Source organism: Psittacula echo, assembly GCF_963264785.1.
Source record: "Psittacula echo genome assembly, chromosome: 1".
Lineage (NCBI taxonomy): Eukaryota > Metazoa > Chordata > Aves > Psittaciformes > Psittacidae > Psittacula > Psittacula echo.
Genome location: NC_137735.1, coordinates 159,764,954 through 159,837,042, shown reverse-complemented (window position 1 = coordinate 159,837,042; position 72,089 = coordinate 159,764,954). Strand labels below are relative to the sequence as shown.

Below are 72,089 nucleotides of genomic sequence, written 5' to 3'. Positions count from 1 at the left end.
ACATGCAGATGATCTTCTCACGTGTTTATACAATATTTTGTACATGCAGCATTTGGGCCAATAAATTATATTCTCCAATGCTGACACAAGTATTTAGTGATCTTGCTGGCTTACTGCCTTTGGAAAGTCAGGTACTTCCCAATGGCAATTCAGTTTTGTTGCATGAAAACTCCTGTTATTCTGAAGTCAGTAAGGAGCAGGAGGGCCTCCTTTTCTCTCTTTACAGTGAACAGCTGCTCTAAAAGAAGCTTTTTCTGTCCCTTTCTTCCATGCCACAGTTTTGTCGCTTGTCTGCCTCTCTGATCCTGCCTATTTCTTCTATATAGACATGTTTTTTGAACATACGTGGCTCTGGCAGTGAATGCCAATGCTTGCTCTGTGGAAGCCTATAATCAAGTTTCTTCTCTCAGTAGTTGTTTGCACTTGTGGAGAGCTTGTTTTCATACTTATAGGTGATTCTCAGAGTAAAAAGCAGAAATAAGCTCTGCATATAATCAATGTAATTCAATAGTAAAAAAAATATTGTTGGAAAAGTAAAGCAGCTCTTCTTTCCATACCACTATGATCTATAGATGGGCATATATGCTTGAAAATTATATTAGAATCATAGATACATTGAATAGTTAGGGTTGGAAAGGACCTTAAGATCATCAAGTTCCAACCCCCCTGCCATGAACAGAGACACCTCACACTAAACCATGTCACCCAAGGCTCTGTCCAACCTGGCCTTGAACACCACCAGGGATGGAGCATTCACAACCTCCCTGGGCAACCCATTCCAGTGCCTCACCACCCTCTCAGTAAAGAATTTCTTCCTTATATTTAATCTAAACTTCCCCTGTTTAAGTTTGAACCTGTTACCCATTGTTCTATCACTACAGCCCCTAATGAAGAGTCCCTCCCCAGCATCCTTGTAGGCCCCCTTCAGATACTGGAAGGCTGCTATGAGGTCTCCACGCAGCCTTCTCTTCTCCAGGCTGAATAGCCCCAACTTTCTCAGCCTGTCTTCATCTGGGAGGTGCTCCAGTCCCCTGATCATCCTCATGGCCCATCCAACCCAGGTGTAGGACCTTGCACTTGGCATGGTTAAACTTCATAAGGTTGGCATCAGCCCACCTCACAAGTGTGTCGAGGTCCCTCTGGATGGCATCCCTTCCCTCCGGTGTATCAACCGAACCACACAGCTTGGTGTCATCGGCAAACTTGCTGAGGGCGCACTCAATCCCACTGTCCATGTCACCCACAAAGATGTTGAACAAGACCGGTCCCAACACCCATCCCTGAGGGACACCACTCGTTACTGGTCTCCAACTGGACATTGAGCCATTGACCACAACTCTTTGTGTGTGGCCATCCAGGCAGTTCTTTATCCACCGAGTGGTCCACCCATCAAATTGATGTCTCTCCAATTTAGAGACAAGGATGTCGTGTGGGACAGTGTCGAACGCTTTGCACAAGTCCAGGTAGATGACGTCAACTGCTCTGCCCCTGTCCATCAGTTCCGTAGCCCCATCGTAGAAGGCCACCAAATTGGTCAGGCAGGATTTCCCCTTAGTAAAGCCATGCTGGCTGTCACCAACCACCTCCTTGTTTTTCATGTGCCTTAGCATGCCTTCCAGGAGAATTTGCTCCAAGATTGTGCCAGGCACAGAGGTGAGACTGACTGGTCTGTAATTCCCTGGGTAATTAGGGATCAAATCTGCAGAAAATCAATGTCAAGTAGAAAAAATCACTTGGCAGTCGTCAGCCAAATAATAAATAGCAATGACAACTGTAATATATAACATCTTTTTCTATTAGTAATTGACATTGTCATCATATTATTAAAAATTGCCATTAATTAGCTTTACTTTTTCTACTTCTCTTGTTTATTACTCAAGACAAATTGGTAGTACTTCATATCTATTGCCGCTACTCCTTCTGTTTGCTTTATGATTTCCTTTTTCTTTCTGTCCCACTGCTTTCTCCTTGTGCGAGGCCCTAATCTGAACCTTATTAATCATTCTTTTTTCTTGTCATAGTATTGGACTTGTAAATTTCAGTATATAAACCTCTGCTGCTTTTTTTTTTTAGGTGTGGTCAGTTCTCTCCTCTGCTTTTTCAGCATTTAGTCTTCAGTAGGGTCTTTTCAAATGAACTCCTGAGATGGGTTTCCTGTTTTCCCTTTTTCTCACATGTAGACTTTCCTTTGAATTCTTCATGTTTTCCACTGGCATCATTTACATCTACAGTTCTAGTCTGTCGTGGTTTAAGCCCAGGCCGTAAATCAGAACCACGCAGTCTACTTCCCCCCCCCCACCTTTCTTCCCCCCACTCCTGGAGGGACGGGGAGGAGAATAGAAAGAATGCAGCTCCCATGGGTTGAGATAAGAACAGTTTAATAACTAAGGTATACCACAAATCACTACTGCTACCACTAATAGTAATAATGATAAAGGAAATAACAAGGAAGAGAATACAACTGCTCACTGACCAGAACCTCACCCCCACCCCGCAGTGTTCCAGCCCTTCCGGGCGACTCTCAGTTCTGCATCCTGGGCATGATGTGCTGTGGTACGGAATACCTCTTTGGCTAGTTTGGGTCAGGTGTCCTGTCCCTGCTTCCTCCCGGCCCCCCCTCCTCCCTGGCAGAGCATGAGACTCACAAAGTCCTTGGTCAGTCTAAACATCGCTGTTATCAGCTCTGTTCCCAGGCTGAAAGTCAAAAACACAGTGCTGCAACAGCTACTAAGAAGGAGAAAAACTGACTGCTACTGCTGAGCCCAGGACATAGTTTTACTCCAAATGTACTTCAACTCTCATCCCACTACTGTGTGTACACAAAAATTAATCAGATACGATGGTTGCATAAATTAGTAGTTTGATACAATTTGGTGTTATGCTGATCTCTGGGTTCTTCACTGCGTTTATAAAAACTGCTTTTTTATGAAGCTAATTTTCTTAAGAGTACCTTAAGGACATATGGCTTTTCCTTCCTGCTAGATCCTGAGGCTAAGCTGTGACAACTCTATTCTGTCATCTTTCTTTTCAATTTCATTGTATTTTCACAATTTGTGTTCTAGAGCCTATTCAGAAAGGAAATGTTACCCTGTTTCCATTTCATTTGTTCAAGCCAGGAATCTGATATGCCACACTGTATTTTTCCCTTTCTGTCCTATTTTTATTTGCCAAGCATCCCAAAATAACCAACCTGTCTTGACATACTGCTCAAAGGCAAGTAAGAAACATAAGCACCAAGAGTGAGAAACATCAAAGCGTTATACTACTTTTATTTTTCTTCTAAGTGAGGCCAGGCTGTAGGAAGAGCTGGTAACTTCGTGAGAGAGAATCACTCACTGCTAAGACAGCACTTTGTTCATCAACTTCGGCAGTTACATCCACAATAGCAGTACTGTTGTTGCCTCTATCCACCTTGCCCTCTTCCAAACAGCACGTCTTGAAGATAGTTCTCAAAGTCTCTACACCAGCACTGCATAAAGCTTGAAGAACATAAAAGCTCGTCACCTTTACACCCTTTTTTGGCTTGGAGAAAACTATGCACGATCAAGCAATCATTTCACTGCTAGCAGTAGATTTTATACTGTTACAGCTTCCATTGTGAACGTTACTCCAAAATCTCCTCTCTTATCAATGTGCTTTATTAAGGTTTCTGCTATGTCTCATACGCAGAGATGCAGTTTACAGTTCTGCAGCAAGAAGATTGTATTCTAGCTAAATATTTGTTTGACAGAATTACAGCTTTTTTTGTTTGCTTGCTTGCTTGCTTTTATAGTTGTTGCAGTAACCTTCTTAAGTTTACTGGAAAGAAACCATTAGGCTGCTTGTATTAATTAACCTTTAGGCTGCTTGTCCTTGGGCCTCGTAAACTGAGCTCACTCTTCAGCTTCCCTGGAGCCACACTGCTGTCCTGCTCTTTTCATTTAGACGTTATTTGCATGCATTGCTTTCTGTTTGCTCCTTCTTGGTGGAATCTGGGGGCCTTTCAAACACAGAAATCCAGTAGTAATCAGGTGTCAAATTCATGTGTATGGCTTGAAGCCTTCCAGCCTTGTGCATTATCTGGACTTCAAAGTCCTCTTTGGAGGCTAACAGTAGCTGAAACAAATAGTAGCCTAAAAATTTCTAAACCCTATACTTTATTCCTCACTCTAGGTAGCATAAAAGTATGTCACCATTCACACAAAGCTGTAAGACTGGACACAATCTGCTGTTGGCATTTGGGGTTCTGACCCTTCACAGCCCAAGGGCTTCTCTAAGTTCAGTCAGATTCCTCTACGTGTCTGTCATCTTTCCTCTGCAAGCATATCCTTCTGCCAGGCCATGGGTCTCTCTCTCCCTAAGATATTTTTATTGATTGAGTCTGGGGCAGAGCCCTATTCCTTCAAAGGCTCACAGCCTTGTCATGCTCCAGCCTGCTCTTGCCAACAAGCTCTCCTGCATAGCCTAAGCCCACACTTGTGTCCAGATGTTTTGTTTGGAAAGGTGGGGACGGTTTGGAAACTGTTTGAAAGGTGGGGACGGTTTGGAAACTATTTGGAAATACCCAAAGAGTCATGGAAAAAATCCAATCCAAGCGGTTGAGATACAGAAAGAAAGAAGAACAAAATGATGGAAACCAGAAGAAGGTTCAGTATATTTCTCTTCAGGTCTACTCGTCAGCAATAAACCCATGGTTTATTTCCCATGACATCGGTTTCTATATACAGCCAAAAAGATGAAACTTGAAATGCATTTAACTAGCATAATTTTATTTCAACTAGTGAATCACTTTTATCTGCCTACTTGTTTTTATGGCTCCTTTCACCATTGTGTATGTAAATCTTTCAAATAATTATGGGTTTGTCATCACAACACTTCTTTAAGGTAAAGAATTCTTATGAGCTTATTGTAACAGGAAAATTGAGGTGCAGAAAAATTAGCTACTTGCTCAAGGTCAGGTAAAAAAGATTCAGACAGTTCAGTTTGAATCTGAAATGAGATTCAGTCCCAGTTCACTGACTTCCCTCTCCCATTTGTAAAGGTTATATATGCTTTTGTGCTTTTGGGAGTTTTATAACTGTTAAAAGACTGGTTAATGGCATTTCATTCATTTAAAAGGAAAAAAAAATAGAACATTTAGTAGTGCTGACAGGCACACAGAATTGAGATTCTTGTCATAAGAGTCACAAATTACATGTATTATTCAGAGGTTTCATAGACAGTGATATGACTGTAGTTTATAACGCTGTTCTCTCAAGGGACATACACTGATTTGTTCTCATAGAATCAACAGGGGGAAAAAAAATAGGTATTTATAACCTAAGGAATGCTGGGGAAACAGGTGGGGTTGGTATCTGAACTTCCTCCATCACATTGTGACTGTATAGGCCAAATATTTTACAGAACTTCTCTGCATATTCCTTTATATTTTGCTCCGTACCCAATCGCCATTGGCACAACAATAATTGAAAGGTTGAAATTCTAATGAAAAAGAAAAATGAGCTGATTTTTAACCCTGTGGTTTCCCATTTCATTACAGACCAAAACATACAGAAAAAAAAAAGAAAAGAAAAAATAATAATAATATGGAGTTTCTGGACTCTCTAGAAAGGTGACTCAGGCCAAACTTAGCAAATGTATGGAGCTGTGCAAAGAGCTTCAATTTGTTCAAAGGCTGAATGGTAATAAAAATAAAATTAAGTTAAAATATTTGAATCAATGTAAACACTTTGATCAGAAAAATGAATAATATATAACATTTTAAATAAAACCAAATAAAATTCAGTAAAAAATAAGATACTATTTTTCAGTTCTGCACTGGTAACCTTACTCTCCAAAGCCTACAGCATTCAATTGCAGTGCAGGAGAGACATAGAAGTATTTTCTCTAACCTGTTTTACGTAGCAATTGCAACTGTTTCAGTCTGAAACAGATCAAAGCAGCTCTCCTTTTCAGATCCATATAGAGTCTATAAAGGTATATAGGTACTCGCATTCTTCCTTGTTCATGACACAGTCTTTGAGTACAGTGCCATTCTCTTTCTTTCTCTTTCTGACTGGGACATCCTCACCAAAATTATTTCTAATCAGGTGACTGGAGAATTAACCTAATGTATGGTAATGATCTAGTTTTTATTTTTAATAAGTAAACCCCAAATTTTGGGGCTCAGCTCCACGCTATGTTTTGTTGCAGAGGGTCCCAAATGCAGTGAGGTACCTGCCAGGCTGACAATGTAGATGTCAATCTGTGGATTGACAAGTATTTTCATCCTTAGGCAATTGTTATATTTTTCTCATTTAATTTTAGTTCACTTCAATGACTCTTCTTCAATGTAATTTCTGTGTATTGTCCAGAACCCCTGAGCATGTATGGTTGAGGGCGCAGGAGGGTTAATGATAGGAGCTATAGCACTGCTGAATGAAAGAATGACAAAGGTCTTCCTTATCTCTCTGAAGTTTCTGTTGGGTTGTGATGTGTCTTGGTGGTAAGAGCAGTACTTAAAACCAGAAGTCTTAGAGCATTAGGTAGTTTCTGATGAGTTACTAAAATATGCAGTTAGGGGATGAGTACACTTGGTGGAATCCTCCCACAGTTGCCATCACCAGAAATTTTGTCAGTGACTGTAATGAACTAGCAAATGCACACATTTGAATAATGGAAATGAATGAATAAACTTGGGTTTAGGTTTGGTTTGTTTGGTTTTTTGTTTGTTTTGGTTTTTTTTTCTTTTTGCTGTTGTTCTAACACATTTTTCTTATGTAATTCTCAAAATTATAAGCAACCATTTCATTTCATGCAGAACTCATCAGCCTGCTGAAGTGTATGTTTTCCAAGAAGACCCAAATTCAAACCCTAATCTTTATCTGGAACCCCCTGGCTTTCTCTGAACCAGCCTTCTCAGGTTTTCCTGTTAGAAAACCTCCTGCTGTTGTCCAAGTGCACGTCACTGGGGCTCCGGGAGGAACCTCTGGTTACGGTATGTTCTAAAGGGAGCTCACCCGGAGCAGGGGGGAGGGAGGAGATGGGGGTGTTTATTTCCATAGCAGCTGATTTCCCAAATGAAGAACCTAATTATTCAACTCCCACGCTGTGTTTATGCCTGTGAACGCAGCAAATGTATGTCAGTAGCTGCGATAGGGAGAGCCCATAGTTCTGGAGAGCAGAGGTTGGGGTTGTCCCTGCTCCTTAGTAGCACCTGTTGGACCGGGGTCTGCTGTTGAATAACCCTTCTGTGATACAAAGGGAGGTTATATTATTGGGTACATTTTAATTCCTGCTGGTATTAGTCATAGACTCAGTGACTCATCAATCTGGCTCACAAAGTATAAGCAGATTTACCCTTTATAAGGTTTGGCAGTTGGCAGATGATTGTTTCCCTTCTGTGAATCAGACTTTTATTTATTTAGTGTAATCAAGAAGGAACTGTCTGTTTTGTGACCTTCTAAGTTAGTGAAAGGGAACAAAGGATTTCTCTTTTTTATTATTATTATTATTTTTTGGCATCATGCACTTAGCAGAACAATGCAAAACTATGATAAAGGATCATACCCTGGTTGGCTGGTTACTTGGACTGTAGCTGCATGTCACATTATTATTGCAGTTGGTCTGAAGAATTCTTTTACATGAGCAGAAATAACCATTTTATTACAAACAAAGTAGAGTCCATGCTCTTTAGAATCAGTCAGGAAAAATTCCTCCTTTCCAGCACGCGAGGCACAGAAAGTGCTAAGCTAGACAAAAATAATAAGAGAGCTTTGCAAGATGCCCTGCTATTTGACAGAGTGCATCCTGCCAGATTACAGACATATCTCATGCAAACTACAGGGACAAAAAAAACAGATGGCAGGTAGCAACTGTGGTAAGCAAGCTCAAGGACAGCAATCTGGGTAACAGACCTAAAATACATATAGAGATTGCTCAATGACAGTGAAGCTGAAAGAAATCATAAAAATCTAAGAATAACCAACCAGAAATAATTAATTGGTCACTGCTGCTTATCCAGATAAGGAGAAAATGCAATTTGGAAAGTTCATGCATTTCCTAAACTTTGTATCGTGTTTAAAGACAATGGCTTCGCCAGTGTGAAGCACACTCATTCACTCCCTGGTCCTGGCACTCTGTAAGCATTTTGCTGAGACCTGTAAATGATCTGCAATATGTTCAGGGAATGCCAACAAGCATTACCATGGCTGCAGCTGCATTTGTTGCATAGTTTTCAAAGCTGGCTATTTCTAACTCTTTTTTTCTATCTGCATTTAGCTAGCGAAAGGTTTCAAATGCAGTAGAAACACTTGGTCCTCAGTGAAGCTAAGCTGGATTGAGCTATCTGTGCAACAGTGAAGTTAAAAAAAAAGAGCTTTTTTTCTTTTTTCAGGTTTATTTCAATAACTTTTCATTAGCTTCCCCTGCAGTAAGCTGCAGTGGGCTCTATGTCTTGGCAGAGTGGGCTGGCTCCACGCAGGGCTACTGGCCTTCCTGGGGGTGATGATGGGGTTCTGAACATTGCATTCACGAAAGGGAGGGATTCTTTTCCTGCTCACTGATTTTCTGTGCCGCAATACTGCAAAGGTCATAAATGTGCTTCTTTTACTAAGAGCTTTGGTTGAGGAAGTGTATGTTAGGAAGGAAAAGAAGAAACCCCCTAGTTCGTCAAGCTACATGCTTGAACTGGTACTCTGCAGAGTAATCTGTGCTTCTTTTAAATCAACACTTTCCAGGATATTAAAGGGCTACAACTTTGAGATGCGTAAAAATCTGTGTTAGATAAAAATAAAGCATGACTGCCTAATTAGGTTAGTGGGGATGGAGGCATTGCAATTAAGGCTCCCATGAAAATTTATTTATTAAGCAGATCTTACTAAGATTAAATTACCAAAATGAGAGTGTTTTCCAGCAAATAGTATGATTTGCTTAACAGTGGATGGTCAACGAGTTATATCAAACGATCAAGGGAACTGCAGGTTATTCTTCATTGGGATCTATAAGGATAGTATAAACAATCATCTTGGGGAATGGTTTCAGTGGAAGGTGAGTTAGTGATATCCTGAGATCCCCTTCACCCCTCTATTTCTTATCTATTAAGGGAAAGATAAAATGATGAAAACCATGCTTGGTGATATGAATTCAGAGATACATCATTTGACCTGAAAAAAGCATCAATTCCACTTCTGTTGAAGCCAATGGGTCTCTGAATAGACCCCAATTTGTAGTAAAAGCTACAGTGATTTTGACCTAAATTAAGATTTAAAGAAGTGCTTATCTTGAAGACGTGCATAAGGCACATTCCCAAATTTTTTACTCTGACCCTGATAATACTTTGACACAACACTGTGATCACACTTTTAGTGTACCTTCGTCTGAAATACTCCCAAAGCAAATGTTCTTGAATTTCATAGTGTGAGCTACAAGATAGCCTCTTGCGAGTAAAAGAGCCATGAATACAACTAGACCAAGGAGAAAACTACTTGCGAGAAGTAGTTTTCTCCTTGGTAGAAAGTAAGTAGTAGTAGAGAAAACTACTTGCAAAAAGTGTGCTTTGTTCTTCTACTCTCTTCATCTCAGAAGCATAATACTCCTGAGACCAGCAGCTGTCAACAATATAAGGGTAAAAATAACACTTGATATTAGTTGCCTGTTGTGCTAGTCACTGTGTAAAGATACAGTAATTGAAGTTAGTAATATTTATGACTTCATGATAGCTTTCAAGATTTTTAGTGTTGTTCTTCAAGCCTTTTTTTCCATTTTCCTGTGCTATGTGAGAGTCTCAACTATTACTTAATAAAAAAAATAAATTCTGATTCACATAACTGTGCAGGAAAACCTTTAAGAGTTCAAAACCAGACACGGAATAGAAATAAGATAGATATTTTCCTTTTTCATTTCTTAAGTGCCACAATTTTGAAGTCAACCTAGAAGTTTATTTGTGCTTGTTCTGGATGTGGGGGACTACCAATACTAAGAAAAAAAGCAGGCGCTCTGCCAGACAAACCATTCTGTCTACATATACAAGATAAGCAAAGGATGGGGGAAGTAAACTATTGTTAAGAATATGGAAATTAAGCATAAGGAGATTAAAGTGCCAGCACTTTCAACACTTGGTTATGCAGATAAGGTCAGTGCCCAAGGGAGTGCAGAGGCAGCCTGTCCAAGACCTGGGAACCGACCCTGGCTGCTCCTCCGGAAGGGAGAGAAGAGGCATCAGGTGTAAACAAAGAAGCACTCATGAATCAGCTGCAAAACAGTACTTTGTTAATGAGAGTCACAGTGGAAAACCTCAATGAACTGCCACAACTGTCCATATATTCGTCTCTTGCTTAAGGGAGATAGGTGTGAAACAAAGAAAAGCACAATTATTGTTCTTCACAAAATCGTTCAGCTTGCGAAGTGCTTGTCAATTTTAGAATTGGAGAACTGTCCAGGGAACTGGACAAGCCCATTGGTAAAAATCTATTAAATATTACAAATAAAACCAAAATCAAAACTAAACCAAACTGAACCAAATAACCCACCTGTATTGATCTCAGGTAAATTAGTTCTGCCCAGAAATTGATTTTATCTGAAAATGACTCAAGAATGAGAATGCATCTCAATGAAATATCTTCTGTTTTCCTTGTTCTCACACTCTTCCTTAGACATTGACCTGTGGTTGCTGCTGGTGACAGGATGTTGGTCTAACTGTCCCAGCTGTCCCAAGGCCATAATGTTATGAATGATACTTATTGACAGCAGCTGGGGATGTAAACCATCAGCTGCTGGAAGTTCTCTTAGATGCAATGTGGTTTTTGTGGCTACCAAATAGTTTCCAGAGATGCCTTTTCCAGAATCTTTTTGCAATTTTGCATGGTTCTAGCTACTTCAGACTGTCTGTGAGTCACTTGTTGGGGTTGCAGATTACGGAAGGGGTCAAATGCTTCATTAACAAGAGTAGGCTGCACCATGCTGGAAAATCCTTTTTCCTCAGTATACCCTTGATAGTTCTAAAATCTAAGAAATGGGTTTCTACACATAAACAACATCTGTGTGTTATCAGCATTATCCATCTTAAGTGGATACACATTCATCTGGGTAAAGCCTGAAAGCCCTCTCAGGAATATTTCAAATCCATTTCCTAGGTAAAGCAAACAGATAATTATGCCCCAGCCCTACGTCCAACATGAACTCTTGCATTCACAAGGAATCCCAGTAACCTTTCTGGGTCCACACAGGCTAACCATGCTACAGGACAGCTTTTATAACTAGCGCAGTATGGTCTTTTGATGGGTATACTTCAATTTTATCACTTCTTCCTAAAGAGAAAATTCATTTTAAATTGACATCCAGCGATGAATTAAAATGTACAAAGAGTCTTAAATGAAAAAGTAACCATGTAAGCTCAAATCAGACACCTAAATTATCAGACGAGAAATGCAGCTCTTGAAAACAAAGGTGCACAAATAGATTTATCTGAAACAAATACATTTTTGTGTGATTAAATGAAATAACTGGAGCTGACGTAGTTTGGAAGCAAAATAAACGACACTGTAATCATGTATTAAGAAGAAACATGCAATGTTTTGTAGAAATATAGTCCAAATTTGTGGAAACCCCCCACAAATTTACTACAAATGAAAACTTTATTTTAAATATCGCTATGTTTAGGGAAAACACAAGAAAGAAAACAATAAGTGGCACTTCAATTTTCCGTATTAATCGAAGTAAATCAATCACTTTCCAGAAGCGTGTTTACTCAGGTAGTAAAGAAGACTTACTCTTCCTGGTAACTAACTACATGTGAATTATTTCTTCAGCAGAGTGAATTCTGGATTCACACAATTTAAGCAAACTGTGGCTCAAACTTATACTGTAATATAATTATTTGCCAAGTAAAAAAGAGAAATGTAGTAAATGGGAAAATCTTACCTTTCCCCCCCCGTCCAGATTCAGTGGTGAAAGAGTCAGTAGTTCTTCAGGTTCCCATTTCTAATTCCCTTCGCCTTCTTGGCTGCAAGATGTTCCTGGTTTTCTATTAACTGGTAGTGATTGTTCCAAGCACACTTCTAGCCTGTTGCAAATGCAAATGCAAAATAAAATGGGTTTATAGAAAGCAGATTGGTTAAGCTGCATGTTTGAATGCACATTTGCAATGAGCCAGGACCGTGCGCACAACCAGTCACTGAGATTTGACTGACAGGCAATTGTGATGTCCTAAATTGTACTTGTGGAAACATATAATTGAAATGCCTTATCCAGTACTTCACCACATTAAAAATCTATTGTGTCAAGTTTGTGATAAAAGTTTCATTTTATTGATGCTACATGTAAATTAAAAATGTAGTCATGCACCCATCTTCTATCCATGTTTTTACTCATCCTAGTTTCTTACGATTAAGCTTTCTGTGTCTTCCTTCCAGTACCAAGTGTACTTCCAGATAAAAGACATCAGATATTATCAGGTTTTTTAGGATTTTTGTTAGCATTCAGAGGATCTCAGGACCACACAAGGAGGTCTTTGGCAAACATCAGAGTTCCACAATGCTGTGTGCCTGCCTTTTTGAGAATCTCTAGCTTCAGTTATGATCAACTGGTTGCAAAAGCACTTTAATATGTAAAAACTAAAGTGCTGTGCTGTCTCAACAAGATATTAATTCATTTTTAGATGGGACTCCATGTCTAGATAAGAGCTCCATTCATAACATGCAGCTACCTCTCCCTTCCTGAATTCTTTCCATCAGAGAACAGGGTATAAATTTACCTTCTTTTTCAGTACTGTGGGTGTGACGGCGAGCTGCAGATTAGTAATAGATAGGAAGAAAAGAAATTATTCCTCTCTGACAATTTGGTGGCAAAGTGATTTCACCCCTTCTGCAGTATTTAATAACAGTTTAAGAGGCTGATAGCGTTTGTTTTCTCTTTCTGCACACATATGACAATAGAGAGATTCAGGCCTAACTTTGCATTTGAATTATATAAACATTTTGAGGTGATGAGGTTTAATGTTTTAAATGTGGTCTGTAAAACATGCAAATTAAATGTGAAGTCATTACAAATTCTACAGAAATTAATAGACAACGAATAAATAATTAAACTGAATTTGATTCTCTGGAAGTCAGGTGTCTAGTCTAAGCTAAAGAGAGAGCAAGAAGGAGAGGAACTGAGTCCATTCAAAAATAAATGTCTAAATTAGAATCACCCTCTGGAGATACTTACCTCCCCTCATTAGTAACAGGCTGAGCTTTGACAATTCGCTTCAGTTTGACAACTTACTTTTAAATGGCTAAAATTAGGTGACATGAACCTTATCTTGACGTTATCTATTTCCACCCAATACAGCAAAGTATTTAATAGGAAGCTTACACTTAAATGTAAGACAAGTGCCATAAATTCTTCTAAGTGTTTTCCTGGAGCGCATCCAGAGTGCTCATCAGTTTGCACGATCAAACACTGTATCTTTAATGGTGTTTAGCACTTGAATTTCCTATCAATATCATTGCTCTAATGTGCAGTTGCAGCTTCCAAATGTGAAGGCCAGACTTGAAAGGAGTTTTTTACCATTCATCTGTGCTGCTGTCTTTACCAAAAGGAAGTGAAGGTGTAGAAAAAGAGCTTGCACATCTTACAAATTGCTACATACTGAGCATCTGAAAGTAATTTTCATTGAGGATTTTCTGAAAAAGGCAGGAATGTTTACAACACAGACACTGAAGTGGGAATAGAGTCACATACACTTACTGAATTTACTTAATGAGCTACTAAGCCTACTTTAGGCATCTACCACAAGTTCAGTTCAGGACATATATGTTCAGGAAGCCAGATTTCCTGTACAGTCCATAGGAAGAAGGGGGCCAGTGGGAACATCAGAGTAGGCTGCTCCTAATCTCCAGTGTTACTTGTTTTGCTATTTAATTGCGATATTAATGTCTGGCTGTTTCCTGGCAAGGTTTAAAGTACACATGGAAAAATAAGATACTGCAAGAACACAGACCACCTTTTTGAGCCCATTTAACTCCCCTGTAAATTGGTGAGCAAACCCTGCTTTCACTGAAGTTTTGTGTCTAAGCAGCACAAAAGTGTTTTTTCACACAGTGTTTACCACATTTTACAGTACTATTTTACAGCAATCTAGATAAGTGGCCTGCATAAACTGTGTTGCAGTTTGAGTAGAGAAGCTCAACTCTCTTTGTGTACATATCACAAAGATAAAATAGCAGCAACTTAGCAATGCTATGCCTTGGCTTTGAATGTGGGGAGTATAGCACAATATCATCCTGCCAAAACTAATTTATTGGATTTGTCACGGATTTCCAGAAAAATAGATTCTGACACACTTAGCCACCCAGTTCAGTTTCCAGAATGAACAGAAAGAGTAAAAAACCTCTCGCCTACATTGCTGTTGTTTTAGGCCAAGTAGAGGATTGGCTTAAGCAGCTCTGTTCTGACCTTCATTATACTGTTTAATTTATTACAAATCTAGTCAAAACAAAGGAAAGAAAACATTTCAAATTTTGGAGACTCTTACATACTGACTTATTTACATTTCACATAAAACAGGACTTCGCATATGCTTCTCCAACTCCAGTTGCCACAATAGGTGTTTGACAGTACTGCTCATCCAAGATGACTCATTTTTTGTGAGGCTCCACCGCAAATAGCTTAGTTCTGAGAAAAGTCTTGTCTAAGTTAGTGGCCTAAATCTTTATTTTCCCACCCATGGCAGGAAGAGAAATATCTGCTTAAGCTGGCAAATAATTTCATGAGGGATGGACCAGTTTCTACTCACATCACTTCCTTATGTACAGGGGAAGGAAATCACCGCCTTGATCTATTTGTTGATGTGAACATTGTTTATTAGTTTAAAGGAGAGACCTTATCCTGACAGCCTTATTAAGGTAAAATATGGATGTCAGTATTTCTGATAACTCTCAGACTTGCCAGTTTCACACACCACTCTGGTACTGAGTGCTGAGCAATGAAAGCAAGCAGATGCCTAACAAAAAGCCAACTCCATTGTTCTGAATGAAAAAGTAGTAATAAAGGAGACTTGTTGCAGTTATCTGCAGGACCCCTTCACCCTCTCTAATACGGCATTAGTAGAAAAAATGTAATGAAGGACAAGTCAAAGAGGACCTCTTTGTAATATACTATTCTTAACAAGCCCTGCATACAGCTCTGGCCAAGTGCAGAGGTGCACAAGATAGTGCACAGGAGAGAAAGATGTTCCTTCTGTGGTAGGAGGTCTGCAGTGCAGTGTCATAACTGCAATTCCATGGTTTGTATTTTCACATCCCTTCTGATGCCTGAGCCACCAGGCTCCAGCATCCCATAAATCTGAGCCTTTTAATCAGAGTGAAACACAGATCTTTACATGTTTGCTTCCATGCCTACATATCAGAACAGATGAGATAAAGTATGACCTGACACTTGCAGAAAAGTTCAGAGGTATCTTCACTAGCCCATCATCTGTATTTGATTATGCTGACATTGCTGAAGGTTTATAAAGTCAATTTAATGTCAGGCCATGTCTAGGCTGCTAAATAAAAAAGACCAGATGCAGAACTAAAGCGTGTGTCTCATCATCATCCACACTGGTCTAAAGTTTTTATCGTACTTTGTTTCGGCCATCTTCTAATCTTCTAAATCAACACCTAGTGCAGTCTGATGGATTAAGAGACTGTTCATTTGGGAGACCCAAAAGCAACATTTTCCAAAGGAAAATACTTTTGGCTTCTTCTCAACACAGTTTTCTACTATTACTCGCCAGAATTTGCATCATCACTTATCTTCAAATGGTCTCATGCTACTTTTCCAAGCATACAATCTCAGCGTCATGCTCTAAGTAAGGTGCTGCACAGTCCTGACAGTAAGAGTGTCTAGCAAGCTTCATCTTAATAGAAGACGAAGTGCCAGATGCATGCAGGCATTCTGAACGATGGTCTTTTGACCTTTAGGCCTCAGTAAAGCAAATTCTTCCTCCACAACAGCCCAAAAGAAAGAATTCCTTCCTAAACCTGGGAATTGTCAGGCAGTAAAATTGGCTGCACACTGGTACATGTGTGCAACTGGCGAGGTCTCATTTCTGTGTCTCCCCTTCTGACAGTTGTTTTTGTAAGGATCAGTATTAGGAATAGCAGAAGTGATGGCATTGGCTTGGTGTGAAAGAGCTGTATTCAAGCTTTATGTGAAGTGGAGAATCCTGTGAAAATAATCTGCTAGATTACTCAGATATACAATTGCTCCATGTATGGATGACAGCCCTATTCCTAAGAATGAGGACCATCAGGGACTGTGAAAGGGAGATCGACTGGTGGAGTAACTCCCTAGCATGTCAGCAGGAACGGTTCCAGGGAGATACCCACCACAAGGGGATGGACCCCCTGTCCTCTCAGACAGAGGGGGATGACCCGAGACAGCCCCTGCTCTGTAGCTGTCGCGCAGAGGTAAGGGACCAAAAAGACGATGAGGGCTGGAAGCGAGTTCCAGTTCGGAACCGTGGGCAACCTTCCTCCCTTCCTGCCCTGCTTCCTCAGGTGCCCCTCAGTAATAGGTTTGAGGCCCTGGATCTTGATGGAGAGGTAAGTGAGGATGTGGTGCAAGGCCAGACTACAAGGTCACATAGGAAAAGGCGGTCGACTTCGCACCTCAAGACTGCCTCTGACAAGAAAGAAAGAAAGGTCATTGTCGTAGGCGATTCCCTTCTGAGAGGAACAGAGGGCCCGATATGCAGAGTTGACCCTCATCATAGGGAAGTGTGTAGTCTGCCTGGAGCCCGGATCAGGGATATCACCAAGGTGCTCCCCAGCCTGGTGCACCCGACAGACTACTACCCGCTGCTGGTCTTCCAGACAGGTGGGGGGGAAGCTGCTTCCCGCAGTCTGAGGGGGATGAAGAAAGACTACAGGGCCTTGGGGCGGATGGTGAAAGAGTCTGGGGCTCAAGTGATCTTCTCCTCAGTTCTTCCATCTTCCGGTGATGATGTGGGATTGAATGGGAAAATTCAGTCCGTAAACAATTGGCTACGAGACTGGTGCTTTAGGCAGGGCTTTGGGTTCTTTGATAACGGCTGGTTTTATAAGGCTCCAGTCTGGATGATGGCACGTGGGAAAGGTTTAACTCACAGAGGCAAAAGGATGCTGGGGCATGAATTAACAGGGCTCATTTGGAGAGCTTTAAACTAGATTCGAAGGGGGATGGGGTTGTAACTGGGCTTGCCCCAGTGGGGCAGCACTCTAGGATTGATGAAGACCGGGAGGCCTCCTATAATCCTAGGGTGAAATTGGTGAGCTCAGCTCCCTCCTTGAAATGCCTGTACACCAATGCATGCAGCATGGGAAATAAGCAGGAGGAGTTGGAGACCTGTGTTAAGTCAGGAGATTATGATCTGGTGGCAATTACAGAGACGTGGTGGGACAGCTCGCATGACTGGAATATACTCATGGAGGGCTATGTCCTTTTCAGGAAAGACAGGCCAGCCAGGCGGGGTGGTGGGGTTGCTCTTTATGTGCGAGAGCAGCTGCAATGTACTGAGTTCTGTCCAGGAACAGGGGATGAGCGAGTTGAGAGTCTGTGGGTGAGAATTAAGGGGCAGGCTGGCAGGGGCGATACTGTTGTGGGTGTCTGTTACAGGCCACCGGATCAGGGTGAGGAAGTTGATGAGGCCTTCTACAAGCAGCTGAGAGCGGCCTCACAGTCACAGGACGTGGTCGTCGTGGGGGATTTTAACTTCCCTGATGTTTGCTGGAAGGACTACTCAGCAACCCAGCCACAGTCCGGGAGGTTCCTCCAGTGTATGGATGATAACTTCCTCATCCAAATGGTGGATCAGCCAACCAGGAGAGGAGCGCTGCTGGATCTCATCCTCACTAATAAGGAGGGTCTGGTCGAAGCAGTAAGGGTTGAGGGCTGCCTTGGTTGCAGCGACCACGAGATGGTGGAATTCAGGATCTTGTGTGGTAGGACCAGTACAATAGCAAGTAGAATTGCAACCCTGGACTTTAGCAGGGCAAACTTTGGCCTTTTCAAGCAATTGCTAGGGGAAGTCCCATGGGCAAGGCTGCTTGAAGGTAAAGGGGCCCAAGATAGTTGGCTAGCATTCAAGAATTGCTTATTCCAAGCTCAAGAGCTGAGCATCCCGACACGTAGGAAGTCAAGGAAGAGGGCCAAGAGACCTGCGTGGCTGAATAAGGAACTGCTGGGTATGCTCAAGTGGAAGAGCAGAGTTTATAGGTCATGGAAGGAGGGGCTGGCCACTCGGGAGGAATATAAGGCTGCTGCTAGAGGATGTAGGAAGGCAGCTAGGATGGCTAAGGCCTCCTTAGAATTAAATCTGGCCAGAGGGGTCAAGGACAACAGAAAGAGCTTTTTCAAATACATAGCTGATAAAACTAACACCAGAGGCAAGGTTGGCCCACTGGTGAATGGGATGGGTGCCCTGGTGACAGAAGATACAGAGATGGCAGAGTTACTGAATGCCTTCTTTGTGTCAGTCTACTCTGCCGGAGGCAGTCCTGAAGAACCCTGTACTCCTGAGACCTCAGATGAAGTCAGGTCACTGGAGCGGTTTGCCTTAGTCCATGAGGAATGGGTTAGGGACCAGTTGAGCAATCTGGACATCCATAAATCCATGGGTCCAGATGGGATGCACCCGCGGGTGCTGAGGGAACTGACGGAAGTCATTGCTAGACCACTCTCCATCATCTTTACCAAGTCTTGGGAAACGGGAGAGGTGCCTGAGGACTGGAGGAAAGCAAATGTCACTCCAGTCTTCAAAAAAGGCAAGAAGGAGGACCCGGGTAACTATAGACCGGTCAGCCTCACTTCCATCCCTGGGAAAGTGATGGAACACCTTATCCTTGATGCCATCTTAAGGCATGTCAAGGATAAGAGGGTTATGAGGGGCAGTCAACATGGCTTTACCAAGGGGAAGTCATGCTTGACCAACCTCCTAGCCTTTTATGAGGAAATAACATTGTGGATGGATGATGGCAGAGCGGTGGATGTGGTCTACCTTGACTTCAGCAAAGCATTTGACACAGTCTCCCACAGCATCCTCATAGCTAAATTGAGGAAGTGTGGCCTGGATGATCAGGTAGTGAGATGGACTGCGAACTGGCTGAAGGACAGAAGCCAGAGAGTTGTAGTCTATGGGGCGGAGTCCAGTTGGAGGCCTGTATCTAGTGGAGTGCCTCAAGGGTCAGTATTGGGACCAGTATTATTTAATATATTCATCAATGATTTAGATGAGCGAATTGAGTGTACTGTCAGCAAGTTTGCTGACGACACTAAGCTGGGAGGAGTGGCTGACACGCCAGAAGGCTGTGCTGCCATCCAGCGAGACCTGGACAGGCTGGAGAGTTGGGCAGGGAGAAACTTGATGAAATATAACAAGGGAAAGTGTAGAGTCCTGCATCTGGGCAGGAACAACCCCAGGTTCCAGTACAGGTTGGGGAACGACCTGTTAGAGAGTAGTGTAGGGGAGAGGGACCTGGGGGTCCTAGTGGACAGCAGGATGACCATGAGCCAACACTGTGCCCTTGTGGCCAAGAAGGCCAATGGCATCCTGGGGTCTATTAGAAGGGGGGTGGTCAGTAGGTCGAGAGAGGTCCTCCTTCCCCTCTACTCTGCCCTGGTGAGACCGCATCTGGAATATTGTGTCCAGTTCTGGGCCCCTCAGTTCAAGAAGGACAGGGACCTGCTGGAGAGAGTCCAGCGTAGGGCGACAAAGATGATGAAGGGAGTGGAGCATCTCCCTTATGAGGAAAGGCTGAGGGAGCTGGGTCTCTATAGTTTGGAGAAGAGGAGACTGCGGGGGGACCTTATTAGTGTATATAAATATATAAAGGGTGAGTGTCATGAGGATGGAGCCAGGCTCTTCTCAATGGCAAACTATGATAAGACAAGGGGTAATGGGTATAAACTGGAACACAAGAGGTTCCACTTAAACTTGAGAAGAAACTTCTTCTCAGTGAGGGTGACAGAACACTGGAACAGGCTGCCCAGGGAGGTTGTGGAGTCTCCTTCTCTGGAGACATTCAAAACCCGCCTGGACACATTCCTGTGTAACCTTATCTAGGTGTTCCTGCTCTGGCAGGGGGATTGGACTAGATGATCTTTTGAGGTCCCTTCCAATCTCTAACATACTGTGATACTGTGATACTGTGTAGTGTAAAGTGAAGGATATGGGGTAGCTAATGGGGTGGAGCTTTGACGTTTCTCAGAGACTTGTAATTCCTGACCTGTTACAGAAGTCTCTAGGGGACCCTTCCCACATAGCTCTGTCTTCCTATTACCTCTGCTAATGGAACTGAGACCTGTGTGCCACCACATGTGATGAATGCTGACAGGCTCAGTCTAGATGGGAATCTTAAATTCCACACCCTAGTCCCTTCCCACAGACTTGTGTCAGTGGGAACCTGTTCTTATCAGTTTGAAAGATGAAGAACTTGCAGATACAAAGTTTTCCTGCACTAACGAGATCTCCCACCCCTTAGATATTCTCTGAATGATTGGCAGTAATAGTGCTGCCATAGCAAACAATACTTAGAATCAGACCATCTTCATTAGACCATTTTGGATTATTTTGGATTAAATTATGTTGGGTTAATTTATTTTAATTTCTTTCTTTATTTAAAATGTTGTCTTTTGGTAAGTAAATAGAGAGCTGGATCTAGTCCAAGTACAAGTTCAAGTGTACAAGTTCAATTGGTTGAACTAAGTAGTGAAATCTGCCTGCAGTATTAGGGTATTTCTGAAATACAAGAAACTCCACCTTGAACTGAAATTCAGAGCATGGGAGCTGAGAGCCTCAAGGCCCACATGTAGTGCTGGCCAAGAAAGCCTCCATACTGAGTTTGATGAAACCAGAATGTTTAGAAAACAGGCAATGATCTGGAGTAGAATATCTATCACCTCCCATCTTCAGGTTATTCTAATTTATAAATCGACTCCAGAAAATTCCAGAAATATTAGTGCCGTCCTCAATTGAAAAATGAGACCACAGAATTAGAAAAGGTAATGGTTTTCTATGAGTGCTTAGCAGTGAAAGAAAGAAAAGCCAGCACCAAAATGATGCCTCAGGAGTTCTGGTCCTGCATGAACACCATTAATTTTGTAACTACCACTACAAGTGTGGCATTATTATCTTTCCCCAGGAATGCATTACTGTAATTCTAATGAAATGAATGAATCAATGAACTAGTTAACTAACATGAGCATGCTTGAAATTGAAAATTTTCTATCCTCTGTGGACTTCATACTTACCCTGCAAAATTGCTTTTCTGACATAATCAAAGCTGTCAAAACTGTTACTGAATCTGATCCTACAATTTTGGTTTTCCCTCTACATCTTCTACCATAAGCAGTTTCCCGTAAAACAATAGTATTTCCTCCAAACCACTCACAATACAGTCAGTACTGCACCTTTTCTGCTAAGTAGAAACAAATCCTCAGTTTAAGGTATCAAATTTGGGTCAGGTTTGGATGCAGCACAGCCCCGTCCTGCTCTGGAACAGCATGTGCCTTCCAAGTCCGGCCAGATGCACGTTCTACAACTGTGCCTGAAGGCAAGTGGCAGCAGTTTACATTAAGAGCAGAACTAGGCTTGGGACAGTGAGTTCAAGAAGCATTGAAAATAATGCTCCTTTCTTGAGTCTTGCCCAGGCTCCACCCCCTTTCTCAAAGTTGCTGAACTATTTACAAAGGTTTAAGAGAACCTCTGTGTTACTAGAAGAATGTTTACACTGCCATGCATTTCAGACGCAGGCAGAGCTATACAATCAAAGCCCACCACAAAGACAAGAGCTGTGCTGTACCGTCAAAATATGTACTGGTTCTACTCTCCACTACCATACAAGGCTGCTCTGCATTCCTGCTGGTAACCTTTTATTACCTCCTAAGATTTCCAGATCACTGCCAGATTTCTTGAACTTCACGGAATGCTTACAGGCTTCATAAATATAAACCTCAGATGCTGTTAGGCAGCTTTGTATGGGAATGCCAAAATGAAGAAAATAAAAAGTATTGCGAAGAAAACTATGAAGACCATTTGTGCATTGTAACGGCTGCAGTTACACAGTTTACAGTTTCAATAAACTTCACAACTTAGTGTGAATCAAGCCTTGAAATATCACCGTGGTGTTGCCCTTACCCACTTCTCACATAGGATGTTAGCTGAGGAACAGAATGGCCAAGGAATTTAGACAATGTCCCATTGCACTCAGCAGAAAACTGGAATTAGATGTCAGATGCTTCTGCTTTGCAGTCATAGTCTGCAGTCTACTAAACTATGTTGACTCTTTATGCCTTTAGACAGGAAGAAAGTATTACTAAAAGGGATTCCAAACAGCTTATATTGATACTGTCAATGCATTATGACTAAACTAGAAGAGGCCAAGAGTCCCTTTTTTGTTTTGCTGTAAATAAGAAATTTATAAAGGAATATTCAGTTTTAGGGATAATTCCCCAAACATACAAAAAAAAAAATAAACAAGAAGGAAAATATGAAAAAAGAAAGAAGCAATGGAATAGATGCAAGCCCATAAAGGCAGCCTTGAAAAGCTTCTGAATGCATATAACAGAGAGTTTTTCAGCTAAAAAACGTGCATTGAATTTCTGGAATGAGAAAGATGCTGTTTGCATTCTGCCCACAATGTTCTGGCTTCTTATTCTGGAAGGTCATTAAAATGTTTTCTAAGAACTGATGAACTGTTTACTGATTTTATTCTTACTGATTATTTCTGATTTCTGTCCTGAATACATTTTCAAAGTTATTCATTAGAAATGCCTCCCAGCTTGTTTCAGCTGGAACTTTAAGCTATGTTGTTGTTTATTTTCCATATTTTCTTTGATGAAATCTGTCCAACTGAGACAAATTAAGCCCCAATAGCTTCCATTAAGTCAAGTTCCTACACAATCTTTTCTTTGCACCTGGAGACCACATAAGTGTGTCAGTACCTAAATCCTAGCTGACAGCAAATGTCATTTTTAGGTCCAGAGCTTGAAATGTTGAAAAGGTTCAGCATGCTGAGCAGTCACTTCACCAAAACACACTGGTAGGAAATGCTGAACATGGAGTTTTCAGCCTGTTCTGTCAGATAGAAATGGGTGCAGACCACACTAAAGGACTTTTGGACGGTCTCTTCAGGCTGAGTCGTGTGGATGCATTTTCCATGTAGGGGGTGTGTATGAGAGACAGACAGACAGAGGAGTATCTTGTCCTGTAACCTCAGACAAACTTGGCAGAAGGATGGACATTTAACACATAGGAAGTTTCTACAGGTTTTTGGGAAACTTGCAAGACAAGTTTTGTCTGTTAATGCTCAGCCTCAGCATCTAAAAGACAAGAGAAATTTCACATGGGCAAATGAGATCTAATAAATGCCCTAACCATGGGAAATGCTTTAGTCAGAGTTTATATACTAAACGGCAGAAAAACCTCAGACTGGAATTCTTGCCTGTATGGAGTGTCTGCTGCCTAGTAAAATGCAAATGAGGAGAGAAGTCACAAATACATTTATAAGCATGGTTTCCCAATTAGATTCTCTGAAGTCTGTAAGGGATAAACTCCTGCTGCAGCTTAGTATAATACAATTAGGTTGTCAATTAATCACAGAACCACTGGGAGCTAAGCTGCTTTGGTTCAAGTACCTGGGAATGCTTGTTCCCAGTCCCAGGATCCAGCTGCATGTCTTTACAGGGAGCTCTGGGTTTAATTAGGAAAGACTCAATGAAGCAATGGTCTCAGCTTGAAGGACAAAGAGCATGTGGGGGTACCTTTTTGTGATGCACAATACTGAAAAGCAGAGCATGCCATGAGATATCAAGAAATAAATTGCACCCATTGTTGGAATAAGCAGGTTGGCCAGTATAACTTGGCAGGGCAGGGCCCTGGGTAACTTGATATAGCCATGAAGTCTGTCCTGCTTTCAGCAGAGAATTGGACTTGATGACTCTCAGCTTAAACCTTTCTGTGATGTTAGAGCCCTCAAACCCTGAATTCACAGTTAAAATAAAAGTAATCATATTGCTGTTATTTTGCTTGTTAACAGTGTATGAACATTTGGCCTGGATGCCCTTAGCTTTTGGAAAATTTAAATGGGCATTAGTGTCCTGCTTGTTTGGGAACATAGGGATTGATTCTGAGTTTTCCTAATGCCTTCTCTTGCTATTCTTGTGTTTCACTCCTGGTCTGACTTCTCCTGCTTCCTAGGAAGCGTCATAAAGCTAAACTCAGACAACAGATTTCAGCATAGAACATCATCCCACTATCACACACTTGCTCCATTTTGCTTTCAGTATTTAAATGGGGCATGTCTATTAATCAACATACAGATTTTAGATATAAGCATTCAGCATTAGGAGAATAGATTACTAATGAAAAACCTTTCCTCACTACCCATCCTTTTGAGGTCCTCTCCTCCTTATCCCACAACCTTGATTACTGCAGGCTGCTCCCTAAGCTTGTGACCTGTTTTCTACCCATAGTAACTAAACAGTATCATCAGCTTTCCTTGTTCAGAGCAATTGTCCTTTACCACCTTAAGATTTCTGTCTTTTCAGAGTAAGTCAAAATTATTCCCGAGTGCCTCGATTCAGCATTATCTCCCCTGCTTTATTTAACTTTCCCCCCTTTTTCGACTCTACCCATATTCATTATAAAATACCTCCCCTGTGCCTCCTCCTCCTCTCCAAATCCATGAACACAGTTTTCCCCTCCTGCACAGACACCTGGACTTACAGACCCCTCCTCAGCTTATTTCTTTCTCAGAACTTTCAGAACATCTCTTCTCTGTCAGATTAAAACTCCTTTTTTTTTGTGCTGAACGCTTCCCAGGGCCTTGCCATGAGCGTGTGGCATGCCTGCTCAGTGTAGCACAGACGGCATCTGCTGGGTAACTCCAGAACATCATGTGGCTTCTCGGACTTATTTCAATAAGCAAGCATACAAAACAAGTCTTGATTCATAAAAACAACTCATCTGGGGCAACCAATAAATACTCTTGATATTTTATTGTGATGCTACATCTTTTTTTTAACAAATTTAAAGTTTACAAATAAATGAAGCTTGACTAGCGTCTCATGAGCTGGGTGCAAGTTTTCTACAACAATGCCAGGCTTGAAGCCAAATCTGAACAATGCTGGGCTTAATCTGTAGCAGAAACATCCTCTTATTTGGGTCATTTTTCACTTGGTTAGGGGGGAGGCAATGGGGAAATTCTGATCTGTTACCTTTTGTTGTGATTGCTCATAGCAACCATAAAGCTCAGCATTGCTGTCCTGATGGTGGCACAGTGAAGTAGGTACTGCCTAGGTGCTCGCCAGGGAGCAGGGTAAAAAATATCTGGCTCATTTTTTGTGATTTATGCAGTGAACACAGCGTGGCACTCTACAGTCTGAGCCTAGTCCTGCCTCAGATTGTTGTGGACTTTTGTTCCCTAAAGCTTTTTCATCCATCGTTTTGTTAATGAAGATACTGCAATAATCAACATGCTATTTTTGGTACTTTGACTGCATGTTTTCCTCTCCACTTCTGGATTGTTGATTTATTTTCCATTTAGCACCTACTTCTGGGACCTCTTTGGCAGTACATTTAATTTCATCAAGTAAGATTCTTAAGCTTCATACTTAAATAATAAGCTAAATTTACTTATTTACTGAAGGATGGAGTAGACTTAGAAGGTGCTGGGCTATAGACTTTTTTTAGCCTTGGCACTTTGAAGCAATATGATAGCAGATGCAATACATGAGCAGGATAGCTGGTTACAGCCTTTGTACATGTAGAGAGTCTTCAGCTTTATATCATTAGCAATCACCTATTCTCAAGATCAAAATCACCAAATCTAATTCCTTGTGATCTTGCTCACTGCTGACTGCTAACAACACAGCAATGCAACTTTAATATGATAGTTCAGCTAACAGTTAAAATTGGGTATTGCCTGCCTCAAGTGTAGTTCAAGTTGATTATGACATTCTTAGTTGTCATGGCCTGCCTCCAACAGCTGGTATGAAGATTGGCTGCCCCTAGGTGATACTACAGCTTGATGGTTGGGATGTTCTTCCAGAAGGTGTGAGGCAATTTTGGAGCCGAAATGCTTGAGAACACTGAGTCCAGAGTTCACACTTTTGGAAGTAAATGCTTCACTCATCCAGAGACAAAAGAGAAGGTGAACGTAACTTCCGTGTGTTTCACACAGAAAGCTCTAATGAAAAAAATGCCTGTGCTCAATGGAGTATGGTGTGTATGTGGGCAGCAGGCCTTATACCAGCAGCTGGGCTGGGCTTCTGTTAGTTCAGAATAAAACAGGGTGCTCTACAGTCCTAACACACGAAGAGCTGTGAGGGCCTAACAAAAGATTGTCTACTGGCCCGTCATGTCCTTTTTACCACACACAAAAGTACTCAATATATATTGATGTAAATCAGACTTTATGATGTTAAAGGTCTTTTCCAACCTCGTTGGTTCGATGATCCTAGTACACTAATATTTGGAATGGCATACACAAGTTGTATTATATGAAGTGGTTAAAAAAAAAGAAAAAAAATAAAAGCCCAAGTATGCTAAAAGCTTGTCACATGCATAAACATACATCTCCTGAAAAGCAGCAGGGATCATGCCTGGTCAGAGTGCTACAGACCTTCTTTGCTCATGGAGCATGATGGAGGCTGTGTTGCAATGCTTGTCCAATGGGTGTCCTGGGCACCTGAGCTCTGCAATAGGTCATACCTAGATGATCCAGCCAAGGTTATCAACAGATTAAGTGAAACAGGATTAACTAATCATCTGAACAGTATTGCACCTTTTGGGAACTGGGAAAATTTCAAAGTTTCAGTAGAAGTGGACAGAAACCTGGTATTTGTGGGAGTTCTTTGGAAAGGCTGCTAATTGCCATATGGAAAATAAAAATCAAGTTCCCAGATGTCTCAATTAGGTCAGTGACAAGATGGTCTCTTTGGTGCTCTCAGCTGCACCTTTAGTGCTTAAACTAAACCTCACTTTTGTTTAATCCCTATTGTTAAGTTGTTTGACCGTATAACCCTACTTGTTCTTTACAGCCAGTTGCTAAAACACAACTCTAAAAACATCAGACTGAACCATGACAACTTACATTGGCAAGTAGCCCCATAAAACGCAACACAGAATGTAAAGCTAAGACAAGCAAAAGGCTATATCGCAAAGGAAAATTTGGGATTTTCCTTCTCACACATGCTGACAGTGACAAGGCCAATCTCGTATTCTGCTGTGAGTCTTTGATATTTAACCTTTGAAGAGTTAAAATCTGTCACTGGCAGTGGCATGATAACTACAGCTGGCTAAATGCCTCTTCTTGCTGTTTCTTGTTATAATGAGTGCTTATAAGGCTTTTTTACCAATAAAGTTCTACTCTTAAGCATAGAACTTCAACTTTCATACTTTAAGTTCAGATTTTATCTGCAAAGTATGTACTTTTATCACTGAAACATGCAAAAAATTTCCAGCTTCTATTCTTAACTTACTAAGATAAATAGATCTGAAGGGACCTCCATGATAAAATAGCCAAAAAGTACAAGAGTAAAAACACTTCAACACTTAACTGCCAATATTTTCATTATGGCAGTGACAGAACAAAATCTCCTTAATGCTTGTTTTTAAGCTCCAGTATGTTGACATATCTTTCGGCTAACACAAAAAGGCGTTATCTTCAGGAACAAATTCTTTCCTAGCTCATTAGAAGAGCTGTTTATCACTCCTAATCATCTTCTGATCTATTGTGTGGTCACACAGCAGTACCTTTGTCTCACCTCTGTACCAGCTACACATTACACTCGGCCTTCCCATGAAATGATCCTTTCCAATTATTGCACAGACATAAACTAAGCTTTGGCTACCCCATAGCAGAAACACCTAGATGCACCAGGTTCCAGGGAAGAGAGCCAGAAGGGATCAAGCAGGCAAGGGAAGATTCTCAAGAAGAGAGCTAGCTAAAAACAGCAGGACTGCATGCTTCAGAAGAGCCATGGAAAAAGCCAGTCCCAGAAGATGATGAACTGTTAAGATGTTTGGTTTGATATAAATTTCCTTAGCAAGCAAGTCTTGATAGAATGAGTAAGTCCTGAGATAGTGCCTGCTTATCCTTTTAAATTAAGTTACACGACAATGAAGTTTAACAAACAAAACTGCACAGAACAAGACTTAAAGTCAAAAGTAAGACTGCTATTGGTGCAAGCAATCACATTAAAGAGATATAGCACTGTTAAATGGGATGGCATGGGAGTGGCAGGGAAAGCTGCACAATTGATTTTCACAGTTCTTTATAAAGATCATCTGCACCTTTTAGAATAGATGTTAATGAGTGGGTGAGGACAGATACGCTCAAGACAAGTAAAACCCAGACGCTATTAAGCCATCCTTATAGATAATCATGAAATAAGACCCTATGCCAACCCTCTAATGGCATTCTCACAGCATGCCCTGCTGTAGATTAAGGAGCACTTAAATGGAAACAAACAGAAATATCTTCTCTTACTGAGGCATCCTGGTTTTCCTTGGTTTAATACTGCAAATCTGGACAGAATACCACCCCATTGGTATGAGTTGAAAGATACACACTTTGATGTACATCCTGAGTATCCCTGGGAAAAGCCGTAGAGGCTTTCAGAACATGGACCTGAAGTTTAAATCTCAATTCAGACAACATACAAAGTGTCTTATTTTTGCAGTATTCAAAGCATCACAATACACATTATACTGCGTGAATTCAAAACCTCCCATGCTATGTTAAAACACAATTAATGCCACAGTTTATGTGAACAAAAAAGTAAATTCACACTAAATTCTGAAGTCATATGTGTTGGAACAAGACCTATTGATTTGAACTTATAAGCACATCAACAATATTGCACAAGACAGTAAGCACTTGATAGTAATACAGGCCTTAAGGTGTTTTTGGAAATAGTGTTAAAGCTAGAGAAGTCTGGAAGCATTTTTCCTCCTCTTTACCTCCCCTAAAGGAGATTCAACAAGAACAGAATTAGTAGACAACTCAAGTGAACACCACTAATTTTTATTTGTAAGTGTTACAATACAGCCACCATAAAAATTAAGAGCTGAACATAAAACTTGCATAGATTTTTTTAAGATTTCTTTTTTTTTTTTCCTCTTTAGGCCAAAGACTCTCCATTCACTGTTTGGCACAAAGAAAGCTAATGAGTTTCACTCTAGATCTGTAACTCTTCAGTGAAAGAAAGAGAATCGCATATTTGGCTTACCTAGCAAACAAATCTAATACACAGCTGTGATTTTTTCCACTCAAGTTCTGGAAGTCTTCTGGGAAAGACTTATTTTGCTTTGGTTAAGAACTTACAAATCATTCTTGGAAATACATATGTTGTAGTGAGCCATGTCCCTCTGATAGAAGGCACAATTTACAAGAACAACATTCATTAAAAAGCCAAACCAGAGGCCAGTTCTGAAAGGATAAAAGTGACACCCACTAGCATTGGTGGATTTTATTTTGTTTTTTAAATCTGGGCAAGACCTCCTGTTATGTTTTCTCTCCTCCTCACCAGTATCTGTAAAGTGACACCAATATTCGTAAAATAAGAACTTTTCAATGAACAGTTATAAGAGAAACATGAGCCAGCAGTTTTCTGCTGGTGCAGAGTTACTTTACAAACTAGATATGACAGTGGTTACTATCCCTCAGAACTCATGTGTCAACAAGCAAACAATTACAGGGAACTTCTTTTTAAGCTACATTCTCCCTGCACACTTGAAGTCTAGTGAGCAAAACTGTATGAGGTTGTAAAGCTGATCATTTTGTCTAAAGTGCTTGATGAAAGCAGGGAAACTATGAAAATGATAAATTGGTGAAACCAAAAGTGGAAGAGTTACATTTATAATACAAGAAAAATTGGAGCATTTTCACATTTCCTTCTTCCATTAGACAAGATACAGCAAAAAGATCCTTCATGGTGAAGAGCTCCCTTAAAGTGTATATAGTTCATAACATGGTTTTTTTCTTACATTTCTGGGATACAAAGTCATTTGTCATAAGACTCAGGAACAATAGTCCAAAAAAGAAGGTATTATTATGTTTAAGAAATTAAGATTACATAGCAAGTTTTAGTCATTCAAAAAGAAAAATCTTTGGGAAAATGCTATTTAACACTTTCAATAACTTTAAATGCCCCGATACTATATATTTTACAGTAGAAATGCAAGAGCCTTTGGAACACACCAATTCTTGGTTCTGTGCATGTCTTCTCTTAAGACATCATCTTCTTCTTACATTCCACAGAGCAAAAGACCATCCCCTCCACTGGCATGAACTTCTGGCCAATTAGACACTTGCTGCAACAGGAACACAAGAAGCATTCTTGCGTAGCATGCCAGTTGAAGTTGTTGTACGTCACACGCTGAACTTCTGGATCTATAGCGTTATGACAGCCTTGGCAGATCTGTTCAGGAAAAAAAACACCTAAATGAAGCATACACATGCTCTTTACAGCCCCATAAAAAACTGTTTTTGGAGAAGAGAGGTGTTAAAAGAAGCCTTTGAACTGAGTTTAATTTTCCTTTATTTTTAAAGGAGAGTTTCTGATCAGAATGTAGCTAAGGGTGTAAAAAATAATAAAATGCACACAAGAAGTTAGTTGCTTCTGGGACTAAATGGAAACAATTATATCATGGTTATGATTTCCCAGTGCCCAAAAAATGATAAAAACTTGTCATGCCAAACAGCACAGATTTCCATATATTAACCCATACGTTTGAAGAGATAACAAATCTTCCTGTACACCGGCAGCAAAGTCTTAGATATAATTAATTTTAAAATCTGGTTGTCAAAAATTATCATTTAGATCTCAATGTTTTAAAAGAATGTTAATTTTCAAGTTAATGTTTAAAGAGAAAAAAAAGCCTCTCCAAAAGATAAATCCTCACACCTACCTCAGAAAATTATTAACTGTCAGCTAGAGATAATAGGTTATCCCTCCATTAACTATATAAATGGTCTAGATGCACATTAGACTGAACTCCCAACTAATAGCTAGTTAATTGGTAGATATGAATGGACCATCATCTCAGATTAGAGTTCTTCACATAACTAAGAATAGAGAACTGCCATCTTTACCCAAACTTCTAGCTTGACTCTCAGTCATTCTCCTTTATAACTCAGATAGTTGTAAGAACAAAGAAACAAAGTACTTAGGTTGCAGTTGCCACTATAGGCTTCCAGCAGACCAGCTGAAGCTGAATCCCACTGGTCACAATGAACTACGATTGACAGAAACTGAATGTTTAGCAGCATTACTCACCTTCACCTACTTCACTCCTCCCATTACAAATCCTGCTTCCCCACTAGAGAAGTTCAAGGTATTTTCAGAACAGCCTCCCCCTCACCCACCCTACCAGTGGCTTTTGTTCAAGCTTATGAATTGACAAAACACTTGTCTGCTTTTCAGGTTTTTGTTTTTTATTCCCAAAGGGGAAAAAGATGATTGGCTTGAGCCCAGGTTTGCATTCAATTTGCATTCTTCAGATACTCCCACACTGGGGGCAAGTAAGAGCTTCAAGCTCCATAGTTGTACATTCTTCTTCGCTCACAGCACCAACACGTCTGTACAGATCTTACCGCAGCGTGGTTCTTCACATAGCAGGGCTTGCAGACTGGCTTGTCATTCACCATTACATAGATTTCCCCAGCCAAAACGCAATCACAATCAAAACAGCAGAAGTGTTTCAGATGCCAGTTCTGACCTTCTGCTTGAGTATATTCATTGCTGAATATTAGCTATGAGGAAGATATAAACAAGTATTAATACATGCATTTGAATGGTATTCCTTTAATAAAGCTACCCTCAGGATGTCTCATAATTTCCAAGGAACTCCTGGAAATTCCACCGTCTCAAATTATTTCAATAACAAAACCAAAAGCGTTCACTTGACAGTTTCCCAAAAGCCTACGTTTCATTTACTGAGAGCCAACAGATGCCAAAGACACCAGGCAGACTGTTCTGGGTATGCTGCACAAGGTGTCATTTGGTAAAGTGCTCCCCCTAGTGCCCTTTAGGAGGAAGCAACTGCATAACAGAGCACAGAAAAACTTGCACTTACATGCATTACCTTCTATGTCCCTTTGGGCCACATAAAATCCCCACGAAAGCCAAAACAAACTGGGTCTTCCTGAATGTGGTGTGTCTATATCAGTTTCAGTTCCTTGCAAGTACAATCAGCTAAAACTGATAAAGGCACATGATCTCCCTACACTGAAATACTTTACTAGAAATCACAGTTCTCAGGGGAGCAGACTTGTATGCTGAAACAAAGGACTAGGATATTTCCTACCTCATCACATCCAGCACAGCGAGGTTTTTCACTATCACAGTAATGTCTTCCACAGTACAAATTACCATTCTTCCAGAAATAGATCATGTCTACTAGAAGTTCACTGCAGGTGCAACAGACAAAACAAGCTGGGTGCCACAATTTGTCATATCCAGCACGTTCTGCATAGACAGCTGGGTCACCTTCTTTCATGATCAGTTTGCAGCGATAGCAGGACTGGAAAGATGTTGTTACCAGGTTAAAATTTTGAAGAGGTACAGTTATAGCAGTTATATATTACCAACATGTTTAATAATTCCACCTTCCCAAACTGAAACTGGCGCAACAATTTACTCCCATGATCAGGTGGTAGTGTGGCATGATGCCACAGTACAGGTTTATCTAAGCAATTCAAGACGATGCACATTCTACTGACATAGCACTAGTGCTTCCAAATGGATTATTGTAGTTCCCCAAACTCACGCTCTTGCAAGTACAATTCAGTTCTTAAAAAAGCCCAGGCAATTAAAATTCATGTTATGTGCTATAAGCCTTACAGATTCACGAGTAAGGAGAGAATAATAAGGAGTCTCCATCAAAGGTAACCAACTAGATTATGACTAGAACACATGACAAGAGAACAGCTGTACTTGTAGGTCGTGAGAAGATCAAAACGTAACTGCATCACTGGTGAGACAAAAAGTATTGTGAGTATTTCAAACTCGTTCTATGTAAAGCTGTGTTCTACGGATGCTAGTCACTCATGGCTGTTGTCCAACAGTCTGCAAGTAACAATCTTGGGATGGGAACAGTGAGTATAGAAAAGGGACTATAAAGTTTATGAACACAGCTACACTACAAATAGTTCCAAAAAGTCCACAGCAAAATCTTCTGCCTACTCCTGCTTACAGAGAGGGTCTTGTCATCAAGTCAAAAAACACAGGTGAAAAAAGATTCCCTACAGTTTAATCACCAATTTGGTATCTCCTGAACTCCAGTCGGTCTGTGGGCTCAGCTGAACATCCTGGGAAGGTTCTCTCTATGATTCACATCACTTCAAGCCCAGCATAAACAGCTTTTTTAATTGCGTGCACATGTAGAAAAGAAAAACAAAAACAAAAACCACACCACAAAACCAAAACCATATAAAGGTTCTCAGCTGAGAAGGGTATTGATCAGATCCCCACCCTTGTTTCAGACAAGCAATTTCAAAATGTACACACGAAGACATCAAAAGGGGAGGAAGAACACCTTGGAACAAGATGAAAGGGGAACTAATGAAAGGCAAAATGAAAATATACATGTACATAAAGCTCTTTGTTTCTCTTTGTAACTTAGACCTCGCACTCCACAAGAAGTCAGCTGGGAGGCTTAGTAGTTGTACAGACCCCAATGAGGGCAAGTTGATTCATTTAACTTACCATTTACAATACCCCCAGCCTTGGTGGTTAGAAGGTGTATAAAGAGCTTTGCGTCTTTATAAGAAGAAACTATGCTGAATATGAATTTGTTATTCAGCTTTCAGTCATGGTGAAATAGATTTGTGTTTGTCTTAAACACAGCAGCAATTATTACAGGTATATTTATATTAATAGCAGAGACCTGGTTGTTTGTGGTGGTGGGGTTTTTTGTTTGTTTTTAAAACTAGGTTTAAAAGAATAGCAATCTATTCCTATAACAAAAAATACTTTTTTCAAGAGATTGTTTATCACAGCTACAGGAATACATGTCTCAGACTCAGTCTAAAAGGCAATGTACAAGAAAATCTGCAGAGCAAAAATGCAGAACTAATGGATAGAAACAAGTGCAGACAAGAATGGCAATTATTCTGCAAGATATTTAAGAGCTTTTCTCCATATTGGTTTATTTTGAACTGTTTAAAATAAAAAAGTTGAGATAATGCTACAGCACATAGCTGAGACTAAGTCACATTGCAGAAATCAAAATACTTTAACATACCTAAATCCTGATTTTGCCCAACATAAACTCAAAGCTAACAACAGATAAACAACTCAGATGCTCACTCGCACTATTAAACACTTCTAAGCCTCTAATTCATCACAGCAATGAGATATGCCTGGCCTAAAAAGTAGGCAGTATACTCAGGTGCTTGAGTAAGAAAAGTTTGGAAGTGATAAGTAGGTGTAATGTAGAAGTGAAGCACATTTTGAAACTATTACTCAAGAGGACAGAATGCCTCCTGCCCTTGACTTGAAGTAGTCCAAGCCAGCTGGCCAGCAGCGTAAAGTACAAGGTATGTATTTCTGTAGGACTTTCTAAAGGAGGTAAATGAAGAACTGCTGTGGTGAAACTCAGCAACCCAGCAGGAGAGAATGCGTTAAGACAAAATGACAGCAAACTAATGAAGCCAGGATAAAGCAACTATTTAGTATCTTAGCATCTCCATGACGAGGTAGCAGCAAAACCAGAGTAACTAATTTTAGAAAGTAACTACTGATAACCAAATGGCACAGCATATCACTGATTGAGGTAAATGAGCATGTTCAAAGTTAAACTTAAAAGTTAATTTTATATTCCCATATGAATTACACCAGAAGTAATACACTCTGTCATTAAAAAAACCAAACAAAAAAAACCCAAACCCCAAAAACCCCACACACCACCAAAAAGAAAGGTACCAAAACCCAGCACTCCACACCCTCCAATAACAATGAATACCCTATTCTACAACCATGTTAACAAGCAAATTTTTATCTCAATCTAAAACTTCTACATTCATTTTCTGTAAGTAACCTGGAGACAAATAATTTTTGTGACTCACATATATAATAAGCAACATTTCTGGAAATGAAGTTATAGGAGCTTTTGCCGCTCTGAATTGAAGGTCTACCTTCACTAAACTAGTATAATGTTGCTTCAGTAATCCTACATCTATTTTCTATTTATAATTGGTAGCTGAGACATGCACTACAGAAGTTAGCAAGTTATGTCAGAAATGCTTTAAGGCTATAGTTATAGAAATATCAATGAAGACTGGATACTTTTACATATCTTATTTTTTGTTTAGCAATTACAAGGCAGAAATCAGATGCCAAAGACAAACATAGATAAGAATAGTAAGTGAATATAAAAAAGCAGCTAGTTGAAATAGATGTATGGCTTGGCTTGTTGGACATGGAGAGGTGTTACCTTATATTGCTTCTTAGTTTCTTTTAAGTTTAAACGATTCATCAAGTGGGTAATTTTGGTGCTTTTCCAAGTAAGAGGAGAAAACGAGCTTCTAAAATTAAACTAAACTTTTCAAGAGGAGGAAAGCATAGCAATTAGTCTGTAAGACTACCTAAATTTCTTGATTATTGTTCTGAAAAAGCCACCCTGCTATACTACATCTCCAAACAAACACGTTTTTGCAATGAAGATAAAAAGGTCATCTAGGAAGTTATTTTCTGCAATATACTAAAACCAGTCAGAGACCAGGGTTCTCTGCAGGCATTCAGGATTTCCAGTTCCTTCTTTCCCTCCCCGGATTTTCAGTATTCCAAGTTAACTAGCAAGTTAATTGGACTTAAATGACCAGAGAAAGCACTCTGATAATAATATACCTTCTCGTTTTATCTTTCCTTTTTTATACTTACATACTGAGACGCCTTCTGATCTGGGGACTTGTCCTCCATCGCTCCTACAGCAGCTGAGGTACCTCTGTCACCATTGTTCAAATTGCTCTTGTCAGCAGCTCTCGTTTCCACCTCGCCAGGGAGCTTGACATCTCCTACGCCGAGTGCCTCATTTTTGTATTTCTTCACAAATTGTTCCATCTGTTTAACTTCATTGGGGGAGAGCTCGTGGCATTTTGAAGGATCCTGATCGTGAGCAGGCAGCTGCTTAGCCAACTGCTTCTTCCTGTACTGTGCGCCTTCTGAGCCAGCAACAGGCTGCTTCTCCTTTGGTAGCATCTGCATATACTGTCTAGCCTGAAACAGAAGGAATTAGATATCAAGATGCCACTTCAACTATAGACCCATCCTTTTAGGCAAACATGTGACTAAAATTTCTACTGTTGTTAGCGACAGTCAAATTTGTCAAAACCAAGGTTCTTTCCATAAACATTAAGCTCCCAAAACACAGTAGATGGAGATAAAATACAGCAGATGCATTAACTGGCTTCTTCCCAGAGTAAGAGACGGGCTTTCTTTTAAGCATTTTACAACATGCAGAAGAGAGCTATTACTTCTCAGAGTAAATAACATTTACACAGCCCCTTGTCTCTTCGAAGCTATCTAAAGCTACCAATCATCAGGATAGCTTTAGAAAAAGTGGAGCTGAAATAGTCTGCCTGGGGCACACAGCCCATTGAAGAAATAATTTTACCTAAATAAAGAAACAAACTCTAGTTTTAGTAAAGCAAGGACAAGACAACATTCAGTTACCACTTTGAATTTTAAAGTAACCATTGATTTAGATGAACAAAGTCTGATTAATTCACTGAAAAATATTTTGAGATGTAGGTAAGAGATACTGTAATTCCAGCATGGATCACACAACCCTGTAGTACAGTAAATTAGCAATCAAAGTTTGAAAAGCGAAGCAAAAACCTCAGAAGGCTATCTGCCATCTCATCTACTTTGGCTGAAAACATACTGGAAGACAGTTGATCTTTTAGATGTCAGCGCTGATCTTGTTCTTACCATATACAGTAAAAGCTATACGCAAGACTGAGTGTTTCCCTTAGCTTTAAACAATGACATAAATTGTTGTGGGGTTAGTTTGTTGGGTGGTGTGTTCCCCCTCCCCCCTACCTCTCGTTTCTTCTTTTAAGCCCCAAATCCATGCAAATTTTTCAACTTTACTAAAACAAACAAACAAGCAAGCAGGTTAGAGAAATTGGGCTCTAGGGCCTTAATAGATAACAATCCTATCTACAAGGAAGACAACTACAATAGGCAAACTTATCCTTCCAGTAGGCTCTACTTCTTTTTATCTCCCATCAGCTCCTGCTTTGAATACGAAGTAGTGACTTTGACTTACAAGTGTCTGATTCTGAACAGGAGGAGCCCACTCGTAAGTCACAGTATTGATGGATATGTTCTTCTTGGCTGGCACGGGGTTAGTCAGTATCATCACGTTGCGTTTGTACATGGGAATGCCATCGCTCTTCAGCTTTGCAATAAGGGTCGTGTACTTTGTATCTTCAAAGAGTTTCCCCACTTTCCGATCTTCCTCGTTGCTGGTGATGACATCATGCTCTTCCTGGCCACATTTGCAGTTGCGGCATATTTTCCTGAAATTTACGGAAACGGCAACAAAGTTACAGTCTCAGCTGAAAATTACATCTGACACCAGCTGCAGGTGTAGTAACATCACTGGCAACCCAAAGCCTTGTTTTCAAGGCTTTCATTAGAGAATATACAAGTTACTCTGCAATGTGTCAAACACATCTTCAAGATGTTCCTTATTTCTCCTGATCTATTATTTACATCTTTGTTCATAGGGATTGCAATCGGATAGTTATCAGTCAGCTACACTAATGCATTTTGAACATGACGCTATACCATCCCTTCTGTTATATCTCAGTACTGATCACACACACACACACACGTGTCTGTTATCACTTGCCTACCAGATTTATTATGGTTAGTCACCCACGAGTTAACTTAAATGCATCAATATGACATCACCTCCCCCAGCAATCACTTGTTTGGACTTATTTCAGATTCTCTTTACATGCTCACTTACATACACTACTATTTTCTTCATATTCACTGTATGTAAGATAATTGGTTACCACAGGGTTGCTATCAAGTAGAAACAAATATTTCCTAGAAAGGAAAAAAAAAAATGCATACAGCCATATATATATATAGTGTAATTGCACCAAGATCTGTTCAAAGTTCAGCATTTAATAAAGAAGATGAAAAAAAATGGAAGGCTTATCTGGACAAAGCCTTTCAAACGGCTCTGAACCAAGTCAGAGCTCCTCTGGCACACACTGTAGAAGAAATTCTCACAGATAATATCCTTAAAAGGTAGAAGGCTTTACTTAGATATAAGTGGTATTCTTCATATACAACACATTTGAATTCATTTGAATAAGGGATATAAGATAGCAATTTATTACCTTAAGCATAATTAAACAATTCACTTATAATAAACAGAAAGTTGGATTAGACAAGCTAGTTTGCTATTTCTTAATGGCTTCCCCAGAACTTCAGTTCAAAGCAGTCAAACACAGTACATGCAAATTAGTGAAGCTGTATATAACTGAAGGTTCTTATTACAGCCTAACAAAACAGATCAACCTTCTGGATCTCTAGAGTTTGAAGAGGAATGAGTAATGTTTTATCCCATTATTTATCCTTCATACAGGAAATAACAAGCCTACCTATAAACTTCTTCTCAACCCCGCTTGCCAAAGCCCATCGAACCCTAACATTGTTCTACCTCTTGCTTTCTAAAGCCTTGAAGGCAAAACACATACCTTATCTTAAGACACCTAAGGGGTACATGACAAATAGAAACTGTGACTATAGCAGGCAACTTAAGTGATGGTAAAGGAAGAACAACAGAGGACCTGCACATACCTGACCATGAAAGCAGTACACAGCCAGCCCCAAAGATAAGCTGGTATACATACGTAGTGTGTACAATGTAGGGTAATATCATTTCAGTGTGTGTGATGGACGCAGCTCTGTTCACGTGATTATATAGCAACCATAAGTTATAGTAACCTAAGTTATGAAGCCCACCCCAAACAAAAATAGCTAACTCTGCTATAGATACAAGCCATTCTACAATAACAAACAAAATAAGAATGTTAGGCAGAACAGACTGCTTTGCGACACACAAACCTAAAGAGCTTAGTAACTGAAGCGTGGGCTGTCTGACAGCTTGCATGACTTCCAGCTCATTTCCGCGACAGGAAAGACATAGAATTCCAAAGCTCATACTGGATCTGGATACCCAGTAAACACCAAGCACTTCACAATCTCACAGTTTACCAAAACATTCAATTATGAACTAGCATTGCCCATTAAGCCTAAATGCTGTACTATGCATCTCAAGCTATCAAATTTTGCTAAATCTTCAGCATCAGTCTAGATAAATACCTAGCTAATACTTAAGAGACTATTTAATACAGTAATAAAGCAATTTATATTCACTCTGCTTATCTTTTAAGGTGTGCATATGATTATACCTTGTTACCAACTCTCCACGATGCCTTTCTCTGAGATTTAAAATGAGGAGACAGAAACAGACTATTTTTGCAGGTTTATTTCATTATAATATCACAGCCTTCTAGTATCTGAAGGGGGCCTATAAGGATGCTGCAGAGGGACTCTTCATTAGGGGCTGTAGTGATAGGACAACTGGTAATGGGTTAAAACTTAAACAGGGGAAGTTTAGATTGGGTATAAGGAAGAAATTTTTTACTGTGAGGGTGGTGAGGCACTGGAATGGGTTGCCCAGGGAAGTTGTGAATGCTCCATCCTTGGTGGTGTTCAGTACCAGGTTGGACGAAGCCTTGGGTGACATGGTTTAGTGTGGGGTGTCCCTGCCCATGGGAGGGGGGCTGGAACTAGATGATCTTAAGGTCCTTTCCAATCCTAACTATTCTATGATTCTAATTCTAACAGTCCATTTGAACGATAACTTACTAGATATTTTCATCATTCTTTCAGCTTAATTTTTTAGCAATAGTAAGTCCCAGTTTTAGTATTGTCTCTTGACAGGCTGTAATCTAACAATATGGGTCAACAAACATTCTCAGGTAAACTGCTCAGACTCATGCAACAAAAGTGTAGTCTTGCTGTCCACAGCTGCTCTGCTTGCAAAACAGTTCTCAGTAAGAACAATTCATATTGTTGTGGTCAAGAGCAGCATGACAGTTCGTGCAGCTCTCCCCACTCTGTACAGCATCCAACTCCATTGAAGCAGCATTGAGAGCCTGCTGAGACTAGACCACCCCCGACAAGCTGTGCTGGAATTCTTTCCGAGACTTTCACATGTGCTGGAAAAGCCACAAAGTCACCTTGGTTTTCCTTACGCTACATCATGAAATGGCTTATCTATTTTCTACTAGTATTCTCTCAGAATGCAGAGCAGCTTTGAGGTCCCTTTTCTGTTTCTAACTAGGAAAACACCCTGATGCACTTGCTTTTATCATCCTCAGTCTCACTGAAGGCTTAACACATTTCACTAATTTCAGTGTCTGTGAGATATTTTTTTTTGTTGTCCTGATTAACAGATAAACACATAGCTGCAGCAGAGCACAAGCATACAATTTGTTCTCGGGTCCTTCCTGGGCCTCACTGTGAAAACTGGCATAGAACTACTGTTCCTTACAATTGCATTGAAAAGAATGAGACATCACTAATCTCCCCCCACTCCAAACTTACTTAAATAAGAATTTGAGTGTGTACATTTCAGTCCGATGTTACCTCCTTGCTCTTTCAAGATTAAGTGAATGACCTTTTGCCTGCACAGACATTGCGAGAAGCACTTACAGGGACCATGTGACAAAATTGCAAGTGTAATGGCCCTGGCATTGGAGCTTGTGGATCATTAAATCTCCAAATGCAGGAGGAAAGAATCCAGAAATAATGTGCAGAAAGCTGAGTCACTACTGATGTCAGCATATCTCAGCAACAATCACCTGCTAAACCGTTGCCCTTTCCACTGCTCTCCAAGGCTCCCCTGGATCTCAGCCACATGAAGATGTCAGTACATTGCTAACAGCCAAAAAAGGTTTCCTGTCCTGATTTATAATCCCTTTTCCTGACAAATTTCCAACCCTAAAACATACCCATTTAACATTTACACACACAACTCTTCCTACATAGTACCTTTTATGATTTAGTCATATGTTCTTCCACTGAGATTCCACATCAGAGTCCTGTTCATTAGTCACTGTCCTATCTGCCAAAGGGATACGACCAATTACTTCTGCTTAGGATAGATCAGCTGGTCATTTCTTTGACTGCAATACATCTATCTTACTGAAGTGACCCTGTCCCGTTACCTCACAGTTACACTTCATAAGTCTGCCTGATAGCTTATGCTTAAAGTTATCCACACTCCACATGTGCCAGAAGCACCAGTTGCTATTACACACACACTACATATATCTATATATACACACACACACACACATCTGTGTGTGTATAAACACATCTATATGTATAGACTTAATTATCTCCTCTGGCTCTATCAAGAAGACAGACAGTGAGAATTTATTCTTCTCTCCATCTGCATTGTCAAAAAGATTTTCCCTTCACTTGAGGACATTCAGCAAGACACCTACTGAAAGAGGTATTAGGGACTGCTGCTTCTGTGTTCAGAGCTCTCAGGACTTCAGCAGGGGAGAGGAATGTTCCTGCAGTCAAATCTCAGCACTATGGCAAGCTTTTCCCATTGGAAACATGGAAGATAAGGAGGAAGCTTCAAAATCTGTGGAATTAAAAGTTGCAAACCACAGAATTAGTAGACTGTACTTTGCTTCCAGGCCTTGGGTGGGTAAAAAGAGGAAGAAGGTAAACAGCTTCTACTTTCTCTCTCAGGCTGGTGAAGTCCTTTGTCTTGGACATCTACTGCAAACAGGTATCAAAGACTTCAAGCTCCTTCTCCAAAACAAAATGTCAGCTACTACTCCTGCTTTTTCACACTTCGCTGTATGGAGAGGAAAGTATTTCGGATCATGACCCTTCCAACACTGGCTTTGCAGTGCCTCCTAGTGACAGGAGGTGGCAGCTGCAAGCACAGAGGAGCCCTCAACAAATCCTGACAAGTCCTGAGGCTTGCATCTTTCACACAGAAAGACTAACCTTTTTATATGATTCCTTCTGTTACATTTTCTTTCTATTCATACAGCTATGGTAATTGCAAATACTTTGAACTGTGCCTCGGTACTTGCCTGTCAGCTGTATTATTTATATTTATTATATTATATATATTATATATTATTAATATATATATATTTATTATATATTATTGCATTTGTGCAGAGAAGTCAGATGCTGAAAAGACATTCCTAAGCCCAAGACCCTTGCCTCCAGAAGCTTTTTAATATCTTGGCACCCACACCAGAAACAATTATTGCTTTCTGGTATACGCATGACCAACATAAATCAGAATCTTCCCTCCTGCTTTTAGCAGCTTTTGACTCCTACCCCACACTTCCCTCTAGTGGGAAACACATATCCAAAGAACAAACACGTACTGGAGGAGCAGACTTACAGCCAGCCTGCCCTGCTAATTCTGTGGAGGTTATCAGGCAGTCTGAAAGGAGATAAAGCAAGTAATCGCTCATCAGCTACTACTGTAGACAGCAGCTTTTGCTGTAATTCATTTTTTGTGTTCAGCTCGCAACGCTGAGGCTTTCAGAACTTCATAATTTAGGAATAAATTTTACTAAGGGCCTTGTTTACCACCATTTCTATACTAGCCTAAATTAACAGTTCTGCACCTATATAACCATCCCACACACTGTGCCAAGAATCATAGCATAAAGTGCTTAAAGCATACTTGTTGGCCCAGAAGAGGTGTTTTCCAAACGCTCCCAGTATAAAGAACAGCACAGCAACTCCACGTTAAACCCTACTACTAGATAGGTATACTTGATTTTTTTTTTTCCCCCGCATGCATTTTCCAACCTGACTCTCCAAAGGCAGAACTGAAGCTCCTTCCTACAGAAATAAATAAATAACATCTTCGCTCTTTGAGGTCCAGTAGAGTTGTTATGTATCAAACCAAGTATTACGTGACCTGCTGAAGCTCCTCAGCTCCCACCAGGAGAGGGCAGTGTCACCCTCAAGACCATAGCCTGCAAACGATTGCTGCCCCACTCACTGTGCTGAATCTGGTTTTTATGGAGGTGACTTTCTTCATAATGCCTGTATGGTGCTGTGCTGTGAATTTGTGGCTAAAGCTGCACTGATGGCACTTGCTATTACTGAGCACTTCTGGCACCGTGCAAGGCTGCCTCTCTTTTTGATGCTGGCATTGCTTGAGCAAGTAAACTGGGGTGGTGAAGAAGCTGGGATGGGGCACAGCTGGCTCAACTTGGCCGGAGGGATACTCCACACTGTCTAATGTCATGCTTAGCAATAATACAGGGGTAGAGGATGAAGGGCAGGGTTTCTGATTTCCAGATTAGACAGTGTGTGAAGACTGAAGCCATCAGTCTGCTGGTGGGAGGTTGTGAATGATTGCCTTTGCATCACTTGCTCCATATCCTTCCTTCATCTATTGAACCGACTTCATTTTGATCCATGAGTTTTCTCATTCTTGTTCTTCGTTTTCTCTCCTCCACCATGCTTTGAGGGGACAGGGAACAAACAGCTTTGTGGGTGCTTGGCTGCCGGCTGGGGTCAACACGCCAGTTAATCTTCCCCATAATCATAGAATAGTCAGGGTTGGAAAGGACCTTAAGATCATCTAGTTCCAACCCCCCTGCCATGGGCAGGGACACCTCACACTAAACCATGTCACCCAAGGCTTCGTCCAACCTGGCCTTGAACACTGCCAGGGATGGAGCATTCACAACCTCCCTGGGCAACCCATTCCAGTGCCTCACCACCCTCTCAGTAAAGAATTTCTTCCTTATAGCCAATCTAAACTTCCCCTGTTTAAGTTTGAACCTGTTACCCATTGTTCTATCTCTACAATGTGCAGCATAATAATGTGCAACAGTTTCTCTAACTACAATCCTTATTTCAACACTTACTTTTCACAGATGAGTAATACTGAAATTGATGATTAAACTCTAACTAATTTTGACAATTCATGGTATAAAGACAATATCCTGCCCACTTGTACTATAGTTTGCTTCTAATTAAAATAGAGTTTCAGATTTAAGGCTAATATGACTAAGTAAACAGATGGGATCCACCCCCTTCCTCTTCAAGTTGTAGATTCCCCAAAATCTCTCTATCATGCAAAGCACATTAATACATATTTTCCTTTAAAATGGTTTATACAAAACAGATTTCAGATTCACACCTTTACTGTCCCCAGAAGCAGCTCTGCTAGAGAAGCAGCTGTTTTCTAACCCATTCTTGAACTGCCTCAATGGCTAGCTTTTCAACTGTTTCTGAGGTATGTGCCACGTTTACTATTACAAACACTATTTACTTCTGTGCTCTTTTAATTCTGTTTTACTGAAATACCTACACATATTAACTGTGTTGGTTTTTTTTTTTACCAGTACCTCTACATGAGTCCCCTTAGTGACTGAATGCACACTTAAAAAGAATCTTTCCATAAATTAATGAGTCCTTTTATCTTTAGACGATCATGTTTATGAAGTGTATTAGCACTTCTTGCCTCATGTTGTTATTTGTAAGCTGTTACTATACCTATATATTACAGAAACATAACCAAGAAGCTATACCCTTACCACCTTAAGGCAAGATTTTGCTGTAGATTGTTTGTCTGGTTATTTTCTAAGCTGAGTCACAGATGCAGTCAAATACTTGGGCAGAGATGCAAAATCTCCCAGGTATCTCCTGCACCTGTTGCCAGTAGAATGTGGAGACTACCATAAAAAAAACAACCCACAAAAACCCCATAAATAAAACCCTACTGCAGATACAGTTATGACTGTACCTAAATAGCACTGGTGAAATGGAATCATTTTCATTGCTAACACGTGTTAGTGTATTAACAATTATTTATTTTTATGTCCTTTTCCAGACTGTTCTCTGTGAGAGGAATTTTTTTTTTTTTTTTAAAAAAAAGAATGAGAATCACTAAGCTACATCTTAAAGCACATCTTTAGTATACATCTTAAAGTATAATCAGTGAACAGGGCTAGCTAGCTATGTATATTACTAAATAACATATATACACCTTGTTTTACTAAAGCAAGAAAGTTCTTAATAGAACACAAATTTTCTGCAGAAGTAATGACATAGAACAAACACAGCGGAGTATTTAGTCCTACTATTACCAACTGGTATTGGTTTAGGAACAGTGCATCATCCAAGGCCAGCTACTATCCAACTTATTTGAATTACGACACCTCTTCGCCCTGTCTTCCCAAGTCATTTGCAAAGGTATACAAAGTTTCAACACATATAAGAATTTTGCCTAAGATCTCAGATCAAAGCTTACTTATTTCATCAGGAGCTGAGGAAGTATTTTATTATTGAAATAAAGCACACTTCTTCCCTGTCAACTCTCTTACTGTAAGGATAGAGATGTTTTTACAAACCTACTTCACTGTTTATTAAGCTAAAGCAAATGCTTCAGCAGAAGCACTCCCATTAATTTCAGCGCAGATGAAATGTATGCTCCTAAGTGATTACATACTTAAACACTCTTATAATGCAGCTGAGAAGCCCTGGCCCTGATTCTAGACACAGCTTTGAAGCATCTGAACTGATTATTTGAAAGAGAGAACAAGAGCAGTTACTTACACATTTGCATAGATGTGCCAAGATCTGCAGTGCTGAGTCAAAGCTTAGGAGACATCTGGTGTCACTTACCTCCAGAAATGAAGCTCAAATCCTTCACACTTATCCTTGCATTTTAAGCAGGGGGCACCAAATCCTTGCTCATGGCCCAAGCCCATCTGTGTACAGAGCAAGATGACTACAGTCAGCTTCAAGAAATATGCTGCATGAATGATCTTACTGCTGCCTTTCCAATCTACAGTCCACAACTGAAGCAAAAGATTCAGCATTTGGCTATCATGATAGAACAATATTTTGGGGTTCACTCACCTTTCTGTTGTACCTATATAAGTGACAGTGTTTGCACAAGCCTGTTGATAGGGCTGAACTAGCAAGCAGAAAGTTAGCGTTAGCAAAAAACAAGTATTCTTTCAGTGATTTGTCTCCCTAGCCCAGCTTGCTCTGCAAGCTTCACACAAGGGAAGCAACAAATGCTTTGCAGCCCTTCTTTAGGTCTGTGGCTGTGAAAACACAGCAAGCCAGGCCATAAGACCTCAAGTTAAAGGACATTTAATCCAGCTGTCAGGACAAAGTGATTTGTAGTATATGACTTGGCAGAATACAGAAGATCAAGATGTAAACAGATCCCACATTTATATGCGCTAACCTGGCCATCTGATAGGAATAAAGAAAACATCTAAGCATTCATGGGTATATTTGAGACTACTTTGATAAAGATTGAGAGTGGAACATACCCTTTACAACTATGTTTCAGCTAGACTAATACCAGCTTACTTTCTAAGGAGAAAGAGAAACAGCACAGTTAGCAAAAGCAATGACCATAAAGGACATTCAAAGGGTTTCACTGTGAAAAGATTAAAAGGACAGATGACAAATTCATAATGCAGAGGAAATATGAGAGAATATAAAAATCAGCACAGAGTAAAGGCCAGGTATCCACACAATGTATCAACACATCAGTGAATTTAACTAACAGCCACTGGAAGTCGAAGGTGAAAAATAGACCCCAAACACCATAACTTATGCACTAAATGTACTGTTATATGAAGGTGCTCTTTAAACCTTTGGGAAACATCGCTCTTAAATCAGATGGATGAACAACAGTGGAACTGTGGCCATGGTTGGATATGCAGGCACATGCCCAACATGCAGAGGGGAACCCACACCCACTGCTCCAGCAGTGTGAGGAACACACCCAGTTAGCTGTGGGTAGGCACAGTGTGAAGGGTGGTCATCACAAAGGAGACAGCTCACCTGCAGTTTAGTTTCTTTTACCATGAATGGAAAGTGAACTACAGCTGACTAATCTTAGTTCTGGCAACAACAATACAATGCCAGGGTTAAGCAGATGTGGTGTGAGTTTTATTATTAAGAACTTTGCAATTTACTCTGAGAAGTCATACTACTATTGTTGTACATACAAGGTTATAAACAGCTCAACCTTCACTGTGTTTTTGTCCAAATTGAAGGAAAAGATTATTCACAAGCCACTTGCTCAACACAGAACACATAAGATGCAGAGAAGACTATGTTTACAGGTATTTGACAATTTGAAGGATCATTGCCTCCACAGTCATTAGACATCCCCAAGGAAATCACAAAAAATTTCCTTCAGATGATGGTCAATTCAGAGAGAAGAGGTATTTTGGCAGTTATTAAGATTCTGCTTGCATCTACAGGGATGGACAGAGGGACATTAAATTTTTTCTTCCTTTCTTATCTGGAAGAAATACAAACCTGCTGTGATCGTGGCCATACCTTTGTGAGCCTAAGGGCTTAAAAGAAGTTCACGTGCTATAGGTGCTATCCTGAAGCCAGACCAGTAAGCATCTAAAATAAACATAACTTTACAGATTCAGTTCTCTTTCATAAATTACATTTTTGTCTATGTTGGATACATAAAGCTAGTGGGTTAATAGATATTCATCTCCATTGAAGATAGGCATTTACAAGGGTCTTCTCATCAAGAGCCTCACCGTACACACACTGTACATCAGAAAACCACAGAGCACTCTTGAAGAAGAAAAAGTGTTGGCAGGGATGTTCTCTAAAGGAAGCTAAACCAAACACAAAACAATCACCTTTTCTTGTTTGCCTGGTTTTTAAGTTCATCCTCACTAAAAAGCTCTTCAACTAAAAATGTGTTTGCACTGCCATAAAAAACCAAACTAACCAACCACAGAGATGGGATGACCTTTCTATATGCAAGGTCTGGTTACCTTGTGGAAAAAGTTTAGCTCAGAACTAAAGGGCACATCGAGAAACAAATTAGCTGTAATTCCAGATGGATGCACAGCCCCTGCCTTTGTTCTGACAGAAAAACTATATGGTCGCTCCCCAAAACCACAGATATAAAGTAACAACAGCACACTCTGAGCTTCTGAGTTCTACTCTATCTGAAAGTCAGTGCACATCAAATATTCCTACATGACCCTGTAATGGCACCTACTTCAGCGGTAAGGAAGTATCAGTCTCAGAAATGACTATGTCTTCCTCTTCAGCAGCCAATTCTGCTGTAATCAGGGAAATTCAGAATGCTTAGAACTGCAACGTGCTTCATTGCTGCTGCCTACATCTATTCCCCATGCCTTCGGAAGGATATGGCCAACTCCCTGCTGGAGCACCCAGAGATACAGAGCAGGCTGAGCATGCACTTGAGCAGGATTGCATGCCTTAGGACAGGAGGGAATTCAGCTTTCCCCATAAATGGAATTATGGGAGAAATGGCACAGATAGGTCAGCTGAAATACTGCCAGAAGAAGGTCCCTGCCTGTCTACTGCCATTAATTTTCATTTTACAGCAAAAGCTTTCCAAAGCCACCTGATATTACTAACATAACGAATAGAGATTTAAACAGTTTGAGTGCAGAAGATGATATAAATATGACTGAAATCATCCATTGCATGCTGCTTTCAAGATTAAATAGCCCTCAAGGGCAAAGAATTTCAAATTGTTACAGTTAAGTGAGAATTAGTGACTGACCTGTTTCAGTTCAGACTGGAATCCAATGTCAGTAGTTGAATGTCTCTGCATTATGGAGCCATGTGTAGAGGCTTACTGCCATCTTAAAAACCCAAATGGTCCTATGCAAGATTCTACTGGCTTGCTCAGGAGAGGCACAGCAGTTGCTATGAAATTGTTTAAACCTGGATTATTACAAAGGCTTATTTTTAAGTTTATTGAACATGACAAAGAATTAAAGTCCAACAATCCCACTAATTTAAACCCGCAGTTGAAGTCCTACTTCACTGCAATTTTGTATACAAATTCTGAAATTAGTATTGTCTATAAATACAGCAGACTTCAGAGACCATCAGACCACAAATCATCTCTGCACATGGGATGCTATGAAAAAAGAGAACAAAAAAAATATCACGGATGCCAGTTTAGTCTGCAGGCTGATACAAATCAATTATATTTTGTCAGCTACAGTTTCTCTTACATGGTAAAACACAGATAAATTTCTCCTTGTGTGGAACAAACTGTGCCACAGTTCACAGTGCTGGTAGGAAAAAAAACCTAATGTGATGAATGGAGAATTAGTTCTTTTAATAGTTAAGAAAGTGTAATGGCACAGAAGTCAAGATTATTGTTGACAGTTATAGGAAAAACAAAGATAAGTCCTAAGATATCTTGGATGAATTAAAGCATAAGACAGAGCAGTCGTTTTTAATGCTTGTCTGTACTTGCTTTTAAAGCATAGATTATTTTAAGTTGTAAGAGTGCTCTGGAGGTCAGTCAATTGCCCACAAAGAGCAAGTGCAATGAAATCTTACCTACCCAGGGCCTTGTCCAGATGCAGGTAAAACAGCCTATTACAAAGCTGGCAAGAAAATCTGTATGCTTAAGCAGAATTTCCTCACATGGCAACTTCTGCCCACTGTCTCTTGGTATTATCACTGTGCAGTGACTGAAGTCCAGTTCTGTCTTTTCTATTCTCTCACACTAAGCAGCTGGGCACTAACAATACAAAGAATATCCTGACAGAGTTCTACTGGAAGTCTTAATACCTACCATTTAAAAGTCATCAGGCCAAGCACAAATACAGCCCTCAAATAAAGCTAGCTGCTCTTGACCTTCCTGCCCCCTTGCAAAGGAGCCCCTGGGGTGCAGCAGTAAGAAGACAAGAGGACCCTGTTAGAAAATGCAGAAGCTCCGTTTGGCATTTCCAGGTCTGCCTCCCACCAGATTTCTTTCAGTCCCACCAACTGGGGGGACTAACTTGGGTCTTGGGTGGCTTTTCTTCCTGCCCATGGTGAGAGTCTTGTAGCACAGGCAAGCTATACTAATCTTTCATGATGCCACAGACAGCAGGACACAATACCATTACCTAGCCTCAGCAGAAGATCAGAAGTTTTTCCACTGTTCGAGACACCTCCAGAATTCGAAAAGTTGTGGCTATATACTAAGAAAGTTGTCATTAGTGGACTGTGATAATTAACAGTGAGCCCCAGAACAGACTTAAATCCTCTTCATGGTCTTTTTTTGTAGATCTTCCTCTCCTGTGCCCTTGAGTGCTCCAAGGGCAGATTTGAAGAGACTAAAGCTATTCTTGGATTAAACAAAATCCCAGGAATCTTCTGGTTTCAAAATTACCTAATTATTGATCCGTTTTGATGTTTGAAGAGTCCCAACAAGTGGCATTTTTTCCCCATTCCCAATGTAAACTTGAGAAAAGCACCTATACAGCACAACAGAACAGATTTCTAGCATATCCTAATGTAGTTCAGGAACTTCAAAAGAAGTGAAGGTAACACCAATTATGAAAAAAAAATTATAAAAGAGTCACATTAGAACACATTAGAAATCTCATGCGTTACACATGCTTTATTGCCAAGACCTGATCTTGTATCACTATATTCTGTACCAGAAGACATCTCTAGAAGAGAAACACAAACTGGAAATTAAAGAGGTTACAGCACTTAAACTTTAAAGACAGAAGAACTATGTTCTTCCTTATGATCCCTGAATTAAAAACAAACAAACAAACAAAAAACCAACCCCCCCAAAAAAAACCCAAACAAAACCCCAACAAAACAACAAACAAACCAATCCAAACCAACAAAAAAAACCCCAAACCTCCACAAAACCCAAGAACATCCCCACACACCACTCCCCACCCCCCAAAAAAAAAAATCCCAACCAAACAACCAAAACACACACACAAAGACACGTTTATATCTGGACAATGCTATCCTACTTCTATAGACACTTTATGAAAAGACAGGAAAAGTTTCATCTGTAGTGAAGATCAGTATTCCACAAACCACGCTGGTTTTGTTTAGCATGTCTATTAAAACTGACGGCAAGTCTGTCTTAGCTTTTTTTAAATGTGCATTTCAATTTGGGGACAAAGTTGACTGGAATTATGATGTAGAAGTTTGGATAAGGGAGAAAAGGATGCCAAAAAGCAGTTGCATCCAAGAAAAATATTTGAAAGATGATCCAGGCTGGATAGGCAGAAGAATAAATCAAGGAGCTGCAGCAATGCATGATAGCACACAAGTACTTAGAATTTATTTTACTGTAATGTCTTAAACTAAATATCGAACAGCTCAGAATATAAATATTTAAGGCACTGCTACACAGTCTACTGTCAAAACACCAGCAGCTATTAAAGATATATAAGCTGGATAGAAAACAAGTGGTGTTTATTCACAAAGTCCAGTCTTGCACTAGCTAAGTTTGAATGCAGCTGACACCCACTATAAAACTGTCTATAAAACTAATACAGCACTACCCATCACCCAATGCTGCAGAGGCATTTTCATGATACTTGCCATATTTTGTTTTGACATCTGTGCTCTTGCCCAGTTGCATCATTCAACATGTTTTCAGAAGCAGACCTGGAAATCTACACACTCACTTATTAGGACCTTTAGACATGCAGGAAAGCGCATGGTTTTTTTTAGCCAATTCTTTCAGAGGCTGCAGTTAGACAACCTCAGATTGAAAACAAGGCACAATGGAAGTGTTAGCCAGACTTAAAAACCAAACAAATCGACAAAAGACCAGAAACACACTGAATTATCTGGTGTAATCTGGAACTGTCATGACAGAAGCCTCCTTGCTTCCTCGACCTGTTCACTTGACCAAGTCTAAAACTAGATAAGAGGTGTGACAAGCTTTCATCTTCACAGCCTTACACTTCCTACAGGCCTCACCAACTCTACACTTTAGCAGAACATGTATATTGGGTGAGGCTTGTTTGTTTGGTTTGGTGTTTTGGTTTTACAGACACACCCTTCATAAAGCATATATATACACACACATCCTGTACACATATTATAGATCTATGTAAACCAAACATGCATATCTAACTAGATCGTAACTAGATGATCTTTTGAGGTCCCTTCCAATCTCTAACATACTGCGATACTGTGTGATACTGTGATACTGTACTGTATTTAAAAATGGTAGCATCTACCCATTATACCTGTAAACTTGCTAGGAAGAAGCCTTTAATTTGCAGGACGCGTATATACTTTCATAAGGTAAAAAAATGTGTTTTGAAGCAACTTTTAGCAACAAAAATCTCACTTACAATTATTATTATTACTCACTCAATATTATTATTATATAACTTAGGGGAAAGAGAAAACATTTCTTTTTTTTTTTTTTTTTTTTTTTTTTTTCCCAGAAGCACTTGCAGAATAAAATCTTTGTGGCTTTAACAACAGAATACTCTAAGTTAAGCTAAGGTAATTTTCCATCTCACTGTTTAATACTTAGCTTATAATTACGCCATATCAAAGAAGGTTTCACCTGAACGTAGAAGTTATTCAAAGAGTTCCCTGGCCTGCTATTCACGCATTCCATGATGCTTTATGGTCAAACATCTGGGGAGTACTTTTTCCACAGTAAAAAACCTAACACCACAAAAAAAACCCCAACACAACAGAAAAATCCCCAACCCCCCCCCCAAATTAAATTAATTTAGCTTTGCTGGCTTTGCCAAGCTGATATCCAGGCATGTAAGTAGGGGTGCACATTCACCTTGGTGCTCCAGAATGAACTTTTTTTTTTTAAAGATCATTTAAGAGGAAGAAAAAAACCAACAACAACAACAAAAAAATCCCACCACAACATATGCAGGAAGCAATTACTCAGTTCCCTTGTTAACAAAACTGAAGTAGCTCCTCTTATCACCACACTTATCTTTATTCTCTGTGCAAGCAAAACTCACCTATGAATAAAACTGCATTTCTTTGATCTTACTATACATAAGGAAGGGGAGGGGGAAGGAAGGGAAAAAAAGCTCTACCATTGTGGGTTTCCATAGCAGCAACACCAAAACAAACAGTGACCTCAACAGGAAGCATAGGCCAGCAGATAGTAAAAGTCATGGTTTGCAACACATGAAAAGTTGACTTTGCACCTATATGTACTATATTCATTATTTATTTACCAAAGAGCATTACAGTTGTTGACTTAGCCATGTCTAGAGCGTTGGTGTTTGGTTGCCACCCTAACAGATCAAACCAAGTCTCACACCATAGGAAAAGAACCACGCAGACATGACACATTGGAGAAGTTGCACCTCTCCTCCCCCAGATCCGCTGCCCAACTCCACTGCAATCAAAGTTCCTTTAATAAAGCAAGTATTGTACTGTGAAAGCTTATATATAACACACTCACTGCCAGATTCTTTTATTCCCTCTACTGAAGCATGAGACCATGCTGCCAGCAGGACTGTGGAGCAGGACTGTGACCTACTGATTCATTTCACCAAGTTCACTGAGGTGACAGACAGGGCAGGAATCCAGACTAGCAGGACTTTGTTCTAACAGAGTCTTCAACAAAAAGCATTAAGTCTTCATTTTCCCTATACCCTCAAAGCAAGGTTTGAGAACACAGTGTATATTGTATTTTGGAGAAATAGCAGTCTGTTTGTCGCACAAGTACTTTTCAAGCTGGAGCTGCTGTTTTCAGGCTTCAGCTCTGTCACACAACCTCTTTTTACATACAAAGATATCTTCATGATCCTCAAATGCAATTCCTCTTGAAAAAAAAAAAAAAAAAGGAGAAAACTGTATGGTCTTAAAATAAGTTAACCTCCCTGCCCCCTTTAAAGGGAAATTTTAGCAGACATTAAAGTATGAGACTTAGTATTCACATAGTAGCTAAAAAGACTGCCTTGCAACTATGTTTTCCCACACTATCCCCTAGCTAGATGTTTGCCGGTCCTTTTATATCTCTAAGAAGGATGGTAACCTGAGCGCAAAGAAGTTACACATTATTCCACATACATGTTTATGTTCTGCACATATTCTCAGAGCTGAAAACTCATTCCAAAGGTTGTGCTGCAGATTGCAGTTGTCCAGAACCCAGGATTCAGACCAAAAGACATCTGGCTATACAGTAGAACTGCTTCTTCCAACCACTTCTGAAGACAGCAGGACAAGTTGCACGACTGTCCTGGGTTCAGCAGTAGCAGTCAGTTTTCTCCTTCTTAGTAGCTGGTGCAGTGCTGTGTTTTTGACTTTAGCTTGAGAACAAGGCTGATAACCACAACGCTGTCGTGGGCTTAAACCACGACAATGACACAAAAGAGACCAAACAGAAGTTATGTCAAAAGTGTGAGCTGAATTAACCGTGTCTCCACTTAAAGAATGTTACATAGGACTGCTACTTTTCTGTCACAAGACAGAAAATAGACAAGCTGTTCGGTGCCGAAAGGATGGGCTAGAAACTGTGGCAGGTGGGGCAGTAGTTCTTCCTGCTGAAGGACAGGTAGGTTGTTTGGGTCCTAATTGACTTGTACTAGAGGGGAAGCAATCCCTGTCAGATGTACTGTGCGAGAATTGTTAAATTTGGGAGAAAAACTCCAAACCTGAGCCATTTCAGAAGTGCATTTTCTTTTCATAGAAACCCAGACACATAGATATAAAAGTACAATACACATACATATGCATTTTTTTTTTTGCCAACACAGTACCAGCTCCTTGAAAGCCAGCAGCAGCTTTCTAAAGAGACAATGCAGAAGCTCACGATTGAAGAATGGATTCATGGGCTACAGACAGCTGGGGAAATCTTAGAAATCTTAGAAATGCTGGAAACTTTATCCCTTCAGTTTTCTAGAATCAGAAAATAACCCATTATATTACCCTGCGCAGTCATACATTAGCAGTTCTGGGCAGGGCATAAAAACTTCCTACAGTATTAGCTGAGCATATAACTCTCCACATCACACACTGCTCCACTGGACATTCATTTACCGCTGCTCTGCTAAGCACCAGGGTTACCACCTTCTAAACTCAGACTTCGAGTTCAGTAGAGCAAGGAAAATACAACATATCTTGGGGACTGTGGCAATTCCCACTTTCTCCTGCCCAGTGTTCTCGGGATTTCCTACCCTAAAGGCAGGTTAGTTACTCACTAGTCACTAACATTTACCTCCATTTGCCAGGCAGTGAATAGGCACAAATAACTACAAAATAAAAAGCTAACATAAAGGTAACAAGCAGATTTTGTAGAAGGACTTAAGTTATCTCAGCCCAGCTGCAAAACAAAGATAAGGGTGAGAACCACAGCATGTCCTTAAGTAACTCATTACTGCTGATGGACTAAAAAGTCTGACATGGACATCTCCACCTGAAGAGAAGTTTCTCTTAAAGGCCAAGTAGATTACTAATTTTGGTGAACTGACTGGAAACTTCTCCGAATGTTCTTCCACCCTTCAAGAAAGAGGGAGTTGGCAAAAAAAGGAGAGAAGTAAAAGATAAGGAAACAAGCTGGTTAAGAACAGGAATTAAAGGATGGAAATAGAGGACATGCAGCTATTGCAGATTTGATAAGAACTGTTATGCATTCATTCCAGGGTACAAAATGTGAAGAGGTTTTGATTAAGTAAGTATCAGGAGTCAAAAAAGGAAAGGATTTAATACTGAACACACACTCTCTCCTTCTGGAGTTTAACAAACATTCAGTGAACAAGTTCCATGACACCATAAAATTTAAGTTCTAAATTGTGCTTAGAAAATGCAAACAAGTAATTGAAAAGCTTGTTCTTACCACATGCAAGGGAAACAACCCTGTGCACTCAACTACCTTCTAAGAACAGTGATAATACTTAGCTACACCCATCTCTACACTGATGGTCTAATGTTGACTAGGGAATGAGAAAGGTAGTTTCTCCAAACCAGGACCCTCATCCAGATAATCTTATGTGGTGACATAACCTGGGGAAACTTGCAACTCAAACCTATCCTGCTTCACTAGGATTCAGGCAGGCCTGACTCAACAGGTAGCCTTTCACACTTCACAATGAGTCAGTTCCCATGTATGAGTCGGTTTCTAGCCTGGAAGTTAGAAAAGCATACAGGTATAGAAGAGCACAAACGCACACTTTAAAGTAACGTAATACCCTTAAATATAAGAATTCAGGAATACAAACCACGCATGTCCGTACAATATGCATTTCAAATTAGTAGTTTCTATACACCAGTAAGGGTTATGTACACATTTAGCCCATGTTCACATACAAAACTCCTTCTGCCTTTATCAAACAGCACCATAACAGATACAACAAAGAGGCTTTTACTAAAAGAAGTCATCACTCAAGTGCTGCATTAAATTTGCAAAAGAACTAGAAGATTTAGAGATGCTCCCACTTGAACTCAGTTTCACCTATGAAATTTTAAATGGTGAGTTTTGGAAAGAGAGCTAATATAGTTGGATTACCTATAACTTTCTATTACTTATCCTTCACTTCTTGCCAGTTTGACTCCAAACTAGTCAATGTGAACATGAAAAAGGAAAACGAGCCCTAAATTTCAGTTTCAGGACAGTAATCCCCACAAATGCTGACAACACGTTTGTAATGAGCTAATCATACCAAAGGTCAGAGATTAACCCTCAGCTTATCCACAAACAACATTTTGGCAGCAGGAAATTTTGGTTTCATGCATACCTAAATACACAGAGCATATACCTGAACACAACTATTAGATCTCACAGGGTTTCAGGGAGGAATTCGTGCTTTTACTTGCATTACAGGGCAGGGGTCGGTACCCGCTTGGCTACTTGCGGAACAACTGCGGCGTCTCAACGCCAGGAGCGGGGAGACTCCTTTTGTTCCGCTTGAGAGTGAGGCACCGGAGGTCGTTTCGGTCGCAGCTCCTCAGCCCCGCACCGACCCCCTACCCTTGAGATGGAGCGACGGAGCAACAGAGAGCCGGGAGGGGCGCACCGCTCCGCTCTAGGGTGATGTGAGGGGGATACAGACATGAGCCAGCTGAGCGACACTCCCAGGAGAGGGAGTGCCGGCCCGCGAGGCAGGTAACTCTGCGGGCAGTTCTCATCTTACCTTTTTCACCTTGCTCTCCAGGTCCATGCTGCCCCGGGACGGTGCGGGCCGTGGGGCGGCTGTGCACACAGCGATAGAACAGCACCACCGCTCTCAAACTTCCGCTGCCCTGCGGCAGTGGCTGCAGCCGAACAAAGGCAGGGCGGCAGCCAATCCCCGCCCGGCCCCCAACGGGCCGCCAGCCAATCAGCGGCCGCGCCCTGCCCTGCCCTGCCCGTCCCGTCCCGTCCTGTCCCGTCTCGGTGCAGGCAGCGGGGCGCGGGTCGGACCGGGGTTTGAGTCACCTTTGCCGGGTGATAGGGTCATGGGGAAGGCGTTTGCTGAGCAGCGGCTCACCTCCGAGTGCAGGCGCCTGGAGGCAGCGTGCCTCCCTCGGGAGGAAAACCGAGTAAATCGTGTCAGACTCTAATGGTTTATAGACATGAGAGAGAGCGGGAAGAGAGCGGCTGAGCCCTTGCCTTGCCGAGATTGTGCTCACATCCCCAGCGACTCCCTAGGAAGTGCCATGTCTACAACGGCTGGGTCCCAGCCATCACCTTCCTTTGGCAGCCCCGCAGGCTGCCTGGCGCTTGGGCTGTTCTAGGCATCGGATGGGCACATCCCAGTAAACCCAGTTACAAAGTCACCGTTGTAGGGCTGGGCTCTGGTTGAGGCAGTGGAGGAGCACTGGTTTTGCCCATTTGCAATGGGGGTGGTGGGGAGTGGGACTGCTGTGCAGGGTGGCCCGGGGAAGAGGTACGACAGCTGGGGCAGGCGTTATGGTGGTTGAGGCAGGACCCTGCTGCCCAGCCCAAACCCTGAGATCGAGTAGAACTGCTCTTTGAAGCCAGTTTTGTGGCCTAATTCTTCTCCCTTTCACCCCCATAACGTCTGGAGGAAATGACTGTTCTTGCCCAAGTGGATTTACTTTCACCTGAATCCACGCAAAAAGTTTTGACACTCCAGAACCTGATCTCATCATGTGTTACCACACATTTTACAGTAGTGATTTTTTTTTTTTCTATTTATTGAACCGAACAACAATTTTTCTCCTCTTGGCACTGGATGAGTACTGTGGAACTCAGATGCACACGATCAGTCCTGGGATGTCACTGATAATATAAACGATATTTTATATATAAGGTATATGTGGTAGAGAATGACCAAATAATCAAGAATTTGCAAGATTGAATACTTCCATAAATATTTTCTTCTTTCATATTTCTTTTCTTCTTTGGAAAAAAGTAGCAATCATTTATATAGACTTTACAGCTACCCTAGGCAGTTGTGGTGAATAATTTGGTAGATTATTTTGTCCTTCATCTGTAGGATCTTATCTTTTCTCTCCACACATACCAGCTTCTCTCAAGTAAGTCTTAGGTCATTTTGTTTCTTCCCCAGAGGCCAAATACACTTTTCTTTCAGTGTTTATATTTTTTTGTCTGCCATCACTTGTTGACAGATGTTTGCAACAAAGCAAAAATGAGACTGGTTCTGTTTGTTGTCTGTTAACAGGTAGAAGCAAAACTCCCGTTTGAGTTTTCTGCTGGGGCAGGCATCATGGTATATGGCATGGGCCAGCCACTCCTACCAATGGATCTGTGCAGCAGACCTTTGTCAAGAAGTTAATTACAAAGCTAAGAGTGGATGTTTTCAGGCTGTTACATTAGAAAAAATGAGAGAACATAGGCCATCAGGTGATGTTGCTGTGCTCAATGTCTGTTTCGAAGAGAGGTGAATAATAAACGTTGTTGCATGAATTTTGTTTGTTTCCGTTTGGAGTTTTGTTTTTCATTTCTTCTCCTCATTCTGTTTTGTTTGGTTTTGTGGTTCCTTCCTGCTGGTTTTGGGGGTGAAAGACAAAGGGAAGTTAGAGCATCTGAAATGTTGGTATGTCTGGGACCATGCAGTTTGAATTCCTTCCATGCTCATAACTGTCTCCGACTAAGATCAAACAGCTGAGCGGGACATTATTCCTGTTCAGTGAATGTGCTGTCAAATGATACAATGTAATAATGAAAAATGCCAGCAACTACAAAGACTTGCTAGGTACCTTTGACGGTGCTAAGCAGAGAGATTAAAGTATAATAGTTCTCATTACATGCTTTTCATATGGGAGTGGATATAGAAGCATATTTTCATTTTAGGAAGCTAAAAAATGTGAAACAAAATCTTCTATGATTTAACTGTGTTTTGTTTATTTTTATCTCCCTGAAAATAATAGCATAATAATAGTTTTGATCAAGACATTGCTCTGTCTTTGTTCTGTTTTGTTTTCCTACTAAGCTATGACACTGCTGGGTTAGTGATGATTTGGTTTGCTTGTATTTTTCTTGAATCTCTTAAGTTGGAGATGCTCTGGTTGTGATTTATGCATCTTGCAATTGTGTAATTTAGTGCCAAAATATAGTAAACTTTAACAGCATTGATGTCTATGAATTTGTATGTGGAGCCTACAGATTCATGTATGTAATGGAACATGCAGACAGTAACATAAGACTTCTGTTTTGCAAACCAGCAGATTGCTGCTGGAACACACTTCCTGTGAGATCTGCATCAATAAAGAATGCATTTTAAGATTCTGGGTTTAGTGTTTTCTACAACTTTAATTAGTCTGGCAGAAATAACTTTCTATTCTGTGAATGTGATCCTGTATAGCTCTTTCACTTATGGATTCTGAAGTTGTCAGGCTCACAGAATTGAAATGTTCTGGGGCACAGAGCTGGTCTTTCTCATGGTTGTCCAGGAAATATTGAATACCTGTTTTAAATATTAGTATTTTTTGAAGAAAAGGCAAGGTGCATCTTGGCATTAACTTTCTCACAACAATGTTCATGAAGACAACAGGCAGAAGATGGGAAAAAGCTAATACTTCTACCATACTCACTTCTGGGACCACAGACCACAGGGAGTATATGATCTGTCAGATTGTCTTCCTGGTTTTATGATTTTCTTTGCACTCAGATGCCATAATGATGAATGCATCTGGAGTAACTATGTATCTCCAAACAGTAGGTGCATAGATTATATAGATGGTTTATATGTCCATCCTTTCATGAGAGAAAGAACAGTATTGTAACGACTTAGCGATGCTGAAAATGTATTTCTAGTAAAGCTGTTATTTGATATACAGTTCTTTTGTTTAAACTTTGAAGCAAGTACTTCAGACTAGCTTCCAGAGAAATTATTGCAGTTGCGTTGTTTACTCAGTGCTTCATACATTATAGTTGATGACACTGTCTGCTTTTAAGATTTCTTGTAAGTAGAATCCTAAAGGTAATATAAATGTAGGAGTCTGTCTTGCCTCAAAGTGGCTTAATACACTAATTTAGTTACCAAAATACATTTCAGTTTCAGAAAGGAATAACATTGGCCCTTTTGTATACATTTGGGTAAAACAAGGGAATGTTACATGGAATGTGTTGGGGTAGGTGAAATAAAAAACTCAAAGGGAAACTTGGGTGCATAAATCAGAAATGAAATTTCTGATCACAGTGACAGAAAACAAGAAAATTATATCTATCTCACCTAAGATTAAGGCTTTAACCTGAGTTACAGAAGACTAATATCTGATCCTGCTTTGCCTGGATCAGACCAGAAAAATGTAACTATGGTGAATGCTTTCACTATGGGAATATGCTGCTCAGTCAGTAAAGGGCAAAGGGTGTTTCCATCAGGTTTCTCACTTTGGACATTCTTGGTTTCATTCCAATACAATGCAAGACAATTTTGATCTCTCAAAAAAACTATGGGATGGGAAATAATTTCCTGTACAGCTCTGTTAACAGTATAACATTATGAGCACTTGTTTGGCTTCTTTCCCATGCAAGAGAGCTCCAGCAAATGTTCTGCGGCTCTCAGATTTTCCATTAGTAATAATTTAGATAAAGATTGTATATAATGTCTAAAAAGGCATAACATAAGTACCAGATGGATAGAATCATAGTGAATCTTGTGCTATAATGTATATTTAATAACTTCAGCAAAGGCTTGCAGAGATGATGTCTACACTATTGAAAGTAGTTACAGTATATGAGATCATGCTTTTATGACTACAAATGCCAAGGATCCTTAATAGGTAATTGAATTCTTTATGTGTCCGTTCGTAATTACAGACTCTTATGATATTTGCCACCCACATCTGAGAAAAGAAAGCCTGTTAAGTCTTAGGAAACAGGAAGTGATCATCAGCTTTCCTGCATACCAGACTCCTTTTATAGCCATTGAAAAATCTTCTGGCTTGGCTCTGCCAGCAGAATTTTTTCTCTCAAGTGGATTGATTGTATGTTAGGGTCATACATCTCCAAGCTGCTACTTTGATAGATCAGACGTTCTTGCTTTTTCTTTCACTGATCAAATCCACTCTTAGCCCAACCAGAAAGGTGCCCATTTGAGATCCTCCCCAGTAGCTTACAGCTTGTCAAAGGACTAGTCTCAGTGGGAATGATTTATAGTTTCTGGTGTTATGTATGGTGTAAGAAAAATTAAAATTAGGACAAATACCTAAACTACAGTAAGCAAACTCCCTGGTTGGGTTTGTCACTTCTCTTTTTTTCAATCCTGGAGGATTTTCTACTGCACTCTAATCCTCCTTTAGACTTAAGTAGTCATATGTAATTATACAACTTTGCTACAAGTCTAGCACTTGATGCCTCTTTAAATAAAGTTTAGACCCTAATCCAGCAGATGGAAATGCCAATTGAGATTCGCAAGTCATCCATGGAGAGAATTTCCATATATTTGTGCTTCATTTAATGGAAAAGGTGTTATTTATACCTGCAGCATGCAATTCATGTTACTACGAAATGATGTCCAGAGAGGATTAGGGGTTGGGCCTTGAAGATGGCACTGGCAGAGGCAAGCATGGGTGGCTGGTTGTTCAGGAGGCATTCCAGATTTCATGTCTTGTATAGTGTATCACTGGAAACTGGCTGTTGTACATATCACAAAGCAAGAAACAAATCTGCGAATCCTGAAGATTATCAATATGTTTGCACACCTTGAGGAACAGTACTGTCTAGATTCTGGCTTGCTCAATGGGCAGCAGTAAAACAATTACAGTATTTAAGCTAAGGACTGAAACCCAAATCGTGCAGTGGTCAAGCGTCTAGTTCTAATGAACAGCGGATATCTTGCTGTCTCAAAGCTGCTGGATGACATACGATGCACGAATGAGAAGAAAATAGAAGCTGTTGAAATCATATCCTGTATTATATTTTGTGTTTTCATGTCTTCATTATCCATATACTGTATTTCTTCTTTTCTGTATGTATTTGGCATGAAAAATTACAGCAGAATTTCTGACAGTTGTTTGATATATGCAACAGCTGTACTCCTTTACTGGTAAAGACTAAAGGATTCACAAGACATTAATAAAAGGAAACTTGGTTCATCAGACAAGAGCTTTTAATGTATTTTCCTTTTTTCTTTTCTACATATGCATTTTCTTACCCTTTGCTGTTCTGTTAGTTGGTTTTCATCTTCTTCCCACTCCCTTATATGGAATGACTGAAGTCTTAGTTTACTTTTCTCATCCATGTTTTGCCTTCCTTTCTCAAAAAAAGTATTTTAATATAGCTTGATAACATCTTGTACTTATCTTTTACTAAGGGAATATACACAGTAAGGTACACAAGAAAAGAAAGTCAGCAGCCAGTGTGCCCACGTACATGTCTACCTCTCCTTTTTCTTTCATTTCTTTCTGTGCTTATTTTCCATGAATGACAAATTATAGTGCCAATAACCAAGGCCATCCAACACTTCCCAGTACAGGGTCTATTTTGAGTTTGTTATAACTTTGTCAAACATCAAACATTCAAGATGAAAGCTTCACTGCTCACATCCTACTGTGCATAATTCTGTTTAAAAAATTGTTTATTGTTGTCTCTTCTTTTGTGTTATTTCCTTGTAGAGGTGAAAAATAGAGGAGAAAAAGAAGTTAATTTATTTTTAAAGCCAGATAATTAAGGTGTTTCCTAGCATATGAATTGTGGAGAAAATTTTGCCTTCTTTTGTCAGAGTTAATAACTTTTGTGACCGTCTCACTGAAAATTTTACTGACAGACAGAAGGTCATTTTGCAGGCATTTTGAACAGAAGCTAATGGCTGCATTCAACAAAGAAGTTAAGTGGATGTACCTATATCCACTTGGACCGTCTTGTGATTAGGGTCCTCAGCTACAGAAGTATGGAAGTTCCTCATCTAATATTTTGCCCTTTTATACTGAATCTCCCTGACAAATCCTGTAATCTCTAAGGTAAGGAAACATTCTGCCTTACCAAGTACGTACATAAAATATCTTGTACTGAGCAGAACAGCTTTGACAAGAAGCATTTTTTTTCCTTTTTCGTTTCTTTTTCAGAATCCCTGCTGTGAAGAAGAAAACCCTGTTTCTGGATAATTATCCATTCCCTTTAATGTGGGATAGCTGAGAGTGTAGTGTCACTTAGAATCTATAAACTGTCCAATTTGTACAAACCCTGGCAACTTTATTATGCACTAGGACATGAGGTTTGGGAAAAAATATACCATTTCTTCCTGGTTTTGTAAATTGCCACTTCTTTTTTGTTAAGTCAGTTATTCCCTATAAAAGTGCCTCTAAAACTCTAAGTCTAATATTTTTAAGTTGTGCACTGAATGCTTGAATTTTTTTGTGCAAAGTAAGCCTGTGTTTTCTCTTTTCAGGGTTTGTAAAGAATAGGTGAATTTGATTCTAACTTTGCCATCTTATAAACCTCTGACAAATCGTGTTCACAAAAACCTGTCACATTTTGGTAGCTCAGTTTGGAACCTGTCATTACCAGGTAGCTCAGCAATTATTCACCCTGGGGTCAGCAACCTGAAATGGTTACATGACTTTGAATATTGTGTTGGAGAAAAATCTTCAGAAAGAAAGGCAGCTAACATTCTTTAAATCTTACTGATTTCTTTCTTGAAGAACCTGAGGAGATGATTCTGAATCCCAGTATTCATGTGTAAAATATAAACAATAATTCTTCTGTAAACCGATATGACATTTGAGAAAAAAAAAATTAGTCAAGAATCCAAGAGCTTGATATGCAGCAAGGGAGTAAATATCTTCATAAATACTTAAAATAGATACATTGCTCTGGATCAATCAAATGAAGACTCAGTTCCAACATTTTACAATTTTCTGATGCCAGTTAAGTCAAATAACATATATCTATTTATATCTTTTGGACCAGCTTATCTTTCCTACTGGGAGGATGCCTTGTTTAAATGGGATAATTCATTTAAGAGTTTGACCCAGTCAGATTATTAAAACAAGTTTTTCTGTCTTCATTGTGCTTTGCATCAGATGGTCAGCTACATCAAGTAACAACAGATTACAGACTTGTTTTATCAAGTGCTGCTACACTTTTAAAGGTCTGCTCAGCACTGCAAGTAAAGATTCTGCTCCTTCTGTCAGAAGAATGCTGCATTTTCCTTTCAATTCAATTTGCATTTTAAATCATGTCTTCAAAACAGGATTATCAAACATCAGGTCTGTGCAGGATTCCTAAAACATCTTGATGCAAGTTGGCAGTCACTTATCACACATTATTAAACAGTTTTCAAAAACCACAATGTTGTCTCTGCAATTAGAAGCCTCTTTATATTGTACTACATAAGTGGCTTGTTAATCTGAAAAGAAAGTTATTAACAGAGGGATATTAATTGCTATAATTGCATAAAAAGTCTTGTTGTGAAGTCTGAGAATGCTGTAGTTGCTTTACAGACTTTCACGTGTCTGGATGAATCATTATAAAATGCTAGTGATTTTGAATTAGCTTTCAAATGTAATTGTGTTTTAAATTGTTAACCCCATTTTAGTATAGTAGAGCATGAGTTTTCTGCTTTAAAATTCTAATACAACTAAGGATGAAATTCTACCATGGGTGCTATCAATTTTTTTTGTTTGTTTGTTTGTTTGGGTTTTGGTTTTTTTTGTGTGGGTTTTGTTTTTGTTTTTTTTTTTTTTTTGTGGGAAAAATAATTCATTATTTTCTTTTCTTTGTTGAAGAGAAGTTGAATCTGGTGGGAAGCAGATGGCCAAACTATAGTGAGATTTTAGTATACTACAGACTGTAGCCTTGGTGTACTTCAGGGGTCATTGAAGGGAGAGTGATACTGTTCTCACAATACTAATTTTTGTAAGCATTTTTATGGCTACCAGTTATAAAGAAAAAAGTAAGAACTGAATTTCACAGAATCATTCAAGTTGGAAGAGTGCTCATCTATTCTAGCCTCCTGGTCAGAGCAGGATCAACACTGAGACTGCATTGCTCCGGGCTTTGTCCTCTTGAGTCATCAAAATCTCCAAGGATAGAGTTTATGCAACCTTTCTGATCAACCTGCTGTAGTGCTTAATTATACTAGTAGTGGAAAGTGTTTTCCTTGCATGAGGTCAGGACATCCTAACTTCCAGGATCTCCACAGACTAGTTGCCTTTTTGAATCCACAAGAACTGATGAAATCAGGACATGAAGAGTTTGCTGAATCTGTACTTGATCACTAGTTTACACTAGCATCAGCAACGGGTTGTGTAGCTCAGATCACAAGAAGCAGTGGTGGCTGACGTGTACAGATGAGTACTACAGGATTGCATATACAGCTGGTGAACAAAGGACCTTTGGAGGGACTATACTCATCACCTACATACAAGCCACTTACTCATCAATATGACTTTGCTTCTGAGTAAGCAGGTGAGGTTGGCCTTTTAACTGTTATTCCAAGTATATACGTGTGTTCAAGTCAACTGTGTGAGGGAAATGTACTGTGCAAATAGTTACCTTCTAGTAATAACAACAGCTTAATTAATAAATGCTCTAATAAATGTTGGTTGTGACCTACATCTCCCTTTGACTTAATCAAGGAAAAAGGAATTTACAAAACGGTCATAAAAGCCAAAGTATTGCTTGTGATACCAGCCATGCAACTGGCTGGTAACTCAGATGGTGTTCAATCCTACCAGTCCTTTCCCATTCCTGAGAGACTGAAGAAAATCCTCCTGGGATTCCTATGTCCTTCACCTTTGCCTCTTGAGCGCTGTAGATCACCTAGACTATATCCAGGTATCTTTTGGTGCCTGTGCAGATGAGTCGTGAGGGCATTATGACCCTCAGCAGTTTTTCCACAACGTCTTTGATCAGGTCCACAGCAAAAAGCAAATTTCCCGTGACTGCAGCTCTATCCCCTACATAAGAGGATCTCCAACCATTATCAGTCACCACTTCATCTTGGTACTAACACACATTTCAGGCTCCAGAGTCTCCCCAGTGGAGCTTGTGCCCCTTTGTTGGCTTTCAGGATGCTAACCTCAGATCTGAAGGCAGAGGAGGACCCATTCTGTTGGTGCCAGAAATCATAAACTTCCAGTTTCCCCCGCTGTGGGAGTCTCCATTCCCCATGGGTTCAAGCATAGCCTTGTGCCATGTTTACTTGCTTGACTGTGTGGCTCAGTCTCTTGCCTCTGCAAGGTGTCTCTGAGGACCTGATGATCTCTTATTCCTTCTCCATGATCATGTGCAGTCAGTCCCCTTTACCTAGAAGCCTCACCAGAGCACACCTCCCACAGATGAGGCCACCTTCAACCCCAGCCCAGAGTCCCTGCAGCCACAATGGCCAGCTGCCCTCCAGGCTGCCATTAGGGTTGAGGTTTTTATGTGCCAGAGTGCTTTCTCCAGCTGGCGACAGAGACTGCATTATACAGCGCATCATCACCGCTGCTGCACAGTCACATACCACCTGGAGAAGCTTTTTTTAAGCCTTCTCTAAACAAGTTGCCCTACTAACTACCAGACTCTGTTTGCGACATTTCTATTTAGCAGCTACATAGGTGTCCTCACCGTGTATGAACAGCTCCTTAATCAGTAGGAAGCTAATGATTAAAGAGGCAGGAGACTTTTAATCGTGAACCAGCCTAAAAAAGCCTCAGTCAGCCATACACTGTTATCTGTGGGTGTTCCTAGAAGCTATAAGAAGCAGCAATCTCAAGAAAAATAATAAACAGACCAAACACTAAACCAGAATAAGTAAACAAAAGAACAAATCCCAGCTACTGAGGAGACCTACCAATGGGACATGTATGTTGTGTAACAGCAGTGCTGCTGATAACAGCACCTACTTTTACCACAGATCATTGCTCAGTAGAAATCTGCCCAATCATCACTACTGCTCTGGTACAAATGCAGATAGTAGGGGAGTCTGTAGCTTCTTGTATTCCCTCTGAAGACAGGTACAGTTGTCGCTCATTATTAAGCAAGGGCTTTTCATCATTCAATATTAGATGTGTAGGAGCAAAATGTATGAATCACAGCTAGTCACTCTGAGCTTCCTTTATAGTCTGTGGAAAGAAGTAAGTACTACTAGTGTGTGATTCATCTGGCTTATTTAGACACTAGTTTTAGGGTGATATGAGTCATCCTTTAGAGACAGCAATTTCTTTTTATCTTTAATGTTTAGTTAATCACACTCTTTCTTGTCAGATCACCTCTAGCTGTGGTGGGTATCTGCAGCCTTGAGGCCAGAGTAATTTAACAGAATCACACAGCCACAGAATCATAGAACAGCTGAGCTTGGAAGGTCCTTTGACATCCATTAGATCCAAACAAATGAAGCACAAAGACTGTAAGAATTAACATCATCACTGTGAATAACCATTAAGTAAGGTTCCAAGAAGTGTTGCTTAGTTTGGCTATTTCAGATATTATTAGGCATAAAACTTTCTCTTAGAGTTCTTTATCAAAAGCAAGACTATTTGTAGAAACTCAGAAGAAAGGAACTTTGAAAGATCCTTTGTGTTGTGGAAACCAAACCAAATACAAACAAATTACTCATAGGACCCAAAGAGAGTCTGGGTGCTGAGTCAATAGCATTTTGATTTATCTAGCTGTGGGCATAATACAAAGGAGTTTAGCCAGCAGGTTTCAGCTTACATGGATGACTGATTTCTTTGCCTCTTCTTCCTCCAATCCATCCTGCTTAACCCCTCCTCCGTGCCAAATTTTGATCAGTGCTTGAATCAGTTAGTGATAGTAGTAAATACTGTCTTTTGCTCTTTTATAATACTGAAGGGCTGAAGTTGCATTTGGCTTTGACAAGGTAATGGAGTAATATTTATATTTAATTACTTTTATATGAATCAGAAAAACCAAGCAAATAACATCGTAAGTGTCAGTTACTGATTTACAATTAATTGCTGGTCTCCACGGCTCCCCAGCGCATCAGTCTACATTTTGTAAGGTAACAACTTCTGGTTCCTCTCATCCCCGCCCAGCATTTTTCTTCCTTTTGAAAGCTGTAGACTTATTTCCAATAAAATGCTGCCCCTTTGCACTTCGCTTTCCGCATCAGTTTGAGCTGATCAAACCTGATGCTACCAGGAGGCTGCCCCACACCTTCCAGCTCCTAGTTGCTGGGTTTTGCCACATCTCTTCTGCTGGTCTCATCCTGCAGTGAACTTCCTTTCCTTCCTAAGCCAGCAGGAAAGCTAGACATATTCTAGCCGATTTACCTGACTGAATTAGTTCACTCTGACAGTGTTTGTATTAAGGGATGGCAGGAAACAAGTGACCAGAGAGAACTGTGACACCTTTGCTTTAGGTAAAACAAAGCTGTCAAAACAGCATCCTCAGGTTGCAGTTCGAGATACATCTAAATTACCATGGACTCCGCCAAAGCGGTCCCCTTCACTCTTAACTGTGTCCATGTGCATATTTCTGTGCCCACATTGGTGTGTGTAGATCACAGCAGACTCATTTATTATGTGGCTCTGAAAACAGGTTAATTGCCACAACTGAGCAGGCATTTCAGAAAGCATAGCGGAATGAAAGAGTGAGGCTGATAACTTCTTACAATGGTGAAAAATCCAGCTCTGGCAGTGCTGTTCTCTGTTCTAAAAGCATACCAAGCATTTCAGTTGAAATTACACACAAATAAAAACTCCAAGATATCTCTTGCTTAAAAAGCTCAATTTTCAGCTTAAGGGTTCAGTTTATGTAAGTAGTCTTGAGACTGTTACAGGTCACGTGGAAAAACAGGAGAGGTATGAGGGAATCCCTGGTATCATATGTAGCAGTACGAATGTCCCATGTTTTCCATTGCCCAAGAAGGCAATCCTGAGAGCAGTTTCTAGCTCTGAAGGAACTGAATAACTGCATGACATCAGAGGATTTATTCCTGTCATTAATTCATATATCTTTAAGTAAGTGCTGAATGAAGATGGCTTTTCCATGCCATGATTTTATTCCATGTATAAATATTAGTGTATTCAATACATAAAACATTTCAGATTTAGACCACTGTATTTTTTGTGGCTTCATTAAACCATTCCCAAACTATGTGTGTGTTAAAGCAGGAATGTCTTCCAGCCACTGGAATAATTATTCTTGGTTACATAGAGAAGATGTTTTATAACTTATTTTGCTTTGCCCCGAGAGTGAAAGTTAGTTTAGCTTTTGAACAAAATCCAAAGAAGAAAGTTTTGTGCTAATAAATATCACAGTTCTTCCATTTAAAAGCTTCATTAGTAAATCTTCTTGACTAAACCAGCTCAGTTTTTTGACAGGTTTAGCTCACAGCTGATATTGTATTAATTTAATGAGCAGATGTGGAACTTGTTTAATTCTTTTTCCTTTTCCATCTTTAGATTTAATGTATAGTGTACAGTAATTAATATTGGTGCATTAGTTATGACAGAGTAATATACGATCTTATGGAATCAGGAAAGCGTAAAAACAGATGGCTCACAGTAATGCATGAAACACAGGTGAAAAAGGATACAATTTTTGAAGGTCAGGGGAATATCCTGACATTGGGTATTTCTATATCAGCGTAATGTGCACTGACTTCTTTTGTTTCGGCTGAAAAAATGCAACATTCAGTGACTGTTTATGGAAACAGAAACAAGGAAAACGGTGTCTACTGAACTATACAAGAACTAAGAAGAGGCCTGGGAATAGGAAACACCTGTGAGAAAGTCAGGAAACAGCAAATTCAACCCTCCTCACTCCTTCACAGGCAAGGAAAAGGTGACAGTTGTTAAAGTTGCAGCTACAAATCCTGCAGACTATGAGACAGTGTGATCCAGTTCAGGTCTACTTGCACAGGCTGCTGTTATGGATCACTGCAAGTCATTCATTCACTAATTTGCTGATGAAGCCTAGGAAGGATCTGACAACTCAGAAATTAAAGTCTTCATTCTTGCTGTGTTTACAAGCTGAACAGTTTTAAAAATAGCTTGAATTACAAAAGTCCAGGCTGAGATTGCCAGGGTAGCAGGCATAAAAATTATCTTTATTTGGGAACTGGCGAAACAAGCTCTTGCTGTTAAATATAGACTTCAGTAATGTGACTAAGGTGGTGTTTATTATAAACAAAAGTAAAATGTACACTCAACTGTGATCTTTTTGTGTGTGTTTGTTAGTGTGGCCTATGTACAGTGGGTGCTATAGTCTAGCATTTGTACAGAATCAGAAAGTGTGATGGAAGTATGGGACTATTTGTGCAATATAGATTCAGTGAATCCAACCAAGCTAACTATAAGTGTACTGAGATTGGCAATGCATATGCAGAGTATCTATGTCTGGGATTTCTGTACGATCAGGAGCCTAGCCGTTACTCTGTGCCTTGCAATTCTTTATAGGTATACAGTACAACTCACCCTGCCTGGATGCATTTTCCGTGCAAAAAAGATTAAATATATTTGGGGAAACCCTGTAAGTTGTTTCCAGCATAAAGCAGATTTGGAAAAAAAAGGACAGGACTTGTAGAAGAGACTTACAGACTTGTCAGCACCACAGATACTATGTTGAAGCCATAGAGTTGTAGAAGCAATGAGAATATTTCATACAGAATACAGCTTGTTCATTTCTGACAGTGAACCTCTCTAGTGCACAGATGGAGAGATTTCTTAACTGTAAACATGACTGTGAAAAGTAGCATATTTTACATGCTGCTTGCAAATATATTGTTTCAGGAGATAGCATTAAACTGGCAAGGCTCTCAGTAACATGAAAACCTGGAGAAGGGTATTTTTGTCACAGCAAGCTGTTGCATAAGCCATGCTGCTAGTGATGTTCATTCAATAGTCAGAGCACTGAGATCAGCTGATTTTCATGAAAAGAAGTTACCGGTCAGCTCACAGTGAGGCATATTCTGTCCTTTCACTATGGTAGTGTTTTTTCCTTTTCCCTGAGGATCTAAGTGACGTTTGGTTTTACTTTATGAAAACATCTGATGTTCCTGGTGAGAAATAGTACACTTTTTAAATTAGAGGAATGCATATGCTACTGGTGTGCTAGCTAACATTTTTTGGTGTTAATTGGACTGTGGGGGGGTCGGTGTTAAAGCAAATCAAAATCATTAACTTTGTGCAAAAGAGAGGACAGAAAGTTACTGCCCTCGACTGAAAAGGGGTTTGCTGCCACCTTATGGGTTTGTGAAGTATTTCTTCTCCGAGAAGCAATGCAACGCTATTACGAATCAAAGATAGCCCTTAAAATTCTCTTCCTTAATGTATAATGATCTTGCGAGACCCAAGCCTATCTCTTGACTATTTTTACATTTTAATTTTTAATTGCATTCTAATAAAAAAAAAAAAAAAAAAACCCAAACCATCCAACTGCCAAAATTTTGCCTCACTTAAATGCATTTGGTGCCTCAAAGATTGATCTTCTCGGTAGACATTAACACCCCACCCCAGAACCACATTTTTTTTATTTTATTAATTGCAGTTCATATTTTTTTTGTCTATGACATTGCCTATTAATTATTTTCCACGATCTTTTATTCTTCTAGGTCTTAAATTGTTACTTTTAAAACCCTACTAACAGCCTGGATGACAGACATTTAACTCTCTACATGCTATACTGCTTCACATTGGTAGGCTTGTCTGTTGACATCTGAAGGAATTTCTTTATCTACTGAAGATATGCTGGTGTTGCCATGTACATAGGGAATACCCTTCTCTCTGGCTAGGGGTCATGACTGTGTGAAACTTATTTCATATTAAAAGCAAATATTTGTATGAAATAGTAATGGTTTTCCGTACCTTTTAACATATAAGGAGCTGCTCCAGATGAATTCGGAAGTCAGACAAGCTCAGACTTAAAATTGTGGAGTTTTTAAGTACAAGGAGAGAAAGGCCACATAGAATTTGAGTTCTGGTATTTCTGAAGG

General features: G+C 40.1%; 1 protein-coding gene across 1 annotated transcript; it reads right to left on the bottom strand.

Moving 5' to 3' along the window:
- Positions 1-30,192: 30,192 nt before the first annotated feature.
- Positions 30,193-45,779, bottom strand: TES (testin LIM domain protein; the record flags this gene model as incomplete). Its single annotated transcript, XM_080627230.1, has 6 exons — positions 30,193-30,384; positions 31,560-31,718; positions 32,273-32,488; positions 35,848-36,183; positions 37,238-37,490; positions 45,694-45,779. The coding sequence occupies 6 exons, from the start codon at positions 45,777-45,779 to the stop codon at positions 30,193-30,195; spliced, it is 1,242 nt and encodes a 413-aa protein (XP_080483356.1).
- Positions 45,780-72,089: the final 26,310 nt, after the last annotated feature.